The sequence below is a fragment of the Sarcophilus harrisii genome, chromosome 3 (assembly GCF_902635505.1).
Source record: "Sarcophilus harrisii chromosome 3, mSarHar1.11, whole genome shotgun sequence".
Classification (NCBI taxonomy): domain Eukaryota; kingdom Metazoa; phylum Chordata; class Mammalia; order Dasyuromorphia; family Dasyuridae; genus Sarcophilus; species Sarcophilus harrisii.
In genome coordinates, this window is record NC_045428.1 from 257618618 (window position 1) to 257690706 (window position 72089).

The 72089-nt window shown below is 32.9% G+C and overlaps 1 protein-coding gene across 1 annotated transcript; it reads left to right on the forward strand.

Annotated features, from left to right (window-relative positions):
- Positions 1-11625: 11625 nt before the first annotated feature.
- TMEM47 (transmembrane protein 47) lies at positions 11626-55355 on the forward strand. Its single transcript, XM_031959440.1, has 3 exons — positions 11626-12416; positions 37807-37947; positions 52065-55355. Exons 1-3 carry the CDS (start codon positions 12191-12193, stop codon positions 52241-52243), a joined length of 546 nt encoding a protein of 181 aa, XP_031815300.1. The 5' UTR covers positions 11626-12190; the 3' UTR covers positions 52244-55355.
- The last annotated feature ends 16734 nt before the right edge of the window (positions 55356-72089 follow it).

Consider the following 72089-nt stretch of genomic DNA (forward strand, 5'->3'; position numbering starts at 1 on the left):
ATTTCCTTATTTTCTTCCATGTTATTGTTTTTGTTGTTGTTATTGTTGTTTTTCAACCAAGATCCTCCATCTCCTAATGCCAGGAAGTTTCAGGGGCTATCTTGCATGCCTCTAACACTCTCTCTTCTATTCTTTACCTCTTAATTTCCTTTCAGTGTCTGCTAAAATAACACTTTCTATTCAAAGTTCTTAATAATCCTTCTTAATTTTAAAGATTTTTCTTGTGAATATTTTGTATACATAAACTTGTTTATCCATAGTTATTTGAATGGTTGCCTCCCCCAATAGACTGTGAGCTCTTCAGAGGTAGGTACTGATTTTTGTTTGTTTGTTTGTTTATTGTATTTGCAGCCATTGGCAAAATGATTAATTTATAGAGGTTGCCTAATAAATGTTTCTTTGACTGACATTGCTAATTACTTCAAGCAAATATAGAAAGCATAAAGAACAAGCTTTATTTGTTTCCTCTCATGAAGTATTTTGTTTTCTTTTGTTTTACTTTCCTCCATTTAAGGATGTCTGTGTCTTGAAAATGATATAATTATTTTAACTTGAGATTGACAGGCTATTAACATCCAACGTCTGTAGCTCAGGTATTCCTTAGATAGAGAGATGTTATCAAAAACAGAAGAATATTTTCATCATGTCAGAATTAATTCTTGTATAAAATTGATATTGTTTATGGCTTTAATAGTTCAATGGAACTTTTAAAAATTAATTTAATTTTTAAATATTATTCTTTTATTCTGAATTTAACCATTAGACATATTTCAACGAAAACAAGAAAATGAGAATTCTACATGAAACTATGAATCTCCATTTTTAATCCATAGACTATCTTGATTGTAGCATTATATATGCTACTATATATGCTTATATATGATTATAGATAGATTTGATTTCTTTTTCTGATAATTTTTTGTGAATATCTTTTAATAATTTACTAATTGAGGGATGGCTAATTTGAGAACCTACGTCTTTATAAGAAAAAATTGCTAAAATAAAATTTTATTTATCATTTTCTATGGTACATTTTAGAACAACATAGATTACTAGATTATCTTTTTTAACTAGGCTTATTTTTGCTTTTGTTTTGTTTGCAATCATGATTTTTTTTCTAATTTTAGCTGATGAATACTAGATTCTGTTTCAACTTTTTATTTTGCCTCTTTCTGTTTCATGTGTGTCTTTTGTAAATGGTATATTGTTGGATTCTGATTTCTAATCTCTTCTGCTGCATGCTTTCATATTTTGGATAAGATCATCCTATTAGTAGTAACATTTGTGATTACTAATAGTCAATTTCACTCAGTCCTGTTTTTTTTTTTCTTTCCTCTTTCCTTCTTCTTTCTTTTCTTCCTTCAGTTTGTCCTCCTCCTCTTCTTGCTCCTCCTTTTTTTCTTCTCTCTCTGTCTCTTCTGTTGTTCTCACCTGTCTCCCATCAGAAATATATTTTGCTTCTAACCACTGTCCCTTCCATTATTCCTCCTTTCTCTTATCATCCCCCTCCTGCTTCCCTATAAAGTTACATTTCTATATATAACTATTTGTATATGTATATGTTTATGTGTGTGTGCATGTGTTTTTTTAGGAATGCTTTAAACTTCAGTATCTCATTTAATAGCTATTCCCCCCCCCCCCAAGGATTGCATTCAGTTTTGCTGGCTAGGATATTTTTGATTGTAATCATAGATCCCCTGCCTTCTGGAATATCATTTCCCAAATCCTTTACTTTTTTAATATGCAAGTCATTATATCTTGAGTGTTCTTGATTGTGGCTCCATTATTTAGTTTGTTTCTTTCTGATTACTTGAAGAATTTTCTCTTTCACTTGGAAGATCTGGAAATAATATTCCAGGGAGTGTTCCTTTTAGTATCACTTTCAGGAGGTGATAGAAGAATTTTTTCAAGTTCTACTTAATCCTCTGGTTCTAAGATATTAGAACAGTTTCCCTTGCAACTTTTTTGAAATAGTATGTCTAGGTTATTTCTTTAGACCTGACTTTCATATTATCTAATAAATCTATTTTCTCCTCATTCTATTTTCCAGGGCATTTGTTTTTCCAATGAGATATTTCACAGTTTCTCTTGTCTTTTTCTTTTTTTCATTCTTTTGACTTCATTTTATTATTTCTCTATTTTTTTTTCTTTTTTTTTTTTTTTGCCTTATCAATGTCTTTTTATTTTTTAGGTTTCCACTTCTGAAGAGTCCTTTCACCTTTTTTTTTTTTTTAAATTAATAGCCTTTTATTTACAGGATATATGCATGGGTAACTTTACAGCATTAACAATTGCCAAACTTCTTGTTCCAATTTTTCCCCTCTTACCACCCACCCCCTCCCCCAGATGGCAGGATGACCAGTAGATGTTAAGTACATTAAAATATAAATTAGATACACATTATGTATACATGACCAAAACGTTATTTTGCTGTACAAAAAGAATCAGACTCTGAAATATTGTACAATTAGCTTGTGAAGGAAATAAAAAATGAAGGTGGGCATAAATATAGGGAATGGGAATTCAATGTAATGGTTTTTAGTCATCACCCAGAGTTCTTTCTCTGGGCATAGCTGGTTCAGATCATTACTGCTCCATTGGAAATGATTTGGTTGATCTCCTTGCAGAGGATGGCCAGGTCCATCAGAACTGGTCATCATATAGTATTGTTGTTGAAGTATACAATGATCTCCTGGTCCTGCTCATTTCGCTCAGCATCAGTTCATGGAAGTCTCTCCAGGCCTTTCTGAAATCATCCTGTTGGTCATTTCTTACTGACCAATAATATTCCATAATATTCATATACCACAATTTATTCAGCCATTCTCCAACTGATAGACATCCAATCAGTTTCCAGTTTCTAGCCACTACAAAAAGGGCTGCCACAAACATTCGTGCACATACAGGTCCCTTTCCCTTCTTTATAATCTCTTTGGGATATAATCCCAGTAGTAACACTGCTGGATCAAAGGGTATGCACAGTTTGATAACTTTTTGAGCATAATTCCAAACTACTCTCCAAAATGGTTGGATTTCTTCACAACTCCACCAACAATGCATCAATGTCCCAGTTTTCCCTCATCCCCTCCAGAAATCATCATTATTTTTTTCTCTCATCTTAGCCAATCTGACAGGTGTGTAGTGATATCTTAGAGTTGTCTTAATTTGCATTTCTCTGATTAATAATGAATTAGAGCATCTTTTCAGATGACTAGAAATAGTTTCAATTTCTTCACCTGAGAACTGTCTGTTCATATCCTTTGACCATTTTTCAATTGGAGAATGGCTTGATTTTTTATAAATTAGAGTTAATTCTCTATATATTTTAGAAATGGGCCTTTATCAGAACCTTTGACTGTAAAAATATTTTCCCAGTTTTTAGCTTCCTTCTAATCTTGTCCATTAGATTTGTTTGTACTAAACTTTTCAGTTTAGTATAATCAGAAATTTTCTATTTGTGATCAGTAATGATCTCTAGTTCTCTTTGGTCATAAAGACCTTCCCCTTCCACAGGTCTGAGAGGTAAACTATCCTGTGTTCCTCTAATTTATTAATAATTTCATTCTTTATGCCTAGATCATTAAGCCATTTTGACCTTATCTTGGTGTACAGTGTTAAGTATGGATCAATGCCTAGTTTCTGCCATATTAGTTTCCAATGTTCCCAGCAATTTTTATCAAACAGTAAGTTCTTATCCCAAAAGCTGGAGTCTTTAGGTTAGTCAAAGACTAGGTTGCTATATTTGTTGACTGTTTTATCCCTTGAACCTAATCTATTCCACTGATCAACTAATCTATTCCTTAGCCAATACCAAATAGTTTTGGTAACTGCTGCTCTATAATATAATTTTAGATCTATGGTACAGCTAAACCACCTTCATTTGATTTTTTTCAGTAATTCCTTAGAAATTCTTGACTTTTTGTTTTCCATATAGATTTTTTGTTATTTTTTCTAGGTCATTAAAATAGTTTTTGGGAGTCTGATTGGTATAGCCTAAATAAATAGATTAGTTTAGGTAATTTGTCATCTTTATTATATTTGCTCGCCCTATCCAAGAGCATTTAATATTTTCAATTGGTTAGATCAGACTTAATTTGTGTGAAAAGTGGTCTGTAATTTTTGCTCACAAAGTTTCTGATTTTCCCTTGGCAGATAGATTCTAAATATTTTATATTATCAGTAGTTACTTTAAAGTAGATTTCCTCTTTGTAACTCTGACTGTTGATTTTTTAGTGATATATAAGAATGCTGATGACTTTGTGGGTTTATTTTATGACCACAACTTTGCTAAAGTTGTGTTATTTCTAATAACTTTTTTAGAGATCTCTGAGGGTTCTCTAAGTATACCATCATGTCATTGGCAAAGAGTGATAATTTGGTTTCCTCATTGCCTATTCTTATTCCTTTAATCTCTTTTCTCAGCTCTTATTGCCAAAGGTAGCGTTTCTAATACAATATTAAATAGTAATGGTGATAGTGGGCAACCTTGTTTCACTCCAGATCTTACTGGGAATGGTTGCAGTTTGTCTCCATTACATATGATCTACTGATGGTTTTAAATAGATGCTGCTGATTATTTTAAGGAAAGTCCATTTGTTCTATACTCTCAAGTGTTTTTAATAGGAATGGATGTTGGATTCAAATGATTTTCTGCATCTATTGAGATGATCATATGGTTTTGTTAATTTGGTTATTAACTTGGCCAATTATATTGATAGTTTTCCTAATATTGAACCAGCCCTTCATTCCTGGTATAAATCCTACTTGATCATAGTATATTATCTTGGAGATGATTTTCTGTAGTCTTTTTGCTAATATCTTATTTAAGATTTTAGCATCAATATTCATTAGGGAGATTGGTCTATAATTTTCTTTCTCTGTTTTCAACTCTACCTGGTTTAGGTATCAATTACCATGTCTGTGTCATAGAAGGAATTTGGTAGGACTCCTTCATTCCCTATTTTATCAAATAATTTATATAGCATTGGGGACTAATTATTCTTTAAATGTTTGGTAGAATTCACATGTAAATCCATCTGGTCCTGGGGATTTTTCTTAGGGGTTGTTTATTGCTCTGTTCTATTTCTTTTCTGGAAATAGGACTATTCAAACAATTCTTCCTCCTCTAGTTAGTCTAGAGAGTCTATATTTTGGAGTAGTCTTCCATGTCACTTAGGTTATCAAATTTATTGGCATAAAGTTGAGCAAAATAACTCTTTATTATTTCTCTAATTTCTTCTTCATTGGTGGAAAGTTCTCCCTTTTCATTTTTAAGACTACTAATTTCATTTTCCTCCCTCCTTTTTCTAATCAGATTTACCAAAGGCTTATCTATTTTATTGTTTTTTTCATAGTACCAACTCTTAGTTTTATTAATTAGTTCAATAGTTTTTTTTACCTTCAATATTTTTAATTTCTCCTTTTAATTTTAGAATTTCAAATTTAGTATTTGATTGGGAGTTTTTAATTTGGTCTTTTTTTTTTTTTTTTTTAGTTGCAAGCCCAATTCATTAATCTTTTCTTTCTCTGTTTTATTCAAGTAAGCCTCTAAGGATATAAAATTCCCTCTTATTACCACTTTGGCTTCATCCCACAAATTTTGGTATGACGTCTCATCTTTGTCATTATCTTGAGTGAAATTCTTAATTGTATCTATAATTTGCTGCTTCACCCAATCATTCTTTAAGATGAGATTGTTTAGTTTCCAATTACTTTTTGGTCTATTTCCCCCTAACTTTTTGTTGAATGTAGTTTTTATTGCATCATGATCTGAAAAAAAGCATTTATATTTTCTTTCTTGCATTTAATTTTAAGGTCTTTATGTCCTAATATTGGTCAATTTTTGAGTGAGGTTCCATGAACTGCTGAGAAGAAAGTATATTCCTTTCTATCTCCATTCAATTTTCTCCAAAGATCCAACATACCTAATTTTTCTAATATTCTATTTACTTCTTTAATTTCTTTCTTATTTGTTTTGTGGTTTGATTTGTCTAATTCTGATATTGCAAGGTTGAGATCTCCCACTATTACAGTTTTGTTGTCTATTTCTTCTTGCAACTCTCTTAACTTCTCCGTTAGGAAGTTGGATGCCATACTACTTGGTGCATATATGTTTAATATTGATATTGCTTTGTTGTTTATTCTACCCTTTAGCAGTACCCTTCCTTATCTCTTTTAATTAGATCAATTTTTGCTTTTGCTTGATCTGAGGTAAGGATGGCTACCCTTTTTTGACTTCACCTGAAGCATAATAGATTTTGCTCCAGCCTTTTACCTTTACTATATGTTCCCCTGCTTTAAATGTGTTTCTTGTAAACAACATATTGTAGGGTTCTGACTTTTGAACCAGTCTGTTATCTGCCTCCTCTTTATGGGGAGTTCATCCCATTCATTTCAGTTAAAATTACTAAATCTGTATTTCCTGCCATCCTAATAACCCTCGATTATGCTTTACTTTTCTTGCCCCCAACCCTCTTTCCCCTTTTAAACTTATGTACCCCTCTTGTATCCACGATGCTTACCCTCTTTATAATCCCTGCCTCCCCCCCTTTGAGTCTTTTCCCCTTCCTTCCCTTATTACTCTTTTTCTTTTCCCTTTTCCTCTCCCCCGTTTTAATGAGGCAAGAGAGAATTTTCTCTAAAACAAATGTCAATTATTTTTTCTTTGAGCCAACTCTGATGAGAGTAAGATTCACACAATGTTCCTCCCCCTCTCTAAATTCCCTCAGAAAGTTTCCTTTGCCTCTTCATGGGATGTGGTTTCCCTCTTTTATCCCTCCTTCCCACCTTATTCTGCCATCATCCCTTTTCCATATCTACTTCCCTTTTTTGTTATATCAGTAAAATCAAATTATACATGTATTGTTTTGTATATCCACAACAGAAATACAATTCTCAAGAGTTATTTTACCTTTTCTGCATCTCTTAGAGTTCTATGTAAGAGATCAAATTTTTGTGTTTAGTTCTGGTTTTCCTTAGAAACAAATGGAATTCATTTGTTTCATTAAATATCCATCTTCTTCCCTGGAAGAAAATGCTCAGCTTAGCTGGGTAGTTTATTCTTGGCTGCATCCCAAGTTCTTTGCCTTTCGGAATATCAGATTCCAGGCCCTTCGGTCCTTTAATGTGGAGGCAGCCAGATCTTGGGTAATCCTTATTATGGCACCTCGGTATTTAAATTGTTTTTTTTTTTTTTTGCTTCTTGTAAAATTTTTCCCTTAATCTGATAGTTCTGAAATTTGGCCACAATATTCCTTGGGGTTTTTATTTTAGGGTTTCTTTCAGAAGGTGTTAGATGAATTCTTTCAATGCCTATTTTACTTTCTGATTCTATTACATCTGGGCAGTTCTCTTTGATGATTTCTTGTAAAATAGTATCTAGGCTCTTTTTTTCATCATAGTTTTCGGAAAGTCCAATAATCCTCAGATCATCTCTCCTAGATATATTTTCCAAGTCTGTGTGTGCCTTCTCCGCCTTCTTGGCTCCGCCCCCTATTTCTCTGTGTTTCATGGAGTTATTTACTTCCACTTATCCAATTTTAATTTCTGAGGAATCATTTTATTCACTAAGTTTTTGTACCTTTTTTTCCCCCCATTTAGTCAATTTTGTCTTTTAAAAAATTCTTCAGTAAATTTTTGTACCTCTATTTCCATTTGTTCAATTCTGAAGGTTTTGGGGGAAGAGAGGTTGTTGGGGGGTTATTTTCTTCAGCCTTTATGTGTGCACTTCTCTTTCCAAGTTATTAATTCTCTTTTCATAATTTTCCTTTATAACTTTCATTTCTTCCCATTTTCCTCTCTAAAACTCTCATCTTTTTCTTTAACCACTCCAGGAATTCTTGGTGGGTTTTTGTCCAATCACCATTTTTGAGGCCTTTTTCTTCTTCTAGGTTTATATCCTAGTCTGTCCTGTCACTAAATAGTTTATAATGGTCATTTTTTTTTTTTGCTCATTTTTTCCACTCTACTTCTTAACTTTGAACTTTTTGTTCAAAGCTGCACTCTATTTACTTAAGGATGGAAAAGCATTGTCCTAACCTTCAGACTTTTTTATAATTCCATTTTCAGAGCTTGTTTTGGAGGTCTGTAAGTTTTTGGTGCATCCAGGGTGGTTTTGATGAAGGGACCCCAAAACTCTCTGAAAACTCCTTCAAGGAGAAGTTCTCCTTGAATCTTCCTCTTTGAGACCCATCCCAAGGAACCAAGATAAAGTGGTTTATCTTGGTGGAACTAGTTGAAGTACTCAATTCCAAGATGTTTTTTACACCTATTGTTGGCTCAAAACCACTTCCAGTAAGTGGTTTCATATAGGCCTGAGGGCAGTGACAGCATTAAGGGAATCTCATTCAATTGAACCTTCTGTCTCAGATTTCTGTATCAAAATAACAACTTGAGGCTCAATCCTTGCAGAGGACCTAATATGCCATGCCAAGGAAACTCTCTCTCTTCCTGGCATATCAGCCTCTGCCTGCTGGAATAATATTCTCTTTCAGCATTAGACTCTCTTTATCTCCCCACCTATTTCCCTAAGGAGACTTTATATTTCTCTGTCAGGATTTCTCTACCAAAAACTTTACTTCTCTGCCAGGACTCCTCCACTACTTTGCTCTCCTCTTGGGACCTTGCCACAAAGGAATTCAGCCTTTCTGTTCATGCATAGCTGACTTCCCAATGCCTATAATAAACTTCTTTTTATCAGTCTAGCTTTGGGGATTCAAATTCCTTTACAAAGGATATGTGCACAGCCAGAAGGGGGGTTCCCAAAATTCCCTACTCATGCACTGAATCCCAAGGGGATTTAGGGGAACCAAACCTCATTTGGTTCCCTGAATCCTGAACTTGCCACTAACCTCATCATTTAATTCCCTGACCACCAGAAATTCTAATCTCTTAATTTTTGGTTCCCTGAATCTAATCTCATCAATTTGATCCTGGGACATGGCATGGTCACTGTTCTCCTGGTCTTCATTCTAATCTTTACCTGGAAAGCTCTGCTGTTCCCCTGAAACTAAAATTGTTACTACTTCTCTTTGCTGTGGAACAATCACCAGTGCTCCTCTCTATCCTGGAGTTGTGACCTAGAACTGTGTATGGAAAACTGAGTTGCCCATCATCATCAATTATACCCAATTCCAGCAAAGTATCCCTCTCATCACTTGTTGACTAGTTATTTTACCCTATTACTGTTTCTAGGCTGAGAGTTCCTGAAACAGCAGTATCAACTGCTGCTGTTACCTCCAGTTGTGTGAACTCTGGACAGACTTCCACTCCAATGTCAGAGACTTCTGTTAGTTATTTCTTAAATTTTCCCAGGCTGGAAAATTGCCTCACTCTAAGCTTTTGGTAGTTCTGTCACTACAAAATTTTATTTGAGACATTATTTTTAAGATGTTTCCTGGGGAGTATCAGGAGAAAGAGGGTGGTTGCCCCTAATCTGCTATCTTGGTTCTGTCCCTAATCCTGCTCATGACTTCATTTTTCCCTCCAGTAAAATATGAGATAAAGTTCTTAACTGAGATCAAGGGGAAGAGATGAAAGGTTTGAGAAGGGATAAAATGTTTTGAGAGAGTTTGTGTGTTAGATGAGTTATGCTTTGGGGGTTCTTACATTCCTTTACAAAGGATCTCTGCACAGCCAGAAGGGGGGGTTCCCAAAACCCCCAGTATATGAGTTAATTAGGGACATTTTTTTAAAAATTGTCTAGTAGCTGAGAGGTCCCAGCTGAAGTTTTGTAATATAAATCTGTATGGAATTCAAAAGTTGTATGATTTTTTTTCCACCTTCATTCAACAAGCAAGTGTGTAGGTGAAGGCAATGAAGGATGGTAGTGATCTAAGGCAGAGGCTTGCCAAGACAAAATGCACAATATGCTAAGGAGGCAGTGGATTCAAGAAGAGATCATTGAAGTGGTTCACCAAGGGATCAAATTGGGAAAAGGAGTATTTTTTTAGGGCAGGATTGATGGCCTGGGAGAGAATTTCGAGGTCAAGAAATTAGAAATCACTTTATAGATGAAAACAAAGGTATGAATTTGGAAGACATTGGAAGTGACTTACAGCCTTTAGATTGTTTCAGGTAAAGGACTTTTTAAAATTATGAAAATGGTGGTAGTGCATTTAGAGGTGATAGCAAGTTAAAATGACATCTTTCTGTTTGGCTAAAGTGGGGTAGAAAATTAAGTCATGAAAAAAGAGCATGTTGAACAATTGAAAAATTAGAGTGTTTGAGGGGGTGTATATGTTGAAGTTCCCTAGTATTATTACCTTCTGAGATGTGAAGGGTCACAATGGTATGGTACTCACCACTACTCCCACCCACAACTACCTAAGCCTGGAAACTAGACAGGTGACCCATGGAGATCAGTCAGGAAAGGAGTGAGGTTAGAGTTTAAGACACAAGAGTATCTGGTGGATGAGGATCAATCAGAACAGAAGGGGATGACAGATATATTGTCTTTTCTTTTTCTTTTTTTCTTTTTTTTTTTCCCTTTGTCACTATGTTCTTTAAAGCAGAAGATAGTGCATAATAGAAAAGGACACATTCCATTACTTAAATGTTTGCAGGGCCTCCCCATTACCTATTACATAAAGTTCAAACTCATCTAGCCTTCATGATTCTCCACAGGCTCAGAACTTTATCTCATTTCTCAAATAGCTTAAATCTAGTCATCTGGTGCTCCTCCCTAATCCCAAGTACTTGCAGTTTGGTTTATTTCACTCATTTCCAATACCCCAAATGCTCTCCTCCTACTTTACCTATTAGTATTCTAAGCAACCATCCCAAACCTACCTTAAATGTTATCTTCTTTAAAGCCTTCACTGATGCACTTTAAAGAATAATCTTTCTCTGCAGGTGTGGGCAAGTATTTATAAACTAACTTGTATTACAGTTAGTTTGCAAATATTCTGTCACTTTTTCAATTCCCTGAGGGCAGAGCGCTCTTTATATCTAGCTTCCATCCTCACCTCACCCCCAATTTCCTTTACTCGTTGAATTTAGTAAATTCTGTGGAGTAAATGAACTTCACAAACTAGCTCACATATGGAACTTTATGCTGAATAAGGTTACCCTCCTTTGTTTCTTTTCTAAAGCAACTGGGACATCTGTTATAGTTAGATGCCTAAGAAAAAGCAAATCAAAAGAAAGAGCATCAGATCAAAAGGGGAAAGACATATGCTGTGAAACAGAGGGATGGGGTTTAGGAAAACAAGATCAAGTCCTGGTTTTGAAAAGTGAAAAAAAAAATGCTACCAACTTTTCTTTTACATACAAACATCTCTCCATCACGCCAGAGGACAAGCGGGATGACTGAATTCTGACAGTGCAGCTGATAAATCTCTTGCCAGCAACAGCTGCGGATAGGAAACCTAGGAGGAGTTAAAAATCTGACGCCTTCTAGAAAAGGACCCCTCCTTCCCTGCTATAAAAAGAAAAACCACATGACATGGTTTGGGGGAGGGCGAGGTGACAGAGAAAGTAAAGGGTTGGTGGGGGATGGGCAATGATTCTTCTAGGAATTGTCCAGTAACAGCTCAGTAAAGAGCCTAGTAAATGAGAGAGAAAGAGTTTGTGTCCGAGACCCCACCCCACCGGCTGTTGCTTGCCTTGTCAGGCTTGGGGGACTACAGAGTTATAAACCTTTCTCTAATCTATCCTTGGCAAAGCCTGGACAGTGACGCGGCCGCCCTTTCCTCCCTCTCTCCCTCCTTTTCTCCTCCCCGCCTCCCTGCAGACAGGAGGAGGGGAGATGGGAGGAGTAAGCGAGCTGGGCAGAGCTGGAAACTGGGCACTGCACACAGTGAGAGAGCTGGAGAGCTAAGCGCTGGAGAACTGGGCAGCCAAAGCTCCGAGCTGCCGATGCCGCGGTTGCCTTCAGTGGCTGCATCACCTGGAATAGAAGCAAAAGGACACTTCTCCACCCTCTATTACCTTTCGCAGCTGCAGCATTCCTGACCATTCTTCCTCTCCTAGCTGCTAGATTTTGGGGGGTGGGGTAAGGGAAGCAGGAAAGAAAGTGTAACTCTTAACAAGATTGGCTTGTTATTTTTATGATTATTTAGTGGAGTTTAATTTAATTTAATTTTGTGCGTGTTTTCGCCCTACATCTCCCGGAAGCGGTATTGCATTGTCTCCTAATCTCAGAGGGGGCCAGAGTTGCTGGGGGCCAGATTTGGTAGCGGCTCCCCTGGGCATGGCTTCAGCTGGCAGCGGGATGGAGGAGGTGCGTGTGTCGGTGCTGACCCCGCTGAAGCTAGTGGGGCTGGTATGCATCTTCCTGGCTCTGTGTCTGGATCTGGGAGCGGTACTGAGCCCGGCCTGGGTCACAGCGGATCATCAATATTACCTGTCCCTGTGGGAGTGCTGCCGGAAACCCGCCAACGTTGACATCTGGCACTGCGAGTCCACTCTGAGCAGCGGTGAGAGCTCTTCTGTAATGTACCTCCTCCTCCCCGCCCGCCCCGCGCTCCTCCCTTTCCCCCTGTCTGTCCCCATCCTAAAGAGCATCGGTTTCCTCCCATACTTCTGTTACCCACGAAGTGCTGCCCCCGCCTAACCCCGCTTTTCCCCAAATGGTATCTGGTTTCTCACAAGTTAACCTTTGCAGGCACCCGTGTGGGTAATTCTCCCAAGTAGTGTCTGCAACCCCTTTCCCAACTCTAATCCTTGGTCTCAGGCTTCCTCCCATCGCCCATCCCAGGCCGTGGGCCAAATCTCTTCACTAAACTCTCCTTCCAGTGCCTCCCTCCACCCTCCATCACTACTGCTATGTTCATTTAGCCATTTCTCTTAACTCACAAGTAACACGTTATTTTCTGTTAATTGTTATAATTTGTGGTAAGGACCATGTGGAGGTTTTAAATACAACACGCCTTTCCCACTCCCATTTTTTAGAACGTGAAAAAGCAAAATAAAACACCCCCCCCTCAAAAAAAAAAAAAAAAAAGACCCATGGTCTCTATAAATTCTATGTTTCACTCTACATCCTTTCTTCTCTAAGAGTCATTTTTCTGAGTTTATTTTCTTTCCCTCTCTCAGTGTTCACCTTTACATTATCTTGGATTTTCCCAGCTCAGTTTTTGTTTGGGATTTTATGCCTTTGTAGATTTGGAAGAATTACAGAGTAGCTGGAAGAGTGAATGGTTTGTTTCCTTTTTTGGTAGCACAGTAAATGATTTTTCTGGCTTCCCCACTTCTTTTCCCCTCTTCGGTCATCATCTCCAAAAAATCTTTTCTTTCTTCTGGGTGAACTAGAAGTTGTGACTTCCATTGCCGGTTGTTTATGTAGGCTGCAATGATTAACCTCCTCTTACGGGGTAGGAGGTGAGAGAGAGGAGAGCAAGGGTCAGTGACTCACCCTCTTCTCTGGTACAAACAAGTAAACCCCTCTACCTAGGGATGTTTAGCTTCCACGCCTCCATATACACTCTTCCTCCACCCACTCACTCCCTTGCTTCTCACTACCTCCATCAAGCGACCCTACTGGCCCCCCTAGCCTTGGCCTAATGTGTATATCTCTGTCATGGGCTACCGGCCTCTTTAGCCGCCTCCTCCTTTCTTGTTGCTAGACTATTGTTACCATTCTGGTTTCTTTCACTGTTGGTTTTAAGCTGTAAGAAAAATTACAGTCAAAAATGATTTTACTATTAAGGAAATAAAACGTTGGGCACTAAGAACTGAGATGGGATGGACCTCATTAGGTTTCATTATATATGTTTTAGTTTAGGCTTTCTTGAGACAACTTGTGAAGCTTCACTAGACATATTGGCAAGTATGCCCAAACTCAAACCAGCACAAAAAACTGACTCCCTGGGATTTGTCTTTGTCCTCGTTTCCTTGATATTGAAGAAAGTAATTTTAATTGGTCGACTTTCTTGACTTATTCTTTCTTTTTCACTCGGGACCCAGAAAATATCAACTCAAAATAAACTAACAATTTTTTTGGTGGTGCTTGTTTTAATTCACCATCTAGGGAACTGTCAAGAGGACATTATGTAGCCTCTTTTTTTGTGAAGGTAGTTTGCAACTGAAGACCCAGACTAGTTCTGTAAAGTATCTTCTTTAAGTAACAACAAACTTTGGAAGAAAATACCTTTTCTTTCTTCTCTTCAATATAAATGGAAATTTATGTAGGAATGTCAGCTTCAACATGTTTCCTTAGCAACATGAATCGTTTGCCCCTTTCTCTCTGTCTCCTGAAATAATACCCCCTGATTGCATAAAGACTTTTTATAGAGAGGTTAAAAAAATAACGGCTTAAAACCCCTCTTTATTTTCACATTCTTCCCTCTTTATACTTCCAAAGAATGTGGGGAATGGAGAACAGCCAGATTGGGCTTGTTGAACAGTAAGCAGTGTTGGTTTAATCTTTCCTTAATTGCCTTAACAGATATCTATAGCTTAATTAAATAATAATAATAAATTTAAAAAGAGGATAGGGGATAGGGAGACATAAGCATAATGTAAATGTAGGTAAGTGGCACACTTCAAAGTAAAAATCCAAGGAAGACACTTTTGTCCTTTTCAATTTTACTCGCTCCCCCCTCCCAAATTCCTACTATTGAATTCATTTCTTTTGAAGTTCCTAAGTATCAATTTAGCTTTATTTTAATTAAAAAAATAAATCGCAGAAGAGCTACACTTAACAAGCTTCTGGAAAAGAAGTGGTAATTGCTTTATTTTAAGGAGACCTGAACAAGCTCTTTATGCTGGTAGTCTATTGTTCATTCTTTACTAGTTTAGGAGAAGGAGGCATATAAGAAAACCACTCTGTCCCTTTCTCTTCCTCAAATTATTACAATATGTGGGTGAGGGTGTGTGTTTTATTTCAAGTGAACTTCTGAGTATGAAAAAAATAATATTCCTAACTATATGAAAGAGGTAGTGAGAGCCAGCACAGAAGCTGGCAGTCCTTTGCTCTGCTGTTTGTGTTCTATAACAAGCTGAGTTTTAGCTGGTTGGTTGTGAGAAACTGCAGAAAGCAGTGATAAAACATCTTTTCTGGTGCTTTGAAGAGATGGACTTTATTGTCCCTTGAAGTGGATTACTTCAGGAGGCACTATCAAGGACAGTTTTCCTAAAGTCCCTTAACAGCATCTTCAAGGCTTAATTAAAAAGCTTTGTCTTAATTAGAATTAGAACTGCCATGAAATGAGAAATTCATGTTGTTTTTTGTTTTTATTTTTGCAACAGGAAATTTTCAACAATATTTCTACTGCAGCAACATGCTCTGTTTCTGTTCATGCCTTGTCCGTATATCCCTTCTATTGCAATGCAGTATTTTAATTTTGATAAAAATTGTGCATCCTTTGCTGTTTGTAACCCATTTTGCAGTTTTAACAGATATAGCAATGTCCCTGTTTGCATGGGCCTGTTGAAGCCAGCTTCAGCACTTGTAGTATGAACTATATTCATCCTGGGAGTGGGTTAATCAGCCATAATGTTCCTCAACCATACACTCTCCCAACCATAAGCTCTCCCAACCATACGCTTGCCTGTTCTGATGTAGGACTTCAGATTGTCGGGTGATCAGTTCTAATGCAATATTTCTACAAGTGTTCCAAAGATTAGATTAGGAAAATAGATTTAGTATGAGATTCAATGTGGAGAGGAAGAAAAACATTTCAAGTTTACAAACCTGGGACCATTCACATTTATGCTCATGAGAGTATGACTCACTGGATTTCTTCAGAAGTGTAATGAGGCAGACCTCTTTGTAGTAGTCTTTTGGAAAATATTTTAATATGAATTTATTGAGAATAACAACAATAACTCTTTTACTTGATCATTTTATTTTGATATTTTTATTAATATTGCATAATTAAGGTTTATCACAATCTTGAAGTGAGAAGAGATCAGATATGCCACCTAACTATATATTCTATGTGTATATACACACATAGTATTCCTAAAATTGTAGCCTAGAAACTTATTAAGTCATAAAAGTATTACATTGTGACTTTTTGGCAAATGTGTATATTGTGAGCATGTGATATTTTAAATAGCTTTTAAAAAATAAACCCAGACTATTCTTCTGAGGTCAGAGTGACCTATTGAGTAAGCAAAAATCAACAAAAGATCAGATCACCATGGTTAACCTCTGTAGTGCCTTTTGTGATACATGGAGTACATTTATCTATAATATATTCAGACTATGGATTGATTTTAATACACAGTCCCTTTCCCCCTCACCTAAGGAATATATTATAACCATTTATGAGAAATCCTAAATATAGCCACTTTTAAAAATGTGAATCATTAGCATAGTTTTGGAAGTTTCATAAAGTATATGTTAATTATAGGCCAAAAAATTTTTTCCAACCATAAAACAAGACTTAAAAAAATCATTTTAAACTGTAGTTTGAGATATCATTTTGCCCAATAATCTTTTATTTTTTCAACACATAGCAACAAAAATCTACTTTCAGTGACAGACTGCTAAATAATGGTCAACCATCTTACCAGAGTATCTGAACATTTCTAAATTCCTGAGATTTGATGGCCTCATGTCCACAAATGCAACATCCATGCAGGCTTTGAAACTAAAGCATCCTTGTGAAACAAAATTGCCAGCTCAGAAGGTGTCTTCCTCCAGGGAAGCTGTGGCTCATTGCTTTAAATGAGTTGATATTGACTAGTGTTTACAAACAGCTCAGCAAGATTGGTAGGACAATGTTCTCTCCTACTGGAAAATTGCATAAGCAGAAGAAATGAATTTTGTTAAGTCCAAAAACAAATGTAAAAAATTGATAAACAACAATTTCAGTTAGTATCAAATACTTTGAAATCAATTATATTTCTAAAAGCAATTCTTCAAAAAATACAGTATGGATAAAGAAAATCAAATAGTTCATTTCAACTTCATCAGAACCTTTTTTGCCATAATCTCTCAGACTTCCAAATATCTATATATCTTAATTTATTCCAGGATTGAATTTAGAGTTTCTAAAGGGCATTAGTATGCCAGTTCAAACTTCATATCAGTAGAAAATCTGAGACTTAGAGAAATTAACTTGCACAATATCATACAAATACTAAAAGGAGAATAGTAATTTGAATTCATGTTCTTTGAATCCAGTGTTTTCTTCTCTCTATCATGTTGAGTCATCTCCTGTACTTTATTGAGAAAAGTGATGGATACTTTTTGGGGGAGGCAGGGAGTTCTTTAGAAACCTTCATTTCCAGCTCCATCAAGGCCTGTGCAAAATTATATTAATCAATTGGAGACAACTAAATAGTATAATTTATAGCATCCTGGACCTGAAGTTAAGAAGACCTCACTTCATATCAGATACCTATTAGCTGTGTGGTCCTGGGAAAATCATTTAACTTCTTTTTTCCATCAGTTTTTTTTTTTTTTTTTTTTTTTGGTAAAATGGGGGTAATAAGAGCTCTACCTCCCAGAATTATGAGGATAACATGTTGATATTTGTAAAGAACTTTGCAGATTTCAAAGTGAGATACAAATGCTAGTTGTTATTATTCCTGTAAAAAAACCCTTACTTTAAAATATGAATTTCATCCACCTATACAAACTATACTTCAGTAGTTTGCTACAAGTTAAAGTTGAATAAACATGAGTAATGGGGAGTCCACAAAAGCATCCATATTCAAAGGCATGCTGTTAAAAAGAAGTCTGTTTTGTCATTTTCCCCCCCACAATTTATGGTTGGTAATTATTTTAGAAAGTATATATATCAGATCAAAATCATGTTTAGTTTTGTATAATTCCACACACAATACATTTCACAACATATAGCATATATGTATGTATACACACATACACACAAATTAGTTTTATAATATCGTTTTCCTATCACATCTCTAGTAAAAACCATAGAATTCTTGTATAGCATATTGCACTTATAAAGTGGGCTTTAGTTTTGTTTTCTAATGGTAGCTTATGAAAGTTTCATTGTGTTTTCTGTAATATAAATCAAATGAAAGGTAAATCTTTGGGACAAGTAATTTAAGTCTCCTTTCTTAAATAGCAAATTTTTGAGAGTGCAATAAAAAGAATTTCTTTACCTTAAACTATGTGATGCTTTTTAAGCTACACAGTTACATCTGAATATTACATTCCTTGGCAATGTAATATCTACAATTTAACAAGCACATATTAAGGAAATGTTACATGCCATTAAGGCAGTAGGGTAACAAAGATGAATGAGAAATTTTCTTTTCATGAGGAGGAATTACAGTTATCAAGGAAACATACAACATTTACAACAATTGTAGTATATATGATGTACAGGAGAAATATAGAAAAGTTGCCTTGGAAAAGTTTGGGGAGGAAGAGAACACTTCTGATTATAGGGATTAGGCCATACTCTCTAGAGTAAATACATCTTAAACTGAACGTTAGCAAGGAAAACAAACAAACAAACAAAAAACACTTGAGCTGCAGAAAATGAGGAAGGAGTGCATAAGGTAGCATAGTTCAATGGAAAGAGTTGAAGTGGAGTTGGAAGACCTAGGTTTGAAACCTGCATCTAAATGAGTTTAGGCAAGTGATTAATCTTCTCCACGAATCCTAGGTCCCTTCCAGCTCCAGAGTTATGGTTCTATGATTCTATTAGTTTAGCTCTGGGGATTGACTACAAATAGTAGGGGTGAAAATTGCAGATTGAAATTATTTTTTTGTTTTATTTAACATGTAGGTGGAAATAATGGAAAAGTAGGATGGACATCATGTTGTGAATGAATTTAATTAGTAGGATAAAATGTTTACAATTTATCTTATTCTGATAATATTGATCATTACTTTTTAATGCAAAATTTTCTACAAAGAACCAATAAAACTACAATTTTAGGTCATCTACCAATTTGTAGCTTCAAATGCTCGAGACAATTTAAATAAAATGAAAATTGTGATATTGGATACATAGTTTGTTCTCTTCTTCATTTTCCAAAATAACAGAATGATAACATTCTATTTATGGAAACATGTTCTTGGGGCATCAAAAACTTTTAAAATAAGAAGACAACTTACAAAACATTTATTGAGCACTTATTAAATGTTAGGCATTATCCTGACCTACAACTATAATAACTTATGCTCCCCAGTACCTTATATTCTCCTGGAGTGAAGAGGATGTAAAATGTACCCATTTAAATAAATATAAAAGAACAGAGGAATTTCAAAAGAGAGTACTAATTACATGGGGTTTCAAGAAGTATTTCAAATAGGAAGGAGCATTTTTGGCAGAAACTCAGGCATTCTGTGATTGCAAACTGAAGAGTAAATTTATATATATATATATATATATATATATATTGTATTTTTATAATTTATAAATATAAATTTATAACTGCAAAAATATGATGATAGGAGTGAAAATGTCTTTGTGGAGTAGTTTTTATTCATTCATTCTACAAGTAAGCATTATTCCTATTCTGTGAAAAGCATTGGTAGGCACTGGTTTATTCATGTGAAAAAATAAGCAAATCACACAGGTAACAATGTCTAAAAATAGTTGAAATTGTAGTTACATTAAATGGAATATATCTGATAAATGATTTTAAAAATGTTTCTAGGCATTTTCTAAGCATCATATGACAAAACTTGAAACAGACAGTATTTCTTTTAATCAAATGAGATCTGATCACCTCAATTTTGAACAGAGGGTAGGTCACTTGTCTTTTTTATATTTTATATGAATGCCAAAACAAGGCTAATTTCTCAATGTAGTGCTCCACAAGACTTCATTTTGTTTTCTTTTTTTGTCTATATTTGTGGATACTGATGCTACTACCAATATCTCTTAATAATCAAAAAAAAAATCTTGTTTGGATAATATGGCATATGGATAGTGTGACATATTCTCTTTACTAGGAAAGTTCAACATTACATAATAAGTATTCCTTTTGTAAGAAAAATATCCTCTCATCCTTCAAATAAAATTTAAACTGCTCGCTCAATAAATTAAACAAAATCTGTTTTATAAAAGATCATCTTTAGTTATACAGGTTAATTATTCATTTTGACTGTCTTTATTGAAAGCTGCCAAAGTGTAATATGGTAATACTGTATAAACAGAATGTGTGTACTTATGTATAAAAAATAATTCCTTATTTCTTTTACTCCTTTCTATCATAGGAAGGTTTGACAATTTTTTTTGTTGTTGTTGTTGTTATAAAGTGAGAAATCGTCAGATAAAGGAAATTCTGTCACAAGAGGGACACAATAAACACAGTCAGATTTAGAGACAGAGAATACAGGGAATTCATGTTAGACCTATTGCATTCTCTCTTAGCAAACTTATAAATATACTTAAATCAGATGGTCCTTTTTCATCACCAATATAAGAACTTTTAATATAACTTAATCTAACAAACATTTCTTGAATACCATTTGTGTTCAAATCATTGAAATGGGTGCAATGAGTCATAAAAAGATGAAGAGGTCATAATCCCAACCTCAAGTAAATTAGAATCTCAAGAGATATGAAATATGAATAATTATAACTGTAACACATGCTCTCAGGCAACTCTCTGAAATGACATCAGGGTCTCATGACCCCTCAAGGCTTTAGAGTAGCCTTGAGTTGTGAGAATGGTCTCATTTAAAACTCTTACAGTTCATGCACCTTAACAAGCATTTTTCCCCACTGTTCTTTTCTCTCTTATGAAGGGTGCTCAAGAAGGTCCATGTACGAATGGTATAGCATATTTATAGAATTGTTTAGATCTTGATAAGAGACGTATCCCCTGATTAAAGTACCAGAGTATTCCATCTTATGATCTATTTTCTGTGGTAAAATGATTTGATTGATTTACCCAGTCAACCCCATCCTTATATAAATAGAAGGCTGTAAAGTGATAAATATAACATGAGAAATAAATCAAATGCTACAGGACTTCAAAGGAAAGAGAGATCACTTAAAACTGGAAAAATGAGGAAAAGTTTCAAGGAAGAATTGACATTTGAGTTGTCATTTTAGTAGATATATGGAATATGTTTGATGTTTCTATTTGTTTATTTTGCTCTTTTGGGGGGCTTCCCAAGAATTTGCCATAACACTTAAAAATTATCACAGATCTCATTTATCAAGAAATTCTATTTGGAAGAAATGGTATGGCTCAAATATAGGAAAATAAGGAGCAAATATAGGAAAACAATGAATAGTCCAGTTTGACAAAGTAATGGGGTTCATGAATGGTGCAAGATGATAGATTGCAGCTTTATTGTAGGCTTTTTTCCCCCCACACAAAGGTAAATTAATATTAGATCTTGGAGAGTAGTGAATACTATGCTAAGAAGTATGGTTACAATTTAGTAGACATTGAGGAGACACTAAAGGTGTTGAAACTTTGCAACTGCCATGACTCCAATTATTCATTAAAAAATCAATTCTGCAGGACTATGTAGATTAGAAAATGTAATGATTGCACTCAAATAAATTCAACACAATGTAAATGAGATCTAGGAAAGAAAGAACAAAAGTTTGAAGTAAGGCAACCACATGGAAATGGAAAGGAAGACATATATATGGGAAGCACAATTAATAGGATTTATCAACCAAACTCAATTTGGTAGGGGAAGGGAAAAGTAGGGAATAATTATTTGCATAGAGCCTACTATGTATCAGACATTGTTCTAAGTGATTTTATAGATATTTCCCTTAATTCTTACAAAATCCTACAAGGTTGGTTTAATAATTATCCCCATTTTACAGTGGAAAACAGTAAGGCAACCAGAGGTTGAATTCTCTACCAAGTGTCTGAGAATAGAATTGAACTCAACTAATTCTGACTCTAAGGCCAGCATTCTATTCACTAACCACAAACTGCCTCTAAGGAGATTGTCTTAGGAAATGGAAAGCTGTAAGATAACAATAAATGTTTGAGCTTGTGTGACTGAGGGCATGGTGTAATGTTATTGACAAAAAATGGGGAAGACCAGGGAACAGCAAATTTATGAAAGAATATATCTATTTCTATTTTAGAAAGAGCTAAATTATTACAATGTAATATGTGTATCATTCAAAAAGCTCTAAACAATTTATAATAATAATAATTCTGTTAAAGTTTTTAGAAAGCAATTTTCTAAAAAAAAATAGTCATATAAATAGATTTCTTTGCATATACTCAGAATTAAAAAGTATTCATACACTTGAAAATTTTTCTTTCCAAGCACTATTCTTAATGCTTTTGTAAATAAAGCAATTTATGAGAGGTTCCATTATTTAAAAAAAATAGTGATGATATGGATAGATTGCCAAATAACAACTCAAAAAAAATTTTGAAAAGAAACAACTATCATCAAAAAACAGTTGAAGTGGTGTTTTAGTAGTCATTAAAACATTTTTCACAGAAACTCAATATTCAGCAATATTAACTTAACCAACCTGATTTTTAAATACCTCACCCCAGTTTAACCTTCACTTCAGAATAGGATACATGCTTGCTACTTAATTGATTAATGGTAGACTACTGTCCTAAAGAAACAGCTGCTCTCCTCATATTGGCCAGAAGATAAAAGCAGGGAGAATCAGTCTCTGGGCTGATATTTATAAAGATGACCAATTTTTCTTTTGTGGCAGACCCAACTTAAGTGAAACGTTTTATAGGCCAACAAAAGTATGAATTCATTATTTAAAAGTGCTTTAGCCAGTGTTCCTCAGGGTTATGCATATTTCTGTGGAATTCTTTCATATCAAAACTTATAGAACTATGTAAATTCTCAGGCAAAGAGAAGAGGGAAGGAATATGGTATCCATAAGATTTTTTTTCCCCTTGCTTTTTTCAGTGGACGAAGAAGAGAGAAAGAGAGAGTGCATATAAATTTGAAAATATAATACAACTTAATGGAAACAAAGTATTTTTAAATGTAAATTTTGAAAATCTTTAACAACATCTTTGTTGGAAATAGCATTTTATTTTTCTCAATTACATGTATCACTAGTTTTCAACATTTCTTTTTATAAGATTTTGAGTTCCAGTTTTTTTTTTCTCTCTCTCTCTTCATTCCTCTCCCACCCCCAAGATCACAAGCAATCTAACATAGGTTATGCATTTGCAATCATGGAAATATATTTCCACATTAGGCACATTGTGAAAAAAGAAAAAGAACAAAATGAAAAAGCCACACAAAACAAAAGTGAAAATAACATGCTTCAGTTTGCATTCAGACTCCACAATTTTTTCTTTGGATGTGGATAACATTTTCCCTCATGAGTTTTTTGGAATTGTCTTGGATATTTTGTTATGCTGAGAATAGTTAAATCTATCATAATTTCATTGTCCTTTTATTATGTGCATTCTTCTGGTTCTGTTCACTTCACACAGCCTCAACTCATGTAAATCTTTCCAGGATTTTCTAAAATCAATCTTCTCATCATTTCTTATAGAACAATATCATTCCATTATATTTGTTTATCACAATTTATTCAACTATTCCCCAAATGATGGGAATTCCCCCAGTTCCCAATTCTTTGTCACCACAAAAAGAGAAATGAAAAAAACATTACTGTACACATACATTCTTTTCCCATTTTTATGATCTCTTTGGGACATAAACCTAGTAGTGATAGTATTGCTGACTCAAATGGTATACACAGCTTTATAGTCCTTTAGGGCATAGTTCCAAATTGCTTTCCAGAATGGCTAGATCAATTTACAATTCCATCAGCAATGCATTAGTGTCCCAATTTCCTATTTGTTGTTCAATCTTTATCATTTTATTTTTCTGTCATATTAGCCTATATGATAGGTGTGAGGTAGTATTGTTTTAATTTATATTTTTCCAATCAATAGTGATTTAGAGCAGTTTAGAGAGACTGTAGATAACCTTAAATTTCTTCATTTAAAAGTGGTCTGCTTATATTCTTGACCATTTATCAATTGGGGAATGATTTGTAGTCTTATAAATTTGATTCGGTTTTCTCTTTATGTGAGAAGTGAAGCCTTTATCAGAAAAACTGGCTATAAAAATTGTTTCCCATCTTTCTGCTTCTAATCTTGCTTTCATTGCTTTTGTTTGTGCAAAACCTTTTTACATTAATGTAATACAAATTATCCATCTTGTATTTCATAATATTCCTTGTCTCTTGTTTGATCATAAATTCTTCCTTTCTCCATAGATCTGACAGGTCAACTATTCCTTGTTCTCTTAATTTACTTATGGTATCACCCGTTATATCTAAATCATGTACTCATTTTGACCTCATTTTGTTATACAGTGTGTGGTGTTGGTCTATTCCTAGTTTGTGCCTTATTGTTTTCCAATTTTCCAAGCAGTTTTTGGTCAAACAGTGAGCTTTTATCCCAGAAACTGTAGTCTTTGTGTTTATCAAACAGAAAATTGCTATGATCATGTATTACTTTGTCTTATAGATCAAATGTATTCTATTGATCCATCACTCTGTTTTGGTCAGTACCAAACAGTTTTTATGATTGCTGTTTTGTAATATAATTTATATCTTATATGGCTAGGCCACTTTCATATTGTTTTTAATTAACTCTCCTAATATTCTTTGTCTTTTGTCCTTCCCAATTTACATTACCATTATTTTTCTACCTCTATAAAATAAAATTTCAGCAATTTGATTGTTATGGTAGTCAATGAATTAGTTTAAGTATAACTGTTGTTTTTTATTATATTTATTCAGCCTACCCATGATTTTTCTTGCCATTATTTAGATATGATTTTTTTGGTATGAAAAGTGTTTTTAATTGTGTTAATATAAATTCAGGATTTTTCTTGGCATGTAGACTCTCAAATATTTTATGTTGCCTACATTTTTAAAATTGAATCTCTCTTTCTATATCTTGTTGATTTTTGTTGGTAATATATTGAAATCCTGATGATTTATTTGGGTTTAATTTTGCATCTTATGATTTTGTTAAAGTTGTTAATTGCTTCAGGAAGTTTCTTCAAGTTCATCTCCATTAAATATGATGCTTGTTGATGGTTTGAAATAGTAGTTATCATTTTAAGAAATGTTCATTTTATTCCTATGCTCTCTACTGTTTGTTTTGTTTTATAGAAATAGATGTTACATTTTGTCAAAAACTTCTGCACCTATTGAGATAGTCATATGATTTCTATTTTCTTATTGATTTAAAAAAGTTTACATCAGTATTCTTTGGAAAATTGCTCTATAATTTTCTTTCTCTTTTGGCTCTTCCTGGCTTAGATATTAGCACCATTTTGTGTTATAAAAGGAATTTGGTAGGACTCCTCCTATTTTTCTAAATAGCATATATAGAACTGGAAATATTTATTCTTTAAATGTTGGTAGAATTTATGTGCAAATCCATCTAGCCTTATAGAATTTTTTTCTAAGGAAGTTAATTGATGACTTTTTAACACTCTCTCTCTCTCTCTCTCTCTCTCTCTCTCTCTCTCTCTCTCTCTCTCTCTCTTTTTAAATGGGAATTCTTTTGGAGGCTTGACTTAATATTATTCCTGAGGAATACTTAAGAGATCTCAGGGAACTTCCGGGCTTCTCCTCCATCATTGCTCCACCTCCATCCCCAGCTTCTTATCCTTCTAGAGTTATTCTTTCAGTTCAGTAGACATTGGAAGTCAGAAGCTGTGGGATTCTCGGGAAGTGAAAAGTATTAATGGTGTTAGAAGAGGAAAATTCTGGACCTGAAATGATTTGCTTCATTTTTGATTATTGCATTCCTATCACCAAGGACAATAACTCTTGTATAATGGCTACTTAATTAATATTTGTTGATTGATTGCTTAAATGGCCAAGTCAATAAAATATTTTCAATGAATCTTGTAAAATTCTCACAATAGTCCCTCAGTCTTCACAAACTATTTTGAACAAAGGAGTCCAACTTTTTTTATTTTACAGATGAGGAAACTGAAAGCCATTAAAAGCAAACATTTGATCCAGGGTCATAGGAAAAGTTATAACTGTTTGGATTGGATCCTAAATTTCCTCATTCACAATTTAATTTTCTTTCCATTACACTGCAACATTATCTCTCTGAAAGAGTCAACTAAGAAAGAATAATCTGTTGTTGAAGTAATTATTGTTACTGCCAAGTGCTCCCAAAATAGGTTATTCCCCAAAATATTTGTCAATAGTTCCTTGCAATCCCTGCAACTAGATTTTAATTATGAATGTTATCTTGTTTTAATGAACAGTTGAAAAGCTCAGATAAAGAATTGATTCTTGCTATTTCCATTCTTCTTCTTTTTCTTCTTCCTCTTCTCCTTATTCTTTTTCTTCTCCTTCTCCTGCTCCTTCTCCTTCTCCTCATCTTCCTCTTCCTCTTCTTCCTTCTCCTTTTCCTTCTCCTCTTCCTCCTCCTCCTCTTCTTCCACCCTTTCTGTCTCCACCTCCTCTTCCTCCTTCCCCTGCTCCTCTTTTTTTCCTTTCCTTCTTCCCCAACACATTCAGAAATGACTTGGTTACTGTATTCATATCTCTGATTATACTAGGTTGTTTTATCTACCTGTTGAGAGTCTGTCTCTGATATATGATCTCCAACAATATAATTATTATGAGCAGCCTCTTTATGAAAAATGCTTTTTAGAAACTGACAGAAAATGTATCAACAAAATTCCTCTTCCCCTGTGGTCTAGTCTTGAAACTTGGTTTTTCTTTGCTTTCTATCATGTTAATGGACTTTCTGGAATAGTTACAGTCTGGTGTCAATCAAAAGATTGAAAACAAAACAAAACAAAACAAAAACAAATCTCTGTTTCTCTGTCTCTCTGCTTGCCTCTCTTTGTCTTTGTCTCTCCACTCTCTCTATCTGTATGTCTGTGTGTGTGTCTGTCTCCCTGACCTACCTTCTCTCTCTCTCTCTCTCTCTCTCTCTCTCTCTCTCTCTCTCTCTCTCTCTCTCTCTCTGTCTCTCTCTCTCTCCTATAGGAGGAATTGAATAAGATTTTCACAATTTTGAAAGCAGTTATGAATTGTTGCTTGCCTTTATGGAGGGAATATCTCCATCAGTGAGATTACCTAACTTAATTACTTGACTGATACTGTAATTACCATACAAGACAATTATTTGATTCAAGGCCAATAAAGATTAATTTTAGATCTCTCTATGGATGTAGATGGCATTTTCTATCTCAAGTCTGGAATTGTTTTGGATCACTGCATTGCTGAAAAGAGCTAAATTCATCACAGCTGATCGTCACATAATCTTTCTGTTACTATATATAATGTTCTTCTGCTTCTGCTCACTTCACCTTGTATCAGTTCATGTAAAACTTTCTAGTCTTTTCTGAAATCATCCTGATCACCATTTTTTACAAAGCAGTATTTATTATTTCTGTTTCTTCCCATGTTGACAAATGAGAAATATATATATTGTATCTGGATTTTCCTTGAAAACCTAAAGCATGTTTTTTCAAACCTGTATGATAATTTAGCAGCCAATTTATATTATTACATTATTCATTATCTTGGTGATCTCTTTAATTTGTCTCAATGATTATCTCTATGATATCTCAATGATTGGGTTTAGAAAGGAGATGAAAAAAATCATTCAATCACATTGTTACCAGTTTGATCCTATGCTATACTTGTGGGTATCTATGCACAAAACAAAATATGAATTTGGTTATTGAGGTTCCAATAAATATTGTGATAACTACCAGTCCAACAGGAAGAAAGTTAGTTAGCTAATATAGTCCAGAAATCTATTTTATGGTGAAATACTTGGAAAACTTCACTAGTGTTGTGATATGGGAGCCACTTGCCAGTGGCTGCTGGAAGTCTAACACAGACCTACAGAATGGAGCTCTTCATGTGAGAGGATGATGATGGTGACACAAGAAGACTAAGAGGCAGTTGCGTTTTCTGACTTCTCTCCTCTTTCCTCTCCCTTCAATTTATTTCATTCCCAGTCCATAAGCAACACCTGTATCAGTAAAGGCTGTTTTGCAACTCCTTCAGATGTTATAATCCACCGCTGTGGAGGCTCTCAGAGAATTGACCTGCCCCTTCATTTAGGCATGATCATTAGCACACTAGTTATCCACTTCATTTACTATGTGTAGATAATTTTAAAAGTTAAATATCATGATTGGAAACTACATAGTTAATTTGAAATATTTTTTAAAGGAAAAAAATAGTTCTGATTCTAGCTTGTAAAGATGTTCATTTCTTTATGATAAGAGTTGTGATTAAAAATAGGATCTTTTCATTCCAATTTAGACACATGTATCATACACATCTTAAGTTACATGTAAGGAGGATAGCATTCATAGAATCCAATTATGGAGTAGAAGAAAAAAGATGCTTTAGTGAATTTTATGTTGATTCTCAAAACTTGTTGAACTGACTTTCTGTCTTAATAAGATACTTAACCTGCTGTCTATGATTCTAGATGAACAAAATGGGATTATCCAAGCAACATCAATCTATTTTTATGATAACTTAAAAATATAAAATCTTTGTAATAAGAATTGGTAAGATACATAGAAAACTTGAAATATTTACTGGGTACAGGAATTTTCTGTTCTTATTACAGTCTTTGATATCTAAATAGCTTTAGAAAAAAATCAAATGACTACATTTATAGATAACTAAAGGGAGACATTACAAATAGATAGGAAAAGATAACTTTATTTTGTTAAATGAAGCATAATGATCAGTTTAGGGACATCATTTTTGTTAATGTGTTATGCTTGATTGTTTTTAGACAATGAAAATGAGAGCTAATATTTATATAATGCTTTAAGGGTAACAAAGCATTTTCCATGTAAAATCCATTTAAAATGATGTTTTACCTGACAATTTTTAGAAATGAAATGTTCCTTCTCAAAGAAAATCACTTAGGATCAATGTTATATTCAAAATGCATAAGGAAAAAACATATACAACTTTGGGATTCATCCATTAAAACAGTTTTTAAAAGAAAAATATTTAGAGTTTTTATATAACTAAACTAAACAGTGTTAATAAAATAATTGGAGAAAAATTCTGATTCTTAGTTGCTGTCCATTATAGTTCTCAATCAGGAGCTCAATATTCGACATTCAACTACAGTGATAACTTTAGGTGTAACTTTGAAATGAATGAAAGGGTATTTTTTAAAAAATTGAAAAAGAATAGACAAGTAGCAACATTTTTAGAATAAGTATCTATGGCCTTGAAGAAATCATCATTGACTCATTGACTCTGGTCTCAAAGTCCAGAAGGTATTAATTTTAGGATCTTATTGTTAATTAAAAATGCCCCCCCAAAACAACCCTTTTCCTTCATGAATTCCATAATCAAAAGTGCATTCTCCATTCAGCTGTCAAGAAGTTGCCCCAAAGAACTTATAGTCGTTAGGTAGGATCTCACATAAGGTTACATTTGTTTAAGTATAATGATAAAATTCTATGTGATTCAGCAATATCAATCAATATCAGTTTCCTTTCCCATCTAAAATATGCAATGATAGAGATCTATTTTTGTGCTGCTGAGTTGTACTTTAATAGCAGATTTTAATGGGTCTTATGACGCCACATCAAGAGGACAGCTAGCTTGTTTTTGATACTATTTTATTTTACTTACCTTTTATTGTTCAGTCAATTTTCATCTCAGTCCAGGTCTTTGTGACCCTTGTAGGACTTTCTTAGTGAAGGTATTGGATTGGTTTGCCATTTCCTTCTCCATCTATTTGATAGATGAGGAAATGAGGCAAACATGGTTAAGAGACTTGTCCAGAGTCACACAGCTAATAGTTGTTTGAGGCTGAAATTTAACTCAATAAGAAGAATTTAATAGATTCCAGAGTTTCCAGTCTGTTCATTAGGCCATCTACCTACTCTACCTACTTATCTATATATCTATTTAGCTATTTGTTCATTCATTTGTTCACTATTCAATCATACTCTCACATCTTCATTTATTTGTTCGTTCTCATCCATTCACTTATTGGCCATTTATTCATTTATTTCTTCTTTCAGTTCCTTTATATATTTATTATTTTATTTTATTTTCTCTGAGATGGAGTAAGAAGTTTTTATAGCATTACTCTAGAAGGGACTATTTGGTTTTCATTTCTCCTCTTTCTAATAATATTCATGTCTCTACTTTGTCCCTAAACCTATCTGGAAGAAGTATTTACTGTAACACTTATGCAAAGAATGACAGCTTTGTTTTAAATTTGATTCCCAGATAGGAAAGGTTCTACAACATTCTTAACCTAAACAGGTTAATTGCATAATTTAATAGCTGTAGGAGCTCATATTACTTTCCTCAAATAGATCACCAAGTGTTCATTGCAGTTAAATAAATCAACAAAATTCAAATTTCAAATGAGACAAGTTGATAATGAGCAACTACTAATTTTAAGAACACTGCACATATTAAGTCTGGTAACTACCATATCTAAATCATTTCTCTACTACTTATTATAGTGTAATGATTGTAAATGGCATGTTTATAAATACAAACATTTAGGTATAAATAGTATGTTTTCCAGAACTCATATTACATGTATTGCAACATACTACAATACTAATAATTGGAAACTTGAATTTTATACAGAATTAAACTGATTTTAATCATTTAAAATATATCCAAAATTTTAAAATTAATAGAAGTAATGTTTATTTTCTTGTTGTGAACAATATTTATATAGTATTAAATATTTATGTGATTTAAGATTTTTAAAGTCAATAAATTAATTGAAAATTTTAACTGCTTTAGATCTGAATAAAGCGTTTTGACCATTTGTCATAAATATCAAAGCTTCATCACAAAGCATTTTAATGAATTGTAAAGTTGTGTTTAGTACATAAACTTCTCATTTCAAGATTTATTTTTCAGTTTATGAGGTAAATATTCTCTAGTTTTCATTTTCATGTTATCTAGCATTACACTATTCTTGCCAGGCATTTAAAAGTGAGTGGGATAGAAATTGTAATTGAAAAATAAAATGATAAGACACTGCATCACTTATTGGCCACAGAATTGGCATCTTTACATATGCTTCAGACTCAACCAGGAAAGTAACTAAAGTTTTGAGGAAAATTTTGGACCTAAGAATTATTATTAGCACCAGAAAGCCACCTAACTCTGTGTGCTAGGATACCTTGATTACACACACATCTGTGTGTGCATACATGCGTGTATATGTGTATAGATGTATATCAGTGCACATATATATACAGATTATACATATATAAATCCTCTATATATGCATATATACATTTCTTATATGTATATGTATGCATATATCTTGTTAATTTCTTGATTTTATAACCTTGATTCTAAATATACTTTTTTCTTCCTTTTCCAGAAAACCATTCCATATACAGTGATTTAAGAAGAAAAAAATAGCTTAACTTCATAACTAATACATTGATTATTTCTGATAATATATTCAATATTTCATACCCAAAGTACCCTACCATAAGGTGAAGGGAAAGAGATGCATTTTTTCATCTCTTATCTGATGTTTTCCATGGAATACTCGACTCTTGGCCACTTTTCTAACTATCCAGAATACTCAGTTGCCTTTAGTCAGTCAGAACTGGGATTATATTTAAAGCCATAGCTACAGAGAGTGTTGCTATGGCACTGCGTGAAAAAACCTAGTCAAGACTTTGACTTTAACCATGGCACTTCCTGACAAGATTCAAATAAGTATTGGTCATTTACTCTCTTTCTTTCTCTCTCTCTTTCATCTCTTTCATCTGTCTATATCTGGATATACTTAAATATAGAGTATATGTTTTATACACATACACACACACACACACATATATATATATATATTACAAAATATTTATATTCATGCATATATATATTTGTATTATAGAAAATGACCAAAAAAATAATCATCTCTTGTGATTATAGACCAAGTAAGTGAAAATTAGCATGAGACTCTATTTTGGACCAGGGTTTAAACAAATACAATTTGTGTACAATTAATTAAAAAACAAAAATCAGTGAGCATTTATTATTAGGAACAGTTTTTTTATAAAATACAACCAGAAATTAGAAAAAGCTCAGTTGAATAGAGAAATCACATAGGAGTTCTTAACATCTGCAGGGAAAGAATGGTAGTTAAATCTACACTGCTCCTTCAATCATTTCATGGAGTAACAACAGCCTACAGCTACTGTCTGTTCCAACAATTCCTATCTTTATTATTTTTTTTTAATTTAGTAAAGTAGGGACTGGGCAAATCTGCAGTGGCCATACACTACTCTCTGAATTGCCATTATGAACTACCTGGAGCGAATTATCCAATTCTTTCTGACTCTCTGTCTACCTCTATCTCTCTGACTTTGTGTCTGACTGACTGTCTTTCTGTCTCTCTGCCTCCTCTCCTCCCCTTTCTCCCCATTCATCAATTCCTTCTTCACCTAAAATTAGGAAAGCCAAGATACGACAAAGATAAAAATATGAGAAGTGTGCTCTGTGGGTATCATACTGGAGTAAAAAGGAAAAGGGCTTCAGGTCCCTCCCCACTAGGGGGAGAGGTTTACTAAACAACTTTGTTTTTTTCTTCTCCATCCAAATGCATCCAAGTTGTAACTCCATAACCAATTAAAAATGTTCTTCTTCCCTATATAGTTAGAGTGGAATTACTAATAGAATGTCTACACATGTTTCAACTGCTTTGAATACATATCCATTACACAATATCATTTCTTCTGGTAGAGGAAGAAGGGAAGGAGGAGAAGGAAGAGGAGGAGCAAGTGGAGGAGAAGGAAGAACCTAAGTAAATGACTGTAGTAGTCCACTCTTTGATAAACTCAAAGACTCCAACTTCTGGAATAAGAATCACTATTTGACAAAAAACTTCTGGGAAAACTGGAAAATAGTATGGCAGAAACTAGGCATAGACCAATATCTCACACCCTATGCCAAAATAGGATCAAAAAGGATATATGACTTAAACAACATTCTACCCATTCTTTTGAAAGTAATGAATGCTACTTTTGTTAAAGGAACATCTGCAATGAAGAACTCAAAACACACTAATTTGCCCATTCTGTAAAGGGTGATGACATAAACAAATTAGGAGAACAAAGAACAGTTTACTTGTCATTTTTATGAGGAAAGGAAGATGTGATCAAACAAAAGATGTAGAACAATCGTTATGATTGCACAATGAAAAATTTTGATTACATTAAATTAAAAAAAAGTTTTTGAATAAATAAAAGCAATCCAAATAAAAAGGCAGAAAGCTGGGATTTAGTTTTTATAGCCAATGTTTCTGATAAAAGCCTCATTTCTCAAACATAGGGAACTGAATCAAATTTATAAGAATGTAAGTCATCCCTCAATATATAAATAGTCAAAGCATACTAATAGTCCATTTTCAGATGAAGAAATGAAAGCTATAATCTTATGAAAAATGCTCTCAATTTTTTTAATTAAAGCATTTTTATTTTCAAAACATAAGTAAGTATAATTTTCAACATTCAACCTTTCAAAACTTTATGTTCCAATTTGTTCCCTCCCTTCCCCTCCACCTCCATGGCAAATAATCCAATATATGTTAAATCTGTGTAATTCTTCTATACATATTTCCACAGTTATCATGCTGCCCAAGAAAAAGCAGACCAAAAAGAAAAAAAAATGAGAAAGAAAACAAAATGCAAGCAAATAACAACAAAAAAAAGTGAAAATGCTATGTTGTGAATGAAACTCAGTTCCCACAGTCCGGTGGGTGCAGATGTCTCCCTTCGTCACAAGACCACTGGAACTTGCCTGAATCATCTCCTTGTTGAAAAGAGCTATGTCCATCAGAATTGATCATCATTTAATCTTGCTGTTGCCATGTATAATGATTTCTTTGTTCTGCTCACTTCATTTAGCATCAGTTCATGTAAGTCTCTCCAAGCCTCTCTGAAATCATCCTGCTGATTATTATAGAACAATAATATTCCATAATATTCATATACCATAACTTATTTGGCCATTCTCCAACTGATGGACATCCATTCAGGTTCCAGTTTCTTGCCACTACAAAAAGGGCTACCTAAAACATTTTGCACATCCCTTTCCCTCCTTTATGATCTCTTTCATATACAATCCCAGGAGAAACACTGCTGGATGATAGCTTTTTGGGCGCAGTTCCTAATTGCTCTCCAGAATGGTTCTTAATCACATTTGATTAGAGGAATAAAAATTAAAAGAAATCTAAGCTACCCAATGACATTTATCAGATTAACTAAAATGACAGAAATGGAAAATGATAAATGTTGGAGATGTGGAAAAATTGGAATGTTGATACAATGTGGGTGGAACTGTGAACTGAAGTAATCATTCTGGAGAGCAATTTGTACCTATGTCTAAATGACTATAAAACTATGCACAACTTTTGATACAATACCACTAGTAGGTCTGGATCCCAAGGAAATCATAAAAAAGGAAAAGGATCCATATCTGCAAAAATAGTTATAGTAGCTCTTTCTGTGTTGGCAAAGAATTGAAAATTGAGGGAATACCTGTCAACTGATATATGGTATATGAATATAATGGGGCTATTATTGCATAAGAAATGATGAACAGATGAATTTTAAAAACTTGAACTGATGCTAAGTGAATTGAACAGAGTCAGGAGAACATTGTACACATTAACAGCAACATTGTATGATGATCAACTGTGATAGACTTAACTCTTCTCTGCAATACAGCAATCTAAAACAATTCCAACAGACTCAAGATGTAAAATGTCATCCACATTCAGAAATATAATTCTAGAGTGTTAATGCAGATAGTAACTTATTATTTTCACTTTTTTCTTTATTGTGGTTTTCACTTTTGTTCTGCTTCTTTCACAACATAATTAATATGGAAAGATGTTTAACATGATTTGCATGATTTACATGTATAATCTATATCAGATTGTTTCTTGTATTGGGGGAGGAAAGTGAGAGAAGGACAAAAATTTGTAACTGGAAATCTTACCAAAATAAATATTAAAAACTAACTTTACATGTAATTGAAGAAACATAAAATGCTATTAAATGAAAAAGGTGAACTAAATATATGTCATTTGGCAATATATACTTTTTCTTTCTTTAAAGACTTTATTTATTTATTTGATTTATTTAGTAGTGATGAGTCCTGGTAGAATGTAATTTAATCCTTCCTGAAAATGGGAGGCTGAGGATGGTAGATTACTTTTAAGCTCAGTTCTTAGACTGTTACTATCATAAATTAGACCTCAAGGAGAAGAGGTTTCTTAGGTAAGGTTGAACTGGCCAAGGTGGGGAAATGGAAGAGGTCCACAAATAGATTCTTGCTGATAGCTTCTGCACTTCTAGCCTGGGCTAAGTAGTGAGATCCATTCTCAAATAGTTCAATTAAACAATAAAAATAAATAAATAATAAAAATATGTAAAAGATACCTAAAGTAAAAGAAAGTATAAGGACTAGTTTTTTTTTTTTTATTCTCTCTCTCTCTCTCTCTCTCTCTCTCTCTCTCTCTCTCTCTCTCTCTCTGTCTCTCTCTCTCTCTCTCTCTCTCTCTCTCTCTCTCTCTCTCTCTCTTTCTCTCTCCATCTCAAAAATAGAAGTAATCTGAATACCTCCTGCTCCTACTTATGGATCACAAGCCAAGATTTTAATTTTCTTTCCTTTCTCTGTAGATGGTGGATGAACAAAAAGGGGAAAAGTACACAGAGGAAACTAATAAATTACTTCAACTCTGCAACTCTATTGCAGTCAGAACTTGAGACTGGTCAAAAGGGAGCATTTTTTTTTCTTCACAGGGAAACTATATATAAGCAGGAAATACCTAAACCCTAAATTGAAAGGGCAAAAAAAAAAATTCCAACTTCCTCAAAACCTGGAGGTGGTAATAAAAATGGAGCTACCTGAATAATTAAAATTGTAAAATGCCTAGTTTTCATCCTCAGGATGTACTAGGATATATCTCACAAGCTATTTGCCTTTCATTCAGCATACAAGGATACAAAGAACTAACATCAGTCCTAGATCAACTTTGATTATCTTTAGGGATCACCACTGAGTCAAACAAGCAGTTTTCCTGAAGCAAATGAGTAGTGGTTTCCTACTTTTAACTGGATTTCTGGTTAACGACCTTGTTCCTCTTTGAGGAAAAAGGTAACCAAAAACAAAAACAAAACACTAGAAATTTATCTTTGGTATCTTTATTAAGGTTTGTATTTTGAAGTATCTTATTGGTATATACTTCAAAGAAAAAAGATGCTGCATAAATATATACACCAAGAAAGAGAGATTTTTGACACAGAAGAGGAGAAATATGATATGACAAAGAAGTACAAGACTGATTTTTTTCATGAACTCCCAGTAACTCCCTTAAATGAAGAAATTTTCTCAGCATCAAGGTTAATTGAAATCAGTAGTCTGTAATTCCAGTTGGTTTTTATCCTCCAAAAATAGTTTTAAATAAAGGAATCATTAAAACATTGACAATATTTCTAAAAATTAGAAAATTAAACTTTTTGCAAAGGAATCCATTAGCAAGTAATTATCCAAAACTCTTCCAAATTAACTTCTAGGAGATATGTAAATTGGGTTTATTTATAATATGGATTATGGTACAACAAAAACCTTAGAGAGGACGTCAGGTGACCTGAGTTTTGCTTCTTTCTCTCTCTTTCTTTCTCTCTCTCTCTCTCTTTCTTTTTTTTTTTAATAGTGTAGACCTATATAAATTTGTACAAGATATGTTCCTTGTTTGACTTTCAGATGTCTGAATATCTGAAAATGATGTCCTTGGCAACTCAAATATTCTAAATATGTTAGAAAAGTAACTTATAAATGTGTTGTATATAAAAGTCAGGATTAAAAATAAATCATGTCAATGATAATAAAAATGATTACTTACATTTACCTTATACTTTTAACGTTTAAACATTTTTTAAGTAGGCTATTCATTTCCTCAAATAATTCATTCTGTCTATAAAATAATTGAAAATGTGGATGAAACAAGAGTCCTATCTTATCATTTCTGTTTTTTTCCCCTTTTATACCAAATAGAGAAAATTTCTCAGTAACCTTCCCAATTAGTTTGAAAAAAATCCAAAATTATCTAATTACTGTGCTTTGACCATAAAAAAGAACTTAATAAATGTTGAATGAATAAAAAATAGATTCAACAATGATGTACAGTTTTTTGATTTATTATCATTAGGGTGGAAACCACCTCCACAAATACAGATTGTAACCCTTCTATGCCTTTTCATCCTGAAGGCTTCTTGTCCAGGTTCTTCTATCAATCTGGAAGAAAATAAAAAGAATGATTTAACACAATGAATGGTTTTCTCTTCTTTTAATATTATGTGTAGTTTACTACAATATTTATACTGTCATTCTGGTACCCCTTAACCTCACTACATGACTGATTCACTTTTTCCATGATTCTATATTTTATAATGCTTTTAATATACAAGTTATTAATAATTTGATAACTTGTTTATATCTGCCTTATATCTTTTATATGACCCTTTTAATGGACTTATTAGTACAATCCTTGAAAAAAACATTTTTAATGGGGAAAATGATGTTCTAAGAGTCATAGGAACTCTGATAAATTTAATTATTCAAACAAAATAAGGGATATGTTATCATAGATCTAGAAGATTTAGAGGGCTCTTTCATTCTCTAATTGTACAGAAGAGAACACTGAGTTTCACAGATGAGTGACTGACTGAAGATCACATACATAGTAATCCTCAGATGTAATTTGAAACTAGATCCTCTGACAGGAAAGTCAGTGCTTATTCCACTCTATCGTATTAAATAGCTATAATGGATTTTTCTCAGCTCACTTTTTGGTTAATTGCTAACATTTAACTACACCTTAGTGTGGGTTATGGAGCATTATCCTGTTTTATACTCTTCAGAGTTGCATGTTGACATCATTTACTTTATTTTCCTTTTCTAGATTGGCAGATTGCTACATTGGCCTTACTCTTGGGTGGTGCTGCCATCATTCTCATTGCCTTCTTGGTTGGTTTGATATCGATCTGTGTGGGATCTCGGAGACGTTTCTATAGACCAGTTGCTGTGATGCTTTTTGCAGCAGGTAAATATCTTAACATTTTCCCTCTCTGTATTATAAATCATGAGGCTTTTTACACCTTCATTGTCAATACAGAGATGTAAAATAGTACATCTATATTGCATCCCATACAAATTTGGTGACACTTGTTATGTCTTAAAATAAATTGGATTAGACTTCAGCAGATTATTAATTTTTTTTAGTTTGTTAAATATTTTAAGTTACAGGTACAAAACTTTTAAGCAAAATATGAATAAATAATAGCATTTGAAAGTACCATTTGCCTTAGTAACTGTAGCAGATTTGTTCACAAACAGTTCCTTTTCCCCAAAAAACCCTCAAAGGGGGTTTTATTTTTGTGCTTGCTTTTTTAGTCTTATTGAAATCATAATGTCAAGTTTTGTTTTTTTAGTTTTTTTCCCCCTATGACTTGAAGCTAGGAAGTTAATTCCAAATTCTATATCATCATGTGTAATTTAGTATGAAAATGAATCAAATTAGTTTTAGATTTTGCTGTTTATACCCTATGACACAAATAAGTCAGTTGTGAAATGTTAATTAATATGTGCTCATTAATTTAAAAGCTATCAAAATATGAAACTGTCCAGATTAAAACACCAATGAAATAGATGCTAAAATATCACAAGGAAATATTCAGAAAATGCCTCACTGACTAAGAAGACGGTGAACCATTTCTTTAATGAGAATAGCAACTCCCATTAACAATTACTTTGTTAAACATTATGACTTTATATGAAATATATACATTTGTATCTTGAGCTAACTTCCTTTTATTCTGTCAATCATATCCTTGTCAAAGCTCACAGCATCACCTATCCAATAGAGAATAATGAATACAATGATAAAATCATGTAAACTGCTAGATGGATTTTTAAAAGTCATTAATGTGATTGGAATATATAGGTGGTGGTTGAATGTGAAGGGTATTAAGAATATAAAATTTTTAAAAAAGAGAGAAAAATGATGAAGTGTTCTGCTGCCCCCTACTGTTCATGTTGATGTTTTTACTTAGACAACTGGACAAAAAGGAGATCCTTTGTGTTTCAGAAAGAATTCTTATACAATCAATCAAACCACCACATTTTGCAGAAAAGAAAGTTGAGGCCCAGAGATGTAAAGTTACCACTTACAGATCATAAATATGGAAGAATCCTAACAGATTTATAACATCACTGATTTCAATCTAGAAGGGGACTCAAGATTGCCTAGTCGAATTCCCTTATTAGAAGTTAAGAAACTGAATTTTAAGGACTTTAAGTCATTTAACTAAGGTCACACAGATGATATATAGTGGACTAAGGACTGAAAATCATGTCCTCCAGGATTCAACTCTCAAACAAGGGAGTTTATTGCTAACTAACTTTTATGTATTATATTTTTTATTATATTGTTAATGATAACTGATAATTTGATTATTATTTTTCAAAAAGCAGATTCTGTTTCACTAAACAAATAGTAGTGCAACAGAATTCTAAGTTAAAAAAGAAACATTTCTAATTTATAGGAAACAAAATTCTCTGATGACTAATTTAATAGAATGTTAATATGCCATCAAAGTCTCTAGAATTGCAGCTTAGTTTTGGCTTTGAGACTTATTCTGGGTCTAGCACTGGTGAGTAAAATGAAATAATTTGAATCTCCCTGACAGTCCATTTTAGCTGACCTTATCTTTATAACTGTGTCTTGCTTCCTTAAGTATTTAGAGGAACAATTATTGACACCATTAATTTTATATATATATATATCTGTAAGGCACACACACACATATATTTCCCATGCTAAGCAAGTAATTAGATTGTATGTATGGTGACAGGGTCTAGAATTATCCTCATCTTCATGAGTTAAAATCTGCCCTTAGACACTTACTAATTATATGATACTGGGCAAATGACTTATGTTTGTTTACCTCATTTTTTTCATGTATAAAAGGAGGTATAAAAGAAAATAAAATAGCAAACTCTGGTATCTCTGCCAAGAAAATCTCAAATGGGGTCAGAATCAGACATGACTGAAATGAACAACTACAACAAAGCTATTACTGTAGCATATCATAAGGCTAATGGAAAGTACTAGCTGTGGGATTAACACCTGGGTTCAAATTCTACTTTGTAATATTTAGTAGATTGTAACTATGGATAAATTATTTTCCTTCTTTGTACTTTCATTTTCCTCATCCAATAAAGTTCTCTTGAAGAAGTGTTGTCAAAGTCTAAATATCTAGATATTTACTAATATCTACTAATAAGAAATTACTAATTTCTTACTAATAAGAAAATAAATTTCTTTAAAAATAGTTTAATCAAACTTTTATGGGAATAAGAACTATAACTAGCTGCAACAAATCTTAATTGTTAAATCCTGGTATTTAAAAAATACAACTAGGATTTTTTAAACTACTAAGACTTCGAATCAAAATTATAATATCATTCAATATAGAATCTTAATAATGCTGTCACTTCATTTAACTTAATCTCTTTTGACATGCTGTGATTATATGAGCAGTTGAAAGAATCATTAACTTCAAGCTCATTATACATTTAAACAGGGTAGATCTTCATGGTTATTTGTAACACAGCAGGCCAGTCTTTCCCTTTCTGTTTGGAGAATATCATTAAAAGTATTTGTAGCTGATTTCTGGAAAATATAGTCATTAAAATAGATCCATCATGTTCCTCTGGGCAAAATAAAGGAGAGAAATGGAAAATTTGCTTGCTAAAAATGAGACAAGTTTGAAAAAAGAACTAAAGTAACCTACCTGGATGTTACTGAAATGTGGAAAGTATTAAGTTTGCAGCACTTCATTAATATCCTGTCTGACTCTTCCTAGCTGTGTAACTATGTATATCCCTTAGTTTTCTCAGTCTGATTTCTCAATGGTAAAATGAAATGATTGAGCTAGTTATCCATCCTCCAAATATCTTTCATCTCTTGACTTCCTGCATTTTCATTTGCTTTCCCTGTGCCTCATACTAGGAGACTTCAACATATTGACAACTCTCTCTCCAACAAAATGATCCTTCTGTTCTTCAATCTACTCACCTCCACACCACCTCAGCCACACACATAGATGATCATACCTTTGATATTTCTGCCTTCCAAAAATTTAGTATGACCATACTCAAGAATGCCAATAAGTGCTCCTATGACCATAATCTCTTGGCTTTCTACCTCTCCTTCTTTCTTCCCTTATTAAACAATAATAAATATACAGAATGTAATCTTTATTCACTTGACCCCTTAATTTTCTCCTAAACCATCTTCTCTTCATGATCCACTAACTTCTCTTTTCTCTGTGCCCCTTTGGTAAACGACTTCAACTGTACCTGTTCTCTTAAGTCACTTGTCTCCTTATTATATAACCATTTGCGTTCTGCCAAGCCTCAGGCTTGGATAATTTCCAATATCCACTACATTTGTTCCTATACATATGCTGCTGAAGGAAGGTAGAGAAGATCTCACAATTTTTGGCTAAACCCTTTGAAAGGAGTATGAATAATTGTTGCCTCTATTTTCTTTCTTTTTTTTTTTTTTTTCATTCTCTTCTTAATCTCCATACATTCCAGTTTTTGACTTAACCATAATAGCTCTCTTTTAACCACCTGATGTTCTCTTAACTATCAGATACTCCCTTGGTCTTTTTTTCAATCCTTACTCTTCTTGACTTCTCTTTATTTTCTATCAGTCTGTTCTCTGTGATATACATTTCTTTTGAGTTTTTTCTCCTGTATTAGACTGATCCTTTGCTTTGCTGAATTCTTCTCTGGTTCATGACCACTAACAATAGGTGTCAAGAAATCACTAAAAATGTCACATGAAGTGAGTTGGGCTGGAAATCAGGAGGCATAAGATCTAATCCGAATTCTATTTTGCATAAGCTTCAGGTAGTTGAATCTATTTCTCTATCAGAAAATTAAGTTTGATTTGAATGATATTGAAAGGTCCTTCAAGTTTTAAAAATAGGCTAATGGATAAGATCTCTTATGAAATGGTTCTTTTTTTATAAGAAAGAATTATTTAACTATATGAAGTGTTATAGTCAATCAGTAATAAACTGTGTTTATCAATGGGGTCTCTAAAAATAAAATTGTCAATTATAGAAATCACATGCTTTTAAGTTTAATTTCCATTACTGTTTTCCATATAATTTTCTTAAATCTAGAAAATCAACAAAACAATAAATCAAGTTGATTTATAATGTTTGCCCAGGTATCAGTTTTAGAACTAAAATTTGAGAACCAGCTCTTATGAACCTATTTGAACTGGTCTCAGGCCTGAGAGTTACAAGTGATGTCAATTCTGCTCCCATGATTATATAATAAAATACAAAATATTAATAGTGTTAGACCTTTTCATGGGAAATAAAACTGACTCATTTCATTTTCCTTGCCCTGCTACCCATCCTATTTCTAAAAACTTTTAAGAAAATGAAGTGACAATTTATACAAGCAAAATGGATGGATCTAAATCTAAATTTAAAAAAAGTTTAATTAAATGAAAAAAATCAAAGCAAGAAAATTATTGTCTTCAGCATTGATTTTATTGTGTACATTTTTGTCTGATTTCAGAAAGCATAGAATAATTCAGGGCCATAAAGCTTTTTAAATATAATTTTAATTTGACATTATAATACATAGCTTTGTTACCAATTGAATTTCTTGTAGGTATATTGCCACTTTTTCCTTAAGAGAAAAGATTGGATGGCTATATTAATGTACCTCTCAAATATTTGCTTAAGTAAATTAAGGCACACTGGAATGTATTTTAAAAACACCTTACTTTAATGGCTAGTCATTTCACAGAAAAGAAAATGAGACATAAAATTTCATATTCTAATCTCTATTCTATATCCATATCTGTTGATAACCAGGTAATATCAGTAATTATTTTAAATCATCATATGAGAGTTTTTCCTAGATTCTATTTGGAATGTGTTTAATTCATCTGAGTTCAGTGTGTATTGGAATTAATAACTAAAGAAATGGATCTTAGTTGCAAGATTTTTCTTGTTATTGTAACTATTTTGAAAAGAATAATGCTAAGCATTATGTGATTTCAATGCTGTAGAGGAATTTTCTAAGTATGAGAAAATCTCTTCAGTGATTCAGATGAACAATTTAAATATGAATCTAAGAGCAATCTGTTTAGGATTATCTATATGTGTCAAAATCACTGAGTCTAAATCTTCCTGTAAAATGCCAGCACCTCCCCCCACCCACCCAACCCCACTACTATGTTTCTAATTATAATTAGAATTTAGTCAAAATTTACTCAATTTTAATTTAAGACCAATGAGCTATACATGTGTCTTCTTTTATATCGGGGTACAAGTCTGGTTGGAAAACTTAAAGATAAAGATTGCTTTTTAAAAATACTTTTTATGCTAAGATTGTTTAAATAATGGTCATTATATCAGCATATATGAAATTTAAAATTTGTGTCAGAATTTCAGAAACACAAATGTGTATTAAAATACATGTATAATAAAATAAAAATACAAATTAAATCTTGTATTTTTAAATTTATTTTAATACACATTGCTTTCTGAATCATGTTGGGAGAGAAAAAGCAGAACAAAAGGGAATAACAATGAGAGAGGAAAAAAACTGAAAAAAGAAGGGAATATAGCATGTATTGATTTACATTCAATTTTTGTAGTTCTTTTTCTGGATGCCAAAGGCATTTTCTGTCCAAAGTCTATTGGAATTTCTGTAGATCACTGAACTACTGAGAATAACCAAGTTGTTCATAGTTGATCATGGCACCTTAACGTGTGCAATTTCTTTTCCTAAAATGGGACTACTTAAATAATTTGTTTTCTTTCTGTTAATCTGGGCAATTTATATTTGTGTAAATATTCATTCATTTTGTCGAGATTATCAGATTTGCTGCCATATAGTTGACTAAAATATCCGCTAATTATTGCTTTAATTTTTTTTTTCCTTTGGTTGTAATTCCACCCTTTTCATTTTTGATACTAGGTATTTGTTTGTTTGTTTTATCTTTTTCTAATCAAAGTAACCAAAGGTTTATCTATTTTATTAGTTTTTTTCATAAAACCAATTTTAGGTGTAATAATTGCTTCAATAGTTTTCTTATTTTCAATTTTATTAACTTCTCCTTTGAATTTCAGAATTTATAATTTGGTATTTAATTGGAGGTTTTTAATTTGTTCTTTTTCCAACTTTATTAATTGCATGCCAAATTCATTGATTTTTACTTTTTCTATTTTATTCATGTAGCTATTTAGAGATATAAAATTTCCCCTAAGAACTGCTTTGATTGCATCCCCTAGGTTTTGATATGTTGTTTCATTATTGCCATTCTCTTTAATGAAATCATGGATTGTCTCTATGATGTGTTGTTTGAACCACTCATTTTTTTAATTAGATTATTTAATTTCCAATTAGTTTAGTTTTCAGTCTGTCTTTCCCTGCCTCTTTGTTAAATTTAATTTTTATTGAAGTATGATCTGAAAAGGAAGCATTTACAATTTCTTCCTCTCTGCATTTGGTTGTGAGGTTTGTATGTCCTAATACATGGTCAATTTTTTGTGTAGGTGTCATGTACTATTGAGAAAAAGGAGTATTCCTTTCTGTTCCTATTCAATTTTTTCCACAGGTCTCTCATATATACGTTTTCTAGGATCCTATTTATCTCTCTAGGTTTTTTCTTTTTATTTTGTGATTAGATTTGTCTTATTCTGAGTGGCGAAGGCTGGAGTCTGCCATTAGTAGTTTTATTGTATATTTCTTCATGTAACTGGTTTAAAACCTTCTCTACAAATTTGGCTGCTCTGCCATTTGGAGCATATACATTTAGTATCCTTACCACTTCATTGTTTACAGTACCCATTATCAAGATATACTTTCCTTCCTTATCTCCTTAATTAGATTTTTTACTTTTGCTTTATCTGAGATCACAATTGCTGCCTCTTTTTTTTTTTAACTTCAGCTAAAGCATAATAAATTCTGTTCCTTTATTTTGTATGTGTCTCTTTGTGTCAAATGTGTTTCTTGTAAACAACATATTGTAAGATTCTGTTTTTTAATTCCATCTATTATTCACTTCTGTTTTATGGGAGAGTTAATCCCATCACATTCACAGTTATGATCACCAGCTCTGTATTTCCCTTCAACCCATTTTTTTCATTTATATATACTTTTGTTCTCCCTTTCCACTCTGTCATTAGTAGTGTTGTTTTTTTTTTTTGACCCACCTCATCCACTATCTTATCTCCTATCACTCCTCCCCTACTTTTGACTTTTTTTCCCTACTGGTTGTGTTTCCCTTCTACCCAGCTCCTCCTTTTTAATTTCCTTTTTCTCCTCCTACTTCTTTATAGGATTAGATAAATTTCTCTAGCCAACTGAATGATTAAGTAATTCTCTCTTAGAGACAAAACTTATGAGATAAAGCTTCAGACAATATTTATCCCCCTATCTTTTTTCTCTCAATTTTAATAGGTCTTTTGTGTGATCTAATTTGTCTTATTTTCCCTCTCCTTTCCTCTTCGTCTAGTATAGACCTTTTCCTACTTCCTAATGTCTTTTCTTTGATATAATCACATCAGAATCCATTCGCAACCACACCCTCCTTGCATGTGATACTCCATTATGTCTGCCCCAGTAACAGATATAGTTAGCAAGAGTAACAGTGATCATTCCCTTCTAGGTATATAACAAGTTTAATCTTTAAGTAATATATATTTTCTCCTGTTTACCTTTTCATGCTTCTTGAATCCTGTTTGTAGATTAATTTTTCTGTTTAGTACTGATTTTTTCAATAGAAATGATTGAAAGTCTCTTACTTCATTGAAGATTCAAAGCCTTCCCTGAACTATGATGCTCAGTCTCTCTGGTTAGATATTTTTTGTTTGTTTGTTTGTTTTAACCTTAAGTCCTTTGCTTTCCAGAATATGGTATTCCAGTCCCTCTGAACCTTTACTGTAGAAGCTGCCAGATCCAGGATAATCATAACTGTTGCACCTTAATATTTGAATTGTTTTTTGTCTGGCAGCTTTTTAGCTGTTTAGTATTTTTTCCTTGAGATTGTTTTCTAGAGTTTTGCAACAATGTGCTTGGGGTTTTCATTGTGGGATATCGTTTCGAAGATTCTTTCAATGAATATTTCCCCTTATTTTTCTAGAATATTGGGACATTTTTATTTGATAATGTCTTGAAGAATTCTATCCAGGCTCTTTTTGGTCATGGCTTTCAGGTAGACCTGTAATTTTTAAATTGTCTCTAAAAATAGAAAATTCATCTATTTCTAGGTCAGCTGTTTTTTGTTTTGTTTTGTTTTGTTTTGTTTTGTTTAATGAGGTATTTTCCACTTCTTTCCAGGTTTTCATTCTTTTAGGTTTGCTTGACTAATTCTTCATGTCTCATGGTGTCATTAGCTTCCATTTGCTCCATTCTCATTTTTACTTTGTGATTTTCTTCAGTGAGCTTTTGTATCTCTCACTCTCTCTTTTTTTAATTTGATTATTTCTACTTTTGAAAGTGTTAAAATCTCAGTGGATTTCTTTTTACATGTGGCCACTTGTATTTTTTTTTTTTTTTATGAGATTGGCTTTCTTTCCCAAACTATTGTCTCTCTTTGGCAAATGTATCATTTCTTTTCTCATTTTTTTCTTTTATCTCTCTGTTTTGCTTTTTAAAGTCTCTTATGAGCACTTCCAAGAAGCCTCTTTGGGCTTGAGAGCAATTCATATAGCTCTTTGAGATTTCCTTTGTGGACATTCTGCCCTCAACTGAGTTGGTTTTCCTACTCACCATAGTAGTCTTCTATGGTCAAGGTTCAAAGGTTCTTTTCTGTTTCTTGTTCTTTTTTCTTTCCTTTTCTTTTGAATACAGAAAGAACTTTGAATACAGGGGCCTCTTGTGTTGCAGGGGTTAGTTTTGACTCCTCTCTTTGGGGGACATCCTGATTTCCCAGAGTTTGCCTTCAGCTGAGACTGGAGGCTATCCCACTGATCTTATCCTCTACTGAGCCAGGACTGAGGCTCTCTGTTGCTGTTTTTCTGTGACTAAGACTCTTTCATGAGCTTTCCCAGAGTCTATCTGAACTGGACTGGACACTTCATCCACCCCGGTGAGACTGACCTTTCTTGAAGTTTTTTCCCATTCTATCTTAAACTAGAAAGTGGTTTCTTTCCATCATCTTCTATTCAGAGGCTTCCAGTAGTTTTCCAGCGAAGAGACCTTGAGCAGCTTCCTGGTTTCACTCTGCCATTTTGACTCCATTCCTGCAAGTCCTTTTCATTTGTACTTTGTATTTTTACTTAGAATGGATAGAGAATCTTTGAGTTCTAGGAAGAAATTTCCCCATTTTCCTTTAGCTTGATGTCATGGGAGTGGCTAGATTGAATACTTTAGAAGCATCATGAGTTGTTTATCTTTTTCTTTTTTTTTTTTTTTTAGTTCTGTATACCTTTTTAGAGAGAATTTTTTTTTTCATATCAGTCAGAAAGTAATGCATTTTAATCATTCCTTCTTCAAGAATTTCATATATTCTATCCATGTGATCAAGGGAAAAAATGAATTTATTTTTTTCAGCACAAAAAACATGGCTAGCTGATTACAAAAAGTGTTGCCACTTTGGTGACAAGTCATTCTGAAATCTTACTATAGACTTTCTAAGAACAAAAATCACAAGTGGAATAATGACCTTTTGCAGACAATTTGATTGAATAGAAGATTCAGTACTCTTGTATGATTAAACAGGTTTATTTTCATACTGTTCTCCCTTTTGTAAAGGTTAATGAAATGTGTCCATTGCTAGATTGCAGTTTGTTTTTCTGGTCTCCTCTCTTTGAAAGGGATTCTTGTTTTTTACTCACCTGAGATTTATGTGCTGTCATAGAAAACAGTTAACAAGGCTTTCCAAATATTTACATTGTATATTTATTTCAGAAAGTTTGTTTCTTTAAGAATCATAAACAAGCTGGCTTTCACCTATATAGAACAAGGATCCCTTTATAATAAAAGTATACCAGATATTACAGATGGAAGCTGTGACATCAGTGCACAATGACTTCCTAGCAGAAGGGACAGATTGCAGCTGTTTGTAGATTTAGAGAGACTACACACCATAGAAGTCAAATAGAATGTAATCAGCATTCAAGAACAGAAATGATTTTTGTGAGAGATGACCTATTTGGTGTGAGAAATGAGACTAGATGGAGAATAGCATTTGATGTAAATTTCACAGTGAATTCTTATAATTGCAGATCTTTAAAGGTTTTTCAGAAGGGTTTCTTCAGAAAAGAGTCTTTATTCACCTCATTCATGAGCAAACCAACAAAAAACAAAAAGGTTCTCTCCTTCCCTTTTCCTCCAACCTTCTTACTCTCTTATGAAGCAGGTCCTATATTGAATGGAACCTTTAGTGATACAATGTTTGAGCCTCTGGTAATACCTATCAGAGTATTATTCCTGATATTCTCTATTAGGGGACTCATTGCCATTATCTAGATTTTTTTTTAAGAAGAATATAATTCTTTGGAAACAGAGACTGTATTAGTTCTGTTCCTTCATTTTTTTGTTTTTGTTTTTGTTTTTTCCACAAACTAGGTTATAGTAGTATGTACAGATTTAAGTACACATTGAATAGAATTGAATAATGAAGAAATAAAATTTAAGCATATTGCCTATGAAGAACTTGAGCTTTAGTAGATAACCCAAAACCCACAAACTAATTTTTGGCATTATAATTGGCCTTCTTTATTTTAACACATTCTTACTAGAATAATTTTAAATATAATCATAGTTAAGCATATAGGAAATCTAAAATTTGTTTCAGAGAATTTCATTAGCACAAACTAGATTTGATTTTTATTTTAAGTAAATTCTTTGGGGAGAGGGTCTCATTTTCCATGCAGAAATCTGTTCTTTAACTTTAAATATAAGAGAGGAGTGGAGAGACTTACATGAACTGATGCTAAGTGGAATGAGCAGAACCAGGAGATCATTATATATCTCAACAATGATACTGTATGAGGATGTATTCTGATGGAAGTGGATTTCTTTGACAAAGAGATCTAACTCAGTTTCAATTGATCAAGGATGGACAGAAGCAGCTACACCCAAAGAAAGAACACTGGGAAATGAATGTAAACTGCTTGCATTTTTGTCTTTCTTCCCAGGTTATTTTTACCTTCTGAATCCAATTCTTCTTGTGCAACAAGTGAACTGTTTGGTTCTGCACACATATATTGTATCTAGGACACACTGTGACATATTTGACTAGTATAGGACTGCTTGCCATCTGGGGGAGGGGGTGAAGGGAGGGAGAGGAGAACTCAGAACAGAAGTGAGTGCAAGGGATAATGCTGTAAAAAAAACAAAACAAATACAACCAACCAAACAAAAAAAACTACCCAGGCATGGGCTCTGTCAATAAAAAATTAAAATAAAATAAAATAAATAAACAAATAAATTTAAGTATAATTAATAAAGTCAACAAGAACAAAGTAATATATAGCCTAATAAAAAATGTGGAGTAATGACATCAAGGAGATTTCCTCAAAAGGTGAGTTTGGAGCCTGATTTTGAAGTAAGTAAATAGCAAAAATTGTAATTCACAAAGGAAAAGGCCTTTCAAAGATGGGATGGGACATGGAGAAAGGCATTAAGGCAGGAATTTTGCAAGTCATGCATGTTGGGAAATCAGTTAAATGGATTATCTTGGTTTGAAATACAGAGATATAGCTTCAAAAGAGGATATTAGAAGAGGTCTAAATGAACAATAATTGAAAGTTATGTGACAGACTAAGCAGTTTGGTTTTGTTCTCTGAGAGTGAATTTGAGTTCCTTAATTTCTGAATAGCATAAAATAAGGACAGGAATTGTTGCTGAATTTTATCCCTTAGCAATCAGGCCGGTATTTCTTAAGCTTTTCCTTCATTTATGGCACTGTTAGGTTCTGTGAATACGAATTCAGTGAGTGAAAGAATCCCTATTTGTAAGGAGTTTACATACTAATGAAAAAGATAATAAATATATGTATGGGTAGGTATGTATACATATGTGTGTGTATCTATATAGAGAGACAATGAGAGAGAAAGAGAGAGACTGACAGACACATACACACACAGAGCACTAGTGGTTGAGAAGATGAGGAATGACTCAGTGTAAAAGATAGTGAATAAGCCATATCATAAACTAAGAGAGGTATTTTATAATGATAAAATGTAGACATACAAAAGAATTGCATTCCAGGCTTGGAGAATGGCCAGTGAAAAAGTCTGGGGAAGATAAGGAGAAGAGGGAAGGTCATTTGCCAAGATTGTTCCATATGTGAAAAGGTATCATACCCAGTGAGACTGGAGAAGTAGTTAGAATAAATTTTGAAGTACTTTGAAAGGTTAACAGAGGAGCTTCTACTTTGATCCTAGAAGAAAATGGAAAACATTTATTGAGTAGAAGAGTCACATGGTTAGATCTGTGTTACAAGGAAAACAAACAATGAGGCTCCTGGTAGAATATCCAGAATGTAATCCAGTGGTGAGAAATTAAAGATAAGGAAACCAATCAGGTAGCTGTTTCCCTTATCCAGGGAAAGGGGCTTGAAGACCAACTAAGCTAATGTCATAGTTGAGAAGAAGTGGAATGCTAAACAAAACAAGACAAGAAAAAAAAAAGAAAAAAAAAAAACGAGATACTCACTTCCTTCTCCTAGGAATAACTTACACTTATTAAAAAATGTGAAGCTATTTAAAATTAATTTTGTTTTTAAAATTTCATACACCATGAAACATTGGAGACATTGAGAAGGGACAAAACCAAAAGTGACAATTGTGACTGATTACATCTTTCTTTCTTTCTTTGAGATGGATGTATTGTGTCCTAGTGAATTGTGGGCTAGATCTATGATATGAATAAGGGTTGAAGCTTGAAGTCACTGACTCTGTAAATTATAGATGACTATAATTAACTAACTATATGTGCATATACATTTATGTGTACATACATATATATGAATAGATTATATATAGTAATATATAACTGAGTAAATTAAAGATAATTTACTTATCATTCTTGTCAATTTCCCCTAGATGTAAATTAGAAGTCTCATGTAGAGAACACAGTGAATAGAGTAACAGGCTTCCTGCAGTCAGAAAAATCTGGTTCAAATGTGGTGTCAATGCTATCAATTAATAAACATTTATTAATCAGAAGTGCCAGGCACTGTATTGAGCACTAAGGATACAAAAAAGAGACAAAAGATAGCCCTTTCCCTTAAGGAATTTACAATCTAATGGGAGAGATAGTAAGTAAACAAATATTTATCTTTGTAAAGGGTAAAGATGAAATAATTAATGGGAGGAAGGCACTAGAATTAAAAGGGACCACATTTGAGCTTGAGCTCCTCCTGATTCAGGGCTGTTACTCTATCTACTGCACTATCTAGCTGCCCCCTAGAAGTTTCATTTAGAATGTTTTTAGCTGTATTCCCATGGGCAAGTTATAACTTTCATCTCAGTTTCTTCATCTATGAAATGGGGAATATAATAAGACTGATTTCTAGGATTAAGGATAAAATGAGTGAATATTTTAAAAGCATTTTTGCAATCTCCAAAATGTTATATTAATGCTTGCCATTATGATGATGATGATGATTAAATATTTCTTCACGTAGCTGGATGTGCAATGAATAGAATACTTGAGGAATCAGAAAATGAGAGTTCAAATCTGGCCCCTGTTATTTATTAGTTGTGTGGCATTGGGCAAGTCACTTAACTCCTTTTTTCCTCAATTTTCTCAATTCTGAAATGAATTAGAGAAGGAAATGTCAAACCATTCCTGTTGCTCTGCCAAGAAAATTCCAAATGGAGTGACAAAAAATCTGACTCAACTGAACAATAACAATAAATATTTATTGAATTCAAATAATTTCTTGTCAGGTATGACAGCAAAATGATTAATATCACATAACTTACTAGTTTTATTTACTCAAATATTTTACTATTCATTAATATCAGATAAATTTATGTAATAAATTCAAATGTATTATTGGATAAAAAGTAGATTATTTCAAGTTTTTTTCTATTTGTTTTTTGAATTTGTTTCTTAGAAACTTATAATACCTTTTCCTAATTAAGACTGATTTTCTTTCAGTTGTTCTACAGGTGTGCAGCCTTGTCCTCTACCCAATCAAATTCATTGAAACCGTGAGCCTGAAAATTTACCATGAGTTCAACTGGGGTTACGGTCTGGCTTGGGGCGCAACTATATTTTCATTTGGGGGTGCCATCCTTTATTGCCTGAACCCAAAGAACTATGAAGACTACTACTAGAAACAAGTCTCCAAAGAAAATATAAACAAAGGATTATTACATCTTTTCTAATATGGTTTTCTAGAACACTTGCGAAGCATCAAAGCAGTTTGATCTGTTGACTTACAATCCTCTGCCCTTTGGCTGCTGACATTATAAACAGCTTTTACATATGTTTTGGGGACCTGCAGAAATTAAGAGAGCTGATTAAACTTTAGCAAATGCTGCAAGCTTCCTATATGTTAACATCATTTTACTTGACAAGTGAAGGATCTATGTGAAAGGCCATTGTAGGAAAACTAGTGGGGGGAAAAATGCCAGCATCCCCTCTTGCCTGTGGGGGAGCAGCTGGCAGAAGCTCCATTTTAGAATTTCCTAACAAGGACAAGGATTTAGCTGTTAATAGTCTTCTTTTGCAAGCTTATCCTACCCAATCACTTCATTAGTCCTTAGTCACTAGCTTAATAATTTCTTGAAGAATGAGCTTCCTTTTAGTATCTACCGAGAGTAATGAATGTGACCAGTTAATAACTCAAGTTCCACGCTGAAGAATCTTCTTAGTAATGGGAGTTTATGCATTGGCAATCACCATCTCTCTGCTAGTTGTGGCAGAGCAGAGAAGTCAAGATTTGGAGACATTTGCTTTTAATTATGTGGTTAAGAGTTGTGCCTCTGCCATAACTAGTATAAGGGGAAAATGGAGGGCCTCTCCTTTTCCCACAGGCAAGCAGAAAGGAAAAAAAATGCATGAATTGCATTTGTCCTAAATAAGCTCTCAGTCATTTTACAAATATTGCAGTAAGGAAATGTGCACATCTAACAAGTCTAATTATTTTTGTAGAAGGTGATCATTTAGTACAAATTGCAATGATATAGATCCCAACTCCCTTGCACAGACTTCTATGACATATAAAACCCAAGAAGTTTGAGCACTAACCTGGTGCACCTTGTTAAGCATCTTGGACCGGTACCCCCCTCTTAGCTGATTTGCCAAAATCCATCTGCCTAAGTTATTTGCTGTATGCTCCCTTCAAGATGTCATTATCAGGAGAATTTTCTTTGAGATGTAGGAACAGAATGTTAAACTTAAATGGGGTGAATTATAAAATGAAGGCCTAAAGTAGTTCAAAGTAGATTGATATTAGGATTACAATTTTTCTTTAACGCCTTTAAAATAGAAGCTGCTCTTTTAATTTCAGGAACCTCAAATATCTAGGTGCTTTTTTTTTTTCTTAAAAAGCAGAGAGAATTATATATAGGCTAAGATTAGAGGACTAGAGTTCATCTGATAATTACATTGTCCTCTGAATGTAACCAATTGGCTGAGAATTTCATGCCTTCAACTATTCTAATACATATTTAAAGTGCCCCAATTTTAATCCTTCATAGACTGTTTAAGTTAAGGGAAGTGCCAACAGAAGAAGTAGATTTGCAACAAAGTTCATGTTGCAAATTACTATATTTATTTCTGTTTAATGCTTTCTAATTTGGGTACTTAAATTAATTATAAACATATTTTTATATCATATATACAGTTCTAATATAAAAGTTAAAATACTTATTTTTGTTAACAAAGACATGGAAATGAAATGTACTAGTTGGCCCTTTTGCCGGAAGAGACAAGGAAAATCTTTTAAAATGCTCCAGTGTGCTGTTGTGTTCCTGGTTCCACAGAGGGACTGCAGAATCCATTAACAGCATGACTACATCTCTAGTATTAAATGCATTGGTCACAGCTCACAAAACAGGGCCCCTGCTTCCAGCTTGTCATTGTTTAAGTGCTGTTGCCAAACAACAAAAGCCCAACCCACCACAACTCTCTACTTTCCTGTTTAAATACAGAACTTCTGTTTGTTGAATTTTCCAGTATGCATCTTGTAGAAACACAAATGAAATAAGAAATGAGAAGTGGAAGACTTAGTCTGTTTTAGCAAAATCAACCAAACTGGTCAAAAGTGCCTCAGGATGACATTCTTTGGAAAATTTTAGGAGATGGAAGAAAATTTAGTTTGATTTCCGTGAAAGGCACTCAAAAATCTTTTGAACCAGTTTTCTCAGAAATACTACTGTTTCTGGCATAGACAACTTTACAGCTAATTAGATATCCTCATTGAGCAGCATGAAGAACACAAACTTTGTAGTGCTATTTAAGCTACTCAAAACAATAATCCCTCTCTATTGTGAGAGGATGCCTTTTTTATTCTCAAATAATGAAAGAACAGATCTGTGGTGCTGGCATCAATCAGTAAGGCAATTAGTCATTCAAGAGGATACAGTGTGCTCTTAGACCAATATCACATCTACACAGATTACCAAGATTTCATTCTGTCATTATTTCAAGGAAGAAATGACGTGTTATGGGCTAAAGCATGCATAGTTTCAGATTACTGGTACTTTTCTAATATGATTTCTTTTATCTTTCCAGTGAAGAGCCCCATGTCCTAGTTCAACCAATGCCAATATTTGGAAATGTTTTATACTGATCCACAAGTTCAGTGCATAACAGAATACCTAAAGGTTTCAATGCACTCAATATGATATGCTTAGTTTCAGAATAAATACAACAAAAATACTTATCTACATCATTCTTATCATGTCTGCTCTTCTATAGTCTTACTTTGTTTTCTCTTACAAGTAAAGTTATTTTCCTTACACAAATCCAATGTATCTTCTAGCTACATGTATACAAACACACACACACACACACACATTCACACACACACACATTCACACATTAAGCAGGGCTAGTTATTTGTATTTCTCAAGCTTAATCTATTCCGTCCGGTGCTGACCTGTACAAGGCACCTCTCTTGGATTTCTTGCACAACTATGTTTTAGCTTTTGTAAGTTCAATATGTAAATTTTAAAGACATAAATATAGAGAGACTTATGTATTTGAAATATAAATGATATATATGGATTAGCATGTAACTGTATATTATTAAACATGCAATGAAATGACTGGTAAGTGAAGTCTAATCTTATGACTAGCGATGTAATTTATTCAGACCGTATTTTTGTACAGAACTGTGCACACTAACCTATTGCCTCTGTGTCCTCTTTAAAGCCTAAAACTGTGCCTAGAGATTTCATCTGTCTTTAAAAAAAAATTAAATCTATTTCATGCTGTTAATGATATTAGTTTCTCTATTGTTCTATATTTATTTTGTTTAAAAATATGGTGTGTTTATTGCTTAAATGTGAATTCATGGTCACTCATTTTTTTAAAAAATCATCAATAAGAAAATTGTTTATCTATACAATGGTTTTAGTTTGAAAATACACATCTAACTAAGCTTTTCACAACTTTTGTAGCTGACATGAATTTATCCATATGGGAAAAAATAAAAATAAAATTGATCACATAAACATCCTACTGTGTTCTGCACTGTCCAGATTTCTGGTGTTTTATGGTCTACAGTGCATTTGCTAATACAAAAATCTATTATTTATATTAATATTTTTGCTTAAATACATTTTAAAAATGTGTCCTAATTTTTCTCTTCAAAATTATTCTCTTTTTGGCTTTGATTTCAATTCCTTTCTGTTTTTTCTATATTGTCTTTGACTGAATGAAAATAGAAAAATATTTTAAAGTCTTAAAAAATAATTTTAACTTTCTCAGGGAGACAAAGAAAGAACTTTCACATTAGAGCAATCTATGGGGTTTGTGTATACATATAAGTATATACATGTATATTCATGAATATATGTAGATACATGTCTTTTTATTAATGTATATATGTAATTTAATGTGCATAAAACATAAAACTTATGTGCAGAATATATAAAGATGTTTATACATACACACATATACATATTCACATATGTACATATATACATTGTCCTACCTTATACTTTTTTCTAGGCTTCCATAAAATGGACAGAAATTGCATTGGGTGGACAGGGAGAGGTCAATTGGCCTTTTTCCCTTTGAAATCATAGATCATTTGTACACATATGTGTATACATATGTGTATGTATTATAAATATTATATAGGAATAACAAAACAAAAGGAGGAATAGCAGATATTTATTATATCTTATTCTTATTTGGGGGGGATTATAGCAGTGAGAAAACATTTAAGTACTCTTGCCTTATAATTATTTTTTTAATGACTTAAAATAAGAATTTCTATAGAAAAAAATCAATATCCATAAATTGTGAGCATACTTGGAATCAAATCAAAATTACTTTTATAATAAACATTCATTTGAACAAAAGTCAGGCTTTCTGTTAAAATAAAAAATAAGTATTTATTTATTTTGAAGTAGGAATCTATGCATTAAAATTGATTTCACTAATTTATTTAATAATTAAAATTTAAATCCAGTAGGGACTTTTATATTTTGAGTTTAATTGTATCTTTTAACGAACAAAAATCTGTTTTCTTTCTCAACTATCCTCCACACAACATGAAGGTGGTGGTAGAAGAAAACAAAATAAAACCTTGTAACAAAAATGCATAGTCAGCAAAACAAATTACCTTGTTTCCTATTCAAAAAATTAAGTCTCCTTCTGCATCCTAACTCCATTACACTTCTCTCAGGAGATAGGCAGCATATTTTGAACTCAGTCACCTGGAAACATGTTTACTTATTTTGATAAGAGTTCTTATGTATTTTCATTTTTTAAAAAATTTATAATACTGTCATTTTACAAATTGTTTCCCTGCTTCTGTTTACTTCAGTCTGCATCATTAAAATTATGTCTTTCTAGGTGTAACTGAAACCATCCCTTGAAGGTACTTTTGGATCATCTAATCTGACCTCATCATTTTACAGTTGAATGAAGTTGACTAAAATATAGAAATATTATTTTCTAAACATTAAATTATATTTGTCATATTTCATATCCTTGGATTTCTAAATTTGAAGGACATATGTCTTCACTTCAATATTTTCTTCATCTTGCATTTTCCAATTACTTAAATCATAATGGGAATTTTGACACTTTGATGAAATGTGATTGAGTAGAAGATTCTGAGGTATTGGTATATTAGTATCAAGTTTTTACTACAATATCTAGTGTGACCTTGAATGGACCACCTCTTACCTTTGAACCTCATTTTCCTCATCTGGAAAAGTAAAATTTTCAATTAACTTATCTGTAAGGTCTCTTCTGGCTATTCAGTGATTTAACAAAAATGAAACATTACATTTTTATACTGAAATTGATTCAACAAAAGAAAATTAGCATATGGTGATTTCATTTAAATTCACAGAGGGCTTATAAAGTGGGAAGAAAACCTATTTATTGTTTTACTTTTAAGTTAAATGGGACTCAAAGAGTTAGAAGTATTCTGATACAACTAGATTCTGATTAGTTTAAATAATGAATTTCATGAATACTCACATTATTTGAATTGTCACTGCATTAGGCTGAAACCAATTGCCATATTCACATGATTTTAACATCCAAAAACATGAATTCAAATTCATGAGGTAATGTTTATTGGATTCTGCAATCAGGATGTGGCTTATTTCAGTCTATACTTTTCTTTTCACTAATGAGAAATATACTAAATGAAGGTACTTAACTAAGGATGAATGTGAAATCTGACCGAAAATTTTCTTACTCTCAGTACTTAACTTTGTTCTTTAGAAATCACATTCCTATATTTTATTTAGATTTATGGGTTATTTTTCTTAGCACAGTCTTTGGAGGTTTGTAGTAATGGCATTATTATCCCCTTTTTGAAGGAAATTGAGGAGCTTAGGTTGAAATAATCTGGCCACATACAGATGACTTGTGAATGGTGAGGTCATATTTGAGCTAATATTTTCTGTATCTAAATATACAGCTCTTTGCATTGATCCACCCTACACATCATCCAAAAGCACCCAAGGAAGAATAAAAAGGAAGACAGGGGAAGGGTGATAATTTAAATTTTCTGAGTGAAATGCTCTTTCATGGAAACAAAATATATTTTCAGTGTTAAAAATGCTCCCTTTCCAATGGCAATTGTTTTTGATATCTCTTCTCTAAAGTCAGTAGTAATAAATTGTAATTCTATGAGTTGGCAATGGAAAATGTGATTACTTTTCTATTGCTATGCTTTGTATAAGAGGGATAGTGGGCTAGTTATCAGTTTATATTGTATATTCACAACCAGATATTATAATATTTTGTGTAAACATTTGGCAAATTCATTTCAAAAGAATCAACAGAGCCCAGAAAATTAATTAAGCCAATAGTTGTATAATAATATGGAAAAATCAGCTTAAGAAACTTTTCCCACAAAGGATAAAATAACTCTATGACTTCATGGAAAAGTCATTAAGAGTTGCTTGAGATTCAGTTATTAAGTAATTTGGCTATTATAAATTTGTTATTAAATGTCAGAAGTGGTATCTTAACATATTTCTTCCCAATTCGAGATATTATTTAGTTTCATGTGTTGTCAGAATATAGAAAAAAAAAGGGTGATTAGATTTCTCACTTTGACCCTTTGTCCAAAGTTCATGACTTCCTATTATTAGCTCTGTTGAAATGGGACCTGAAAAATGTAAACTGAGATGGAAGGGCAAAGAGATGAGATCATGTCTGGAGTTCACTTTATTGTGTTTTGAAATATCTCTTTAGAAAGCATTGTTTTAGTTCAACTTTTTCATCTTTTTCTATGTTCTATGTATGAATATACAGACCTTGCATTGAGGTTTAATCTAATAAAAAATATATAGAAAGTGCACCAAAGTTTTGTTGACAATAAGATTACAAAAGTCAGCATCACTCATGAAATACTTTCATTAATTCTAAGACTGATTTGTCAGAATGAATATAAAAATAATAGCTAACACAGTATTTTAATTTTAAAGATTGTAGAGACTTTAGAGATCATCCATCTACACATACACACACACACACACACACACACACACACACAAACATATGAAATGAGATTTGAAACCAGGTCTCCTGACTCTACATATAAAGCTCTTTTCATTAATTCATGTTTATAGAGCTTATTCTAAAAGTTTTAGTGCTACAAATGTACTAAGACTTTTAGGACAATATTTTTAGCCTTTAAACAATTTTTATTCATTATCTGATTTTGCCTTGAAACAATTCTGTGAGGTATTGGGGGTGTATTTGTCTCTGTTTTTTGGATGAAGAACTAAAACTCATAATTTAAAGGACTTATCTGTGATCATATAACTGTTTAGTACTAGAAGTAGAATTTGAACACCACTCTTCTGGTTTTAAAATCCTGATCTTTAATTTCTTTTTTTGTGAGAATAGAAAACTGGAGAAATCATAACAATTAATTATCCTTCCCCCCAAATTTTATCAGAGATAATCAGTTTTAATATCATTACAAGCTATAAACTAACTGCAGTGTTTTATTCCAGACAATGATTCCTTTACAAAGACTTCTCTTAAGACACAAGTCAGACACTAAACACTTATTCAGTGTTTACAGTTGCAGGCACTGTACTGTAAAAGCAGATGCTATTAAAAAAAAAAAAAGGAGGAGAATGCCTGCCTTCAAGGAGTTAAGAGTTTAAAGGAGATAACATGTAAAGAATTGTCTCCTGCCTCCTCTTCCCTCTGCCAAAAAAAAAAAAAAAAATTTATAAAAAAGTGATAATGAATGGTAGATGAATAATAAAGGGAAGAATAAGGGAATGCTATTATTATATATGTAAAAGAAAAAAAGTGTCATAATCTTTAAATAGCTAAATCTGGGAGAGTCCTTGGTTAGAGAGACATGACTTTTTTATGTTTATTTTTTTCCTCACTCTCACTCACCACAGTATCTAGCAGAAATTTACTTAGATGAGCATAATCTTTCCATTAATTTTAGAACTTTATTTTTCTGTACACAATAATTAATTTATCTCCCTACATTTTTGGATTTTAAATACTCTTTTGGCTTGCTAAAGCATTCTTTGCCTCTGAAATAGAAGAGAACTCTTTTTGATAATCAAGCCTAGGTCTTTTTGAACTCTGAATCCATATGAAAACTGCTTCCTAGCATAAATAGAAGGGGGTTGCATAGAGTTGGGAACAAAAAGGAATATTACACCCCAATACTGCCCATTGAAAGCAGCAAGATATGGCCTGAGAAAATTATACTTTCTTAATTAGTGAAGAAAGGGGAAGTATAAAAATATGAGCTCCCAAGCCAATTTTTTGGAAAGTAAAAACTTTTCGATATATACAAAAATAGCCCAACAGTTTTTATAGCATAACCTAGTTAACTGAGAAGACTAGTGTGTTGTCTTTTTGGATGAAGGTTATCAGAACTTTATGAACATTTTGTTTTTTTATTATGCCAGAGCTGAGTTATATCATAGCCGCCCAGCAGATTATAATTCTGGCAGTCAAGTACTTCCAAATTAAATGACTTGATTTTATTTTTAATTATGATTTCAAATGGTTCTTGGAAAAACATTTGGAAATAAAATGTCATTGAACTATTATAGGTTCAGGATGACTATCTTGACACTTAAACATCTTGAGAAATTAATATAATAAGCAGAAATATTAAAATGTTCTCACATTTCTTTGATCAAGGTAAATTATATTCTTGGTTCATTCCAATTCATAATGAGAACCATAGATTTAGGACATAAAGTATGGAAGTCTACCTTTTGGTACATATCATCATCACCATAATATTTAGCATTTATATAGCACTTTAAGCTTTGCAAATGGATATATATATACATGCATATATGATACACATATTCATATATACACATATACATATAAACATAAATATACACATATGTATATACATATCCATATGTGTGTGTATTTGTAGAATCTAACTTAGTCCTCACCATGTGAGTTAAGTGATATCATTATACCCATTTTAAAATGTGAAATTAAGACTGATATAGAGTAATTACATGAGTTTTCTATAGTCATAAAGCAAATAAGTATCTTAGCTAGAATTTGACCTTAAATCTTCTTGACCCAAAGTCCAATATTATGTTTATGAACTCTTCCCATTCTGACTTTCCATTCATTTTTAAAAATCAGAAATAGAATTTCTAAAAGAGAAGTCGGAGTAGAGATTTTTATCTTTCTTTGAAGCCCTAGTACTTAGTTAGCAGATGCTCAATAGATGTTAATTAACTGACTGTATGAAAGGATAATTGGCTAATCAAATGCCATACATTCCAACTGGCTACAGATGAGGTAATTTACCAACTAACTGGAAATGAGTTAATACTCCAGTGGTGATTGATACTACATATATCTCATAGATAAAAAGATAATACTGTCACCAATTCAAGGGTCAGTTTCTTCCAAGTTCTGTAGCATCATAATTTTAAAAATTTTTTTTTAAGAAGAAAAAAGGACTAGAATCCTTTGAACTCATTATCACTGAGTGATAGTTCATCTTCGGCAATTTCTAACATTAAGAGCATGATTTTTAGTTCCTGCCTTTTTTTTTTTTTTAGCCCTATTGTGTTCTGAAATATGCATATTTAAAAGTGACCTATATCAAAAGTTTTATAGCTGCTTTGAAAAAGAAATTCATGCCTGGCTATAAGTTTTGTAATTCAATATTCACCTGTATTTGGGGACATTGTAGTGGGAGGTTTTAGGTTTCACATGAAATCATTAGATTTATTACAAGAAGATCTTAATGATTTCTTTGAAATTCTATTTAGCTAAACACATTTTTAAAAATTCAGAATGAAACTATATTAAAATAGAAAGCTCAAATACTTTTTGTCCCCACAGGCAAATTCTAAAAAGGAAATCCTTACCAATGTTTCCAGCCAACTTTTAAGTCAAGAAATACCTTGGGTTACTATCTTTTAGAGCTATAACTGGGGATAAAATTAGTCTTTTTTTCCCCATCTGTCTTTGAAAATCAACAGACATTAGGACATTAGCCTGACATTTGAGCTGGGAGAAATTTAATTGTGGTCCAAAAAATAGCAATCCAGACTTTACAAAATATATCATGTCATTTCTGAGTCATAAATGTTCTACAAATGTACAAAACAGGAGGAAGTAGGTGAGACTTATGGCACTAGCTTTAATTGACAGAATTATTTTATTTCTTTAAAGGGTTTGGAGTTTTGTTCTTGTTTATTAAGAAAGACATATAACATTGGATTCATCACTTGTAATAAATTGGCTTAGTTGCTTACATTAAAACAATTGAAATAATTTACATATCAGTTAAAACATAAATTTCTATTACTTCATCCAATTTAAGGTCAATAATATTTTGACTTTATTATGGAGCCAACAAAAAAAATGCGCTGAAATATATTACTCGAATCAGAATAAGAATGGAGAATACAAAAGTCCAAAGATAGGAAATTCTTCTTAAGTGAGTTTAATTGTGTTTTTATAATGCCTATAAGTGACATCTTCCTGGCTCATCTATTTAGCTTTGCAATCCTTTCACAGCATGAATCCAAGATGTTGTTTTATTCATTCCTTTTCTATAGCCTGTGAACAAATCAAACTGGACTTCTCTCTGTACCATTAAACAATTCACACCATCTTTTACCTTTATGCTTTTGCAAAGACTATTTATCATTTCTGAATAGCACACTCTTCTCACCTCTGCTTCATGAAAGCCTCTGTTTCTTTTAAGATACAGTATAAATGCTATCCAAGAATTAGGTAGGGCTTTGGCCTTTAAGTCAGGAAGATCACATTCTAATTAATACAAATTCAGGCATTTACTATCTATGTGACCCTGTACAAGTCATTTCCTCTGTCTGCCTCAGTTTTCTCAACTATAAAATGAGCTGGAGAAGGAAATGGAAAATCATTCAGTGTCTTTGCTAAGAAAAAGTTTCACAACTGAAACAACTGATCAATAACAAAATTCTATAGCTCAAATGAAGAGATATCTGATCCTCTCACTGACCTCTTCCTAATAGTTTTACTTAGGTAGGAGTTAGTAGCTTTAATCTCTGTTTATTTTGTCTGTTATTATAATTTCTGGGTCTGAAGTGAGAAAGAGGGAGAGCAAATCAAGCTTCAAGCACTTATTAGCTCTTTCATTTTTATGCCTCATATTACTATAGTTGTTGGCACTGAGTGTTTACAAAATTCTCATTTATTGACTGGTTTCTAGGTGTTCTGAAGTAGTGATTGGTGGAAAAAACACTTATGCTCCCAGAATAATTCATTTAGATCTTTAACTATGATAAATGGTCTACAGACTAAGTAAAAGCAAAAAATGTTGAAAGGAGTTGGAATTGTAATCATCCAATGGCTGACTTTGGGCTTGTTATCATAATAATGGAGAGCTTGGCTTTTCTATTAAGAAATATTCACATTTACTACTGAAAAAAATATTTTTCCAAAGGAAGTATGGTATTCACAGTTAGAAAACAACTAAAAAGCAAACATATGTAACATAAGCAGTAAGGGAATGCTCATTATGGCCACAAACCAGACACTGAAAAATGAATTTCAGAATTTACTGTTGATGACCTTGCCACACCAATAGATCTTATGTGGCTTACTCTAGTTCATAAAGATAGTCTATAGCAGAATCAGGAATTAAAGTCTTTTGGTTCCAAATTCAGGACTGCTTCTTCTGCCTCTCACAAATAAAATGTTAACAGCATTGTCTGCTTTCCAGTTTCCTCTCAAAGACTTTCATTGAAGTGACTGAATAATATGGTGAAATCAGGTACAAGAACACAGTTTATCAGAGTTCTGATGTTTCTCAAGGTAATTCTGACTGGTAAGAAATGTATACAAGCACCTGTTAGAATAATTGGCCAGAAAAAGACTACTTTCATCATCCACAGAAGATGTTTCAAATGCATTCAGCTCATATAATAAGTGAAATTTAAAATAACTGAAAAAAAATAAAGGTTTCAACTTCTTAGCACATCTATTTATTAAACAATAGAAACCAATTGTATAACAAATTAGGACTAGGACTTGGCCCTAGACCCCAAATGCAAGAGGAGACAGATTTGTATACATTAAAGCAATTAACAGGATATAACTCAGGTAACAATATTACATAATCTGATTTCTAATCGGAAGAGACTTTCTGAGTTAGGATAGGGAGAGCAAACAGAGGAAATGTTCAGAAGCTAGAAAAAGTTGCTTTCCCTACACACCTACACCCACATCTACACCCACTAAATGTCTGTATTCACTAAAAGGTACAAGGAAACAGCAACTGATTGACCAATATGGAATGAATTTTCATAAGACATGGGTCACTTGAGATGTAGAATTATGATAAAATTACTTGCATTAATCTTAATGGGTTTCTGATAAAGATGGCCCAGCTTCTGAGTCATACAGGGCTAGGTTCAGATAATGTAATAAAATTTTCTCATAGTTCCCACAATTAAATAAAATTTTCTCATAAGACAGAAACTGGACTAGGTGTATAAGTGAATAGAAAGAGAACTGAACTAGATTCTGAACTGAATGACAAGATGGAATCAATTTGGTTTACTCAATTTTCACAATTCCAATATCCCACATCCCGAATCTGATTCTTGAAGGCCAGCCCTCTCTCTCTTATCTACAAACCAAAATTTTAATGTGGTGATCATCAATATTATATAACAAAAAAAGACCATTGAGAAACACTTTCTGACATAGTTTAAAACAATAGCCACAGGGTCTAAGAATAATCATGATGATAAACCTTGTTAAGTAGATTTTATAGTTAATCTAAGTCATGCTATTGATGAAAATAAGATTAAAGTAATACAATAATAATCAATATTAAATAATAGCAAATCTCCTTGTATCCCAGTAACCCACTACCAACATCCATTTAGTGATCACATATTGCCTTAAGTATCAGATATCCTTTTTCATCAATCTGGAGATACTCTTTCTTGGACATTTTGGAATGTCTTATTCTCAGGATAGTTCTAATGAAGATTCTGTTTCTTTGCCTCACAGTCATTTGTAGAGATTCCTAGACAATTATGATAATATCTTCCAGAAACAAGACAACATAATTTATTATAAGCTACTATAATTACTTTTCAAATAACTATAGTTCATATAGTGAATACCTATTCAAGCCTTATTGAGATAATCCCATTAACAACAAAGCTTTAAAAAAATATATAGGAACCTATACTTTAAATTAGGCACTTCAAAGAATTTCAATTTGATTACTGTTTTATCTTGTTCTAAAATGTTGTATGTGATATAAAAAGCTAAAAAAAAAATTTATGAGGATGTAACTTATAACCCTTCTGTCTTTTAAAACTATCAGATAGAAACTTCAAGATGGGAAAATAATTTTACTTTGTTTACAATGACCAGGGCAACTTTATATGTAAAATTATTAATCCGATTTTTGAGAATTTATCATTTAAAACATGCTCAAAGCCTGAATGTCCACATTAGAGACCTTAAGAAGTCAATCATATATGTGTGTGTGTGTGTGTGTGTGTGTGTGTGTGTGTGTATAGTTCTTAGAAAAAAAAGTCTAATCTTGTTGTTTTCATAATTAACTATTCCATTTAATTGGAAAACTTTTACATTATTTTATATTATGTCTTCCATAAATTACTTTCTTCTAATCACCCCTTTGGAGGCTATCCTCCCCATGTTATAATTTGCTTACAAGAACCAATTGAAAACATGTTTTTCAGACTTTTATTCTAATATAATAACTCAGAGTTCCTCTAATATCAATCTATTAACTAATAGACAATATTGCATTTACAAAATGTTTAATGTTCACTTATCCTGGTTATAAAAAATTTTGCTATGACAGGAAAAGGAGGGGCATAGTTATAAAAATATCAAGACCATTCCCTCAATGATATATTGTCAGGACATAAACTATAATAATAAAAACTCCCTTAGCTCTGTTTGATTCAGGCATAAATCTGACAGCCAATCACCTACTAAAGCTTCACATTACTCACAGGTTAAAAAGTCTGGCTTAGGTAAAGCCAACTGGGAAAATTTCCTGTTCAAAAAGGAAAAAAGAACACACACACACAAGGGAAAACTGAGTCAAGTGGTTTTACTTTAAGCCACACAATGCTTTCTCCCCAAACTATCTCAGGAACAAATATCCTTCTAAAGAATTTCTTAGGCTGAAGCACCTGCCATTTTCTTAGAATGGCTTCATGGCATTGAGGCAATTCTTCCCATAAGCAAAACTCAAAACAATATAAATTGTAGTCCCAGAAGTTTTTACTTTAAATTAAAAAAAATCACTAATTGCAGCATAAGTTTTGTGCATTATTAATTTTTCATGTTTTCCTAAAAGTTACATGTCATTTATTTTATTAATTGAAAATGACCATATTCTGTAAATCTAAAAATATATCTATAGTGAATACATGATGGTTGCCTCATTTTACTGTATTGAAATAACATATTTAAGCCACTTTATCCATTTCATAATTTTTATAAGTGGCAGCCAACATTTTTGAAATGAAAACTCACTCTTTTATACTAAACTTACCATATTTCCCTTCCCCTTTGACAAGGTATGGTAGGTGAGATTCTCTTTTCTCAGTTTTAGATTCTCAAACTTAAGTCCTTTAAAATATTATAATATATGATAATAGAGCTGATAGCATCTTATGACCCTGCTTGAATACAAAGTCTCGTGGGACTTCACAAGTAAGGATATCTTAAAACAGCTATGCTGCATTTTTTCCCTAAAGAGTAAATTATTATGTTTATAGTTATTATAATTATTCAATCTTAAAACAAACTATACCCCATTAAATGTGGAATTGTTTACAAATACATATCTTTATGAAAAAAATTTAACTACTCAAGTAGGTCCAAAATACCTATAGCTATATAGCTATAATAAAACAGAGAGAGTCAAGAAACAGAGAGACAGAGAGACAGAGACAGGGAGAGAGAGATAGAGAGAAACAGAGACAGAGAGAGAGAGCCCTGGGGTGGGGAGAGGAGAAGGAAGGGAAGGAAGGATAGAGAGAGAGAACCAGGACACCCTCTTTCAAGAAATAAACAAGGAAAACTGCTCTGATATTCTAGAACCACAGAGCAAGAAAAAAAAAAAAACTCATTAAAAGAATCCATTGATTACCTATTGAAAGAAACATCAAAATAAATAAGTAGCCAAATTCCAAATTCAAAAATTATCAAAGAGAAAATAATAGAAATAGCTATAAAGAAGCAATTAAATTATCAAAGAGCCACAATCAGGATTACCCAGGATTTAACTACTTCTATATTAAAGAATTGAATATGATATTCTAGAGGGCAAAGGAACTTGGATTACAACCAACAATCAACTATCCAGAAAACTGAGGATAATCTTTCATTGAAAAAGATGAGCAATCATTGAAATTTGGGGCTTTCAATAATTTCTGATAAAAAAACAAACAAACAGAAAATTCAATCTTCAAATATGAGACTCAAGAGAAGCATAAAAAAGTAAACAAGAAAAAAAAGCCCAAAAAACATGTTATTCCCCTGTAAACTGTTTACATTCCTATATTCTTTAAAGAGGCACAAAATACCTATTATAGTAAAGGGGAAAAGGGGAAGGAATGCATATTGTTAGAACCTTAATCTCATCAAATTTGGCTTACAAGGAGTAACTCAGAGACATATAGATCTTTATCTTTATCTTTAGAGAAGTAGGGAGAGAAAGGGGGAAAAGGGGTAAGGGAGTTAGAATGAAGAGCAGAAAGAGGGGGAAAGGGGAAAGAAAAGGGAGTGGGCTGATAGAAGGGAACATAAGTGGTTGTGAGAAGTAAAATACTGGTGAAAAGGGATTGCTGAAAAGAGAGAAAAAAGTATAAATGATAAAAAATAGGATGGAGAGAAAAATAAAGTGGTTAATCATAACTGAATGTGAATAGGATGAATTCTCCCACAAAATAGAAGTGGTTAATAGAGTGGAATAATAACCAGAAAGTTATAATATATCAAGTACAAGAAAAATACATGAAGCAGAGAGGATCATACCCATAGGAAAGGTAAGGGGCTGGAAAACAATCTTTTATTTTTGAACTTATATTGCTGAAGAAACTGAGACAAGATAGAGATTACAGAGTATTTAATAGTTTATTTGAAAGGGAGAGATTTTAGTCATATAAAAAGATGCTCCAAGTCATTATTAATCAGAGAAATGCAAATTAAGACAATTATAAGATACCACTACACACCTGTCAGATTGGCTAAGCTGACAGGAAAAAATAATGATGATTGTTGGAGGGATGTGGGAAAACTGGGACATTGATGCATTGTTGGTGGAGTTGTGAACGAATCCAACCATTCTGGAGAGTAGTTTGGAACTATGCTCAAAAAGTTATCAAACTATGCATACCCTTTGATGCAGCAGTGTTACTACTGGGCTTATATCCCAAAGAGATTATAAAGAAGGGAAAGGGACCTGTATGTGCACGAATGTTTGTGGCAGTCCTTTTTGTAGTGGCTAGAAACTGGAAACTGAATGGATGCCCATCAGTTGGAGAATGGCTGAATAAATTGTGGTATATGCATATTATGGAATATTATTGCTCTATAAGAAATGACCAACAGGATGATTTCAGAAAGGCCTGCAGAGACTTACATGAACTGATGCTGAGTGAAATGAGCAGGACCAGGAGATCATTATATATTTCAATAACAATACTATATGATGACCAGTTCTGATGGACCTGGCCATCCTCAGCAACGAGAGCAACCAAATCATTTCCAATGGAGCAGTAATGAACTGAACCAACTACACCCAGCCAAAGAACTCTGGGCGATGACTAAAAACCATTACATTGAATTCCCAATCCCTATATTTATGCCCACCTGCATTTTTGATTTCCTTCATAAGCTAATTGTGCAATATTTCAGAGTCTGATTCTTTTTGTACAGCAAAATAACGGTTTGGTCATGCATACTTATTGTGTATCTAATTTATATTTTAATATATTTAACATCTACTGGTCATCCTGCAATCTGGGGGAGGAGGTGGGGGGTAAGAGGTGAAAAATTGGAACAAGAGGTTTGGCAATTGTTAATGCTGTAAAGTTACCCATACATATAACCTGTAAATAAAAGGCTATTAAATTTTTAAAAAATAAAAAAAAAGGGAGAGATTTACTAGGACCAAATGGATTCATTTTTTGGTCCCAGGGCTGAAGGAAACTGTCGTCTCCAAGAATCCAGCAAACAATGTGAGTTCTCAATCACACACACACACGTATATACATATATATATATACACATGTGGCTTAGGGGTAGACCAAGGCAGGGGTGGAGTCTGAGCACTGACAGTGGGAACACAGGACTAACAATCCAGTTGTGACAGGATTGGGGGGAGACATGGGGGACATCTGATGAATTGGGATTACAGAATGGGGAGAGGCCCCCAACACTCTCATAAGTTGGAATGGGGAGAAGCACTTAACATTCTGATGATGTCTAAGATACAAAGTCTTTCTCCTTATCTGGATCACAATGATTAGGAGGGAGGAGTGGTACTGCAGAACAATTAGGAACTGAGGCAGAATAATTCAGGGAAACTGAGTCAGGACAATTAGGGAAACTGAGTCAGGACAATAAAAGACAACTGTGGCACAACAAGCTGAAGTTTAAAAAAAGACAGCATATTAATAGTGATCTCACTAGTCCTAATTAGAATAGCCCTAAATAATTTGATATCTAATATATCAAAATAATCCTAATTAAAAAGGATAAAGAAGGAAACTGAGTCTTGTTGAAAGATACCATAGACAGTCAAGTAACCATTAATACTAAACATAAATGCTCCAAGTGGTAGAGCATTCAAATTCTATGAGGAGAAGCTAAATGAGTAACAGGACAAAATAGAAAGCAAAACTATATTAATGAGATACCTCAACCTTCCCACCATAGAATTGGTTAAATCTGACTAAAAAAATTAACAAGAAAGAAGTTAAGGATGTTAATATAATTTTTAAAAGTTAGATAGGATACACCTCTGGAGAAAATTGAATGGGAATAGAAAGATTTGTTTTCCCCCTCAGGAGTCCATGACACCCACAAAAATGACAATGCATTAGGGCATAAAATCAAATCAATCAAATGAAGAAAGGCAGAAATATTAAGTGCATTCTTCTCAAATCATGATTCAATAAAAATTAAATTAATAAAAGAAAATTGAAAAATAGAACAAAAATAATTGGAAACTGAAAAATAAATCTAAGCCTAAAGAATGAATGGGTCCAACTACAAACAAGAAATCAAAAAAACAAAAACAAAAACAAAAAGAATCTATGAGTATATCAAAGAGAATGATGATAATGAAACAATATAACAACATTTATGAGATGCAGCCACTACAGTTCTTAGGAAAAATTTCATTACTTGAAATGCTTACATAAATATAATAGACAAAGGGGAGGTCATGCTAGAAAAAGAACAACTTAAAACCCCTCAAATACAAAAGTACAAATTCTGAAAATCAAAAGAGAGATTAGTAAAATTGAAAGTAAGAAAACTGTTGAACTGACAAATAAAATAAAAAAACACAATAAAAATAGATTTTTGGTTACATTGATTTTACAAAAGAAAGAAGAAAATCAAATTACTAATATAAAAAATGAACCATCAAGAAAAAGAAATAAAAATAATAATGAAGAACTATTCTGCACAATTCTATGCCAATATCTCTGAAAATTATATGAATAGGTGATTATTTACAAAATACAAATTGCCCAGAAATACAGAAGAGGAAATAAATTACTTAAATAATCACATTTTAGAAAAGTAAATTGAACAAGCCATCAATGAACTTAAAAAAAAATCTCTAAGGCAAAATGGATTTACAAGTGACTTCTATCAAACATTTCAAGAATAACTCATTTCAATATATATAAACCATTTGAGGCAAAAAGGTGGAGAAGGGGTCCTATTAGATTCTTTTTAATAACACAAATCCATATTTGCTGATACTTAAATTAGGAAGAGCCAGAATAGAGAAGGAAAGTGCAGTTTCCTTAATGAACATCACTGTAGAAATTTTAAATAATATATTAACAAAAAGATTATAGCAATTTGCCCTGAGACTAATATACTGTGACTACATGGGATTTATACCAGGGATTCAGGACTGGTTAAGAAAATTATTGGCTGGGCAAAGGATATGAACAGACAATTTTCAGATGATGAAATTGAAACTATTTCCACTCATATGAAAGAATGTTCCAAATCACTATTGATCAGAGAAATGCAAATTAAGACAATTCTGAGATACCCCTACACATCTGTCAGAATGGCTAAGATGACAAGAAAAAATAATGATGAATGTTGGAGGGGGTGTGGGAAAACTGGGACACTGATGCATTGTTGGTGGAGTTGTGAACAAATCCAACCATTCTGGAGAGCAATCTGGAATTATGCCCAAAAAGTTATCAAACTGCATATCCTTTGATCCAGCAGTGCTACTCCTGGGCTCGTACCCCAAAGAGAAGGGAAAGGGACCTGTATGTGCCAAAATGTTTGTGGCAGCCCTGTTTGTAGTGGCTAGAAACTGAATGGATGCCCATCAATTGGAGAATGGTTAGGTAAATTGTGGTATATGAATGTTATGAAATATTATTATTCTGTAAGAAATGACCAGCAGGATGAATACAGAGAGGCTTGGAGAGACTTACAATGAACTGATGCTAAGTGAAATGAGCAGAACTAGGAGATCATTATATACTTCAGCAATATACTGTATGAGGATGTATTCTGATGGAAGTGGATTTCTTTGACAAAGAGAAGATCTAACTCAGTTTCAGTTGATCAATGATGGACAGAAGCAGCTACACCCAAAGAAAGAACACTGGGAAATGAATGTAAACTGTTTGCATTTTTGTTTTTCTTCCCGGTTTATTTTTATCTTCTCAATCCAATTCTTCCTGTGCAACAAGAGAACTGTTCGGCTCTGTACACATATATTATATCTAGAATATAGTGTGA

Excerpts from the sequence above, each read along its gene's own strand:
- TMEM47 (XM_031959440.1), top strand. The coding sequence starts at position 12,191 with ATGGCTTCAGCTGGCAGCGGGATGGAGGAGGTGCGTGTGTCGGTGCTG. Across the intron at positions 12,417-37,806 it reads CGAGTCCACTCTGAGCAGCG|ATTGGCAGATTGCTACATTG; the intron begins GTGAGAGCTCTT and ends TTCCTTTTCTAG. Across the intron at positions 37,948-52,064 it reads TGTGATGCTTTTTGCAGCAG|TTGTTCTACAGGTGTGCAGC; the intron begins GTAAATATCTTA and ends ATTTTCTTTCAG.